The following is a 72089-nucleotide window of genomic DNA, read 5'->3' on the forward strand; positions in this document are numbered from 1 at the left end:
AAAATGTTATATAGCTTTTGCTTTAAGAATAAAAAGGCTTTAATGATCACGGCATTAGCGAGTTTCTTCTTATTAATTTGAAAAAAGATTAAAAAATAAGCATTTATAGTAATTTTGGGGTGATGGGGGGGGGGGATGGGCAGAAGATTTTTTTTTCTTCATAGTGCTTAAAAAATCATTTTACATCCGAAAAATTGGACTAAAGTTTAATTTTCTCATTTTCCTAAATAGCCTCTCCCCCCTACTATTAGTTTATCTGAGATATCTTTATTTACAAAATGAACGTTACATATATTAATTAATGATAAAAGATATTTGTTTATTTGGTCAATGTCATCCCCCCTCCCCCTTCAAGACACTACGATTCTAATTGAATCTGAGAGAGGGGATGTTGTAAATGTAAATATTATAATGTAATGCTTCGTTATTTTCAGACATAAATATTATTCATATGCTTTAGTCGTAAAGTTTAAATAAATTATTAACATTTGAGTAAATGGAGCAACAAATCTGAAATTTAGTTGTAGTTTTCATTTGCTTAGATCGATCTTCCTTTTATTGATTATGCAAATATTGCAAGTTTTTTTAAGAATTGACAAAAGAAGAGATCTAATATACTTTATTCCAAGGGATACTCAGTTTCTGATATATGTATAGGGATGATGATAGGATGAAAATTTGTCCCAAGAAGAGAACCAAAGAAAGCTAAGATTCATTCGAGAGTAAATTTGACTCCTTTTTTGGCTAGGAATATATATTTATAAATAATAATGATGAATAAATTCAAGGGTTGAAACTATGACGGGATTCATTCACTTTCAGATTCAGATATAAAGTTCTGGATTTAAAAATAAAATAAAAATATGTTAAGTACAATTAAGTACTACAATAATAGGAAGTTATTACCATAAAATTAAAATATATACAAAATAATGCATTTAAATAATTGAAGCATTCTAGCTTATTGCTGAAATCATTATTTATTCAATAAAACTTAACTAAGTTATTTTCTATGTTCTCTAACAGTTAGGTCTAAAGGAAGATAGAGGCAATCGAAGGAAGATAATTCTAACTTGAGCATCCATTTAAAGAGATGTTCGGATCCCCTATTCCGTGATGAAAATTCATCCGAGAAAACTACTAGGCTTCATCAGGGATTTGATTGGACTCCTTTCTTGGAACAGAGATTTAAGGATAGAAACAATGAAAAGATCAATTCACGATGCATAGGGAATTTTAATATTTCCAATATAATTAACAATTATTTCATTTGATTTGGTACTAAGCGTGGTGTTGTTATATTAATCATTAATATTTATTACGTAGTAGGATGTCATGAAATGGACTTTGAAACCTGACACGATATTTAGACAATGTTTTTTGTTTTTTTTGCTAGTATACCCTATAAAATATGAGATCCCTTAAAAAAATACAAAAGTCAACAAAAATCCTTGAAGATGTATATTTTTTAATAGATCCTTTATTTAATTAAACATTGAATATTTTTCTATAATATAGCTATGATATTTCTTATCACTATGTATTATGAATATGTTATAAAGGTTTCAAGTAATAATGGAAATATTTAGAGTTCAGAACAAGATATAAAATACATAAAAATACTTTTTAAACATAAAAAAACCTTTTACCTAAGTTTTGTTAATCTTCCTTTTAATTTGGTGATCGTTTAAGGGTAAAATGTTACTTTGAATGATAATGGTTCCAAAGTACTATAATCCCAGATATTTTAGAATCTAGACAACGGACAGAAAAACTGAGTCTTGGATTTGGATTATGCATTCAAAGATAAATTCGATTAATGGCTTCAATTCATTTGTATACAATTTATCGCCCCCCCCCCCTAATTGTTCTCTTGTTTATTGACCCTGAGAATTTTGCATTGCAATGGGACTGAAAGTAGAATAAATGTTCTGTATTAAAGTGAAATATTTTGTTAAGTTAATCAGAGAGCTTTATTAAAATTCAAAAATTGATAAACAGATGTAAAAAGTTGCAAAATTACTAATATACTGGTATTTTTATACAATTTTTGAATTAAAGTATAATGAAAAACATAATAGATTTGAAACTTATTTGTAAAGTTTTAAGTTATTTTTTGTCTTTACTTAATATTTCAATTATAAAATACTGATTTTTTTTCCAAAATATCCAGCTAGGATATGATAAAATACTGAAACCATGTGGTCAATATTTAATTATTTTAATGATATAAAATAACGATTTAATGTTTTAATAAACGTCTAAATAATATCAAAAACTAATATGTTGCTATATGTCATAAAATTAAGGAAATCATGACATTGGCTGTTATTTCATAGGGTCATTAGATTTACCATTACATTGGAATTCAAATAATAATTTGACGACAAAATGAGTTCATCAGTTCTATGTACATTGTACACAGCTACACCTAATACTACGAACATAATCTTGCTAGAAAAGAGTTCTTACAACAAAATTCACCCTATAAATTGACTGCCACTAGATCTGCAAGGATCAATATATTTACAATGTCACAAGAAGTTAAATGGTTCTTGATCAGTATCCTTCTCTATGATGGGACTTTTTGGAAGGACTAAATGAGGAAAACTTGTATAAATAACAACCTAAAATTACCTAATATTAATGGAGTACGTTTACAAAAATATTTGCATATAGAATTACAATATCTTAGTGTTTAGAGGGATAATATCGATATAGTATAACAGTATAAAGAAATAAGATCCTCAATGTGAAATGATCTTTGTTTCATTGTATTTACATAATAAAAATACCAAATAAAAAAAAGAAGATATAATATTTTCCTTTTAAGTTTATTTACCAGATTATCATAATTGCGACTTCAAATTCACGTATCATTGAGTTAAGAAAGTTAGAATATGAATATTATAATACCTACATATAAAATTCAAATTAAAAATATAGTCACTTGATGTAGTGAAGGAAACATGTTGTATTGGATGATAACATAAAAATCTATAATGCGTTTCTCATAAATATATATTCATATTTTATTTACGACTAGTAAGTGAGAAAAAAAGCCCATTATTGATAATGATTTAGTAGTAAAATGAATCTAGGGATACTAGCTATAATTAATAGATATTCCTGATTTATCAAAGCTAAATTCAAATGTACATATGTACAAACGTGTTTTGTATAGGAATATCGTAGCAGATGGCTTCTTTTCTTGACATTACTTATGTATAGCATGTGTCAAATAGTCGCTCAAATGATGAAATAGATAGGTATAAGCCCATAATATATGTATGTACAAATATGTATGTTAAGAAAATCCGTCATTTTCACCTTAACATCTGCAAATGTAAGCTGTACCAATGATAATGATATCAATTATAATTGGAGTGCAACCTGCTAGATTTATTAAAAGAGTTTTACCTTCCTACTTATGTATGTACATATTCCATTTGATCAAATATTATATAGATGTGGCTCATTATTTTATCTTTTTTTTCTCCCATAGCACACCTGACATGCCGCTACATTTCATCCAACAACATGTATTTGTAAAAATTTGCTTATAGGAAAAGTATTCCATTCTCTAGCAGTATAGCCAATTAAATAGTCATTTGTTAAAAAATGTTACCGAATTAAGGCATAACTTTGAAAAAAATTTATGTAACTAATATCATGTCACTCTTTCTTAATCAAAATATTAAGTTCAAAGACATCATTGTTATTAATTTTAAGAAAGATGGCTTTAAAAAAAATTGTTATACAATTGTTATAGTTTTGTAAATACCTCTATATTCTTAACTATTTATAAACAACTCAGTGTTACATGACTTACAAAAAAGTTTAAACTGTATTTAGTGGGCAGCAGAAGATTAGTATACTTCTTTTTCCCTGATCAATGTTTTGAAATACCACTTGTTTAGAACTAAATATTCCTACACTGTTATTGAAAAATAATTATTTATGTAGTTGGGAAGAATAAACTAATTGCCAACAGATTTTGGGACTTATTTCAAGTATATTTTTTTGTGGAAAGTTTGTGAAATACTTGGTGGTCATTGAAATCTGAACACTTACTAATTCAATAATTTATGTGCATAAGGGGTTGATATGTATTAATATTTCGATATATTAAAATATAAACAATTAACTACAAAACAAAACAAACGTGAGCTCTATAGCTTACTTACAAGTCGAGAAAATGAAACTTGAACGTGATCAATTTTTTTTTTATTTGTATACTCCAAGAATTTTTGCATCAACTTCACTGTCAGTCAGCATTGAGGCCCCATGATAGAAGACTAAATAGGCAGATGGTGACAGGCCTTCACTACCGGCTGGAAGCCATCAATTCCACTAAAGACGGCTACATTAATGACCAAGACAGCTCAGACACACATCTATTTATAGTATTAATTTTATTGAAATTCAATTATTAATTAATAAATTTCATCTTGTTGAAGTTTAAAATTCAAAGTGTTCAGATTATACTGCACCACTATGTTTAATAATTTGAAACCATTTGATAAACATAACTAAAATAATTTTTATGCCAACGTTATTTAGTTATTTACAATTAATGAAAAACATAGAAAAATAAGTTACTAATTTTTGTTATGAAAATAGTTTCTTAGCAGACAAAAAATGAAAGGTATGTTGTAAAAAGGCAATTTTTGCACTCTTTATTGAAGGCATTCCTTCATATATCTTTCTAGGTGCTATTAACAAAGAAAATAATTATTATACTATTGATATGAGTTCAAATTTTAATCTGCGTAACATTTTGTTACAATTTCATGCCAGATAATAATTAGTTTTGTACAAAGGAAATTATTTATTTTCTAAATAGCCTTATTTAAATTCTTAAAGCACATGAAACAAGTCTCCGAAAATTTTCATTCGAAAAAAATATACTCGTATCATCTAAAAACATAGAAAGAGTACAAACATACAATAATAATAAAATATATATATTTGATCATGCCTAATAGACTGGGTCGTACTTTTCAAACACTGGTAGTGTTATTTTACTGTGTTTTTTCACGTAGATTTCAAAAACGTAATTTAAAAAGGATAGGATCCCTCTAAGCTTGAAAATTTGAAAATTAGGGAAAATGGGATTTTTTTCGATATTGCCTTTCTCCATGTAATTTTAGAAATTCATATTAAGGGAATGTATATTTATTATTCATGATGTGAGGAGTTCATATATTAATAAATTTTATTAATAACTTAACATTAAGTTAAGTGATTTGATGATATTTGGTAAAGATATCAAAGTCATAATTGAGCCCAATGTTTATGTTAACTTTTGAATATTTTATAAATCTATAGCAAAAACCTATTTCAACATAATTTACATAGACTTTATATTGTTTAAGACATGTAATAATTGAGTCATGAATTAAATGAACAAAACGTTAATGTAAATCATTTACAAAATAAGATTAGAAGAGCGCAGGAGAAGTTGATGAAAGAGACGAGATTGTGAAGAGGTGTAGAGAAGATGGAAGAATCAATTTGACTAATATTGTGATGGAAGCAATGCGCTATGAACAGTCATTTATGGATAGGATCAAGCAAGAGCACTAAAGGGTTGTTAGTGAACCTGGGAGTAATTACTTGTTCTACTTTAAAACAGAGAAAGCAAACAAATACATCCAGCACAAATTGAAAAGTTTATACTTAAATGGTTAAAGAAAAGGAGTTTTGATAAAACAGTCATGGTCATTGGAGGGGACTCAACAAACTTGAACACTGGTGAGAATACTGGAGTTATGCAAAAACTTGAGATGCAGTTTGGGGAAAACTGTTCTGGTAAGTGTGTAGTCTGCATACTAATGAACCCTTATACAGTTTAATTCTTGAACTTGATGGCCCAACTCTCTCTGATAATAAATTATCTGAGCCAGCAAGAAAGCTGATCGACTTGGTTACTTGCTTGGATATCAATCCAAACTTTCCCAAAATCTCTATTTACTCACTATTACTTAAACTGTGACATGAGGTTATTCAAGATTTTTCTACAGATCCATTTGATAGTGTGTACTATCAAAGAAGGAGCATTTCCTAAAAGGATGGATTAATTGGCTATCGGATCTGTTTACCATAACTGGTGACAAACCATTGCTAACAAACTTTTAAGACTCTGAATTCCTAGCTGGGACTGTAAGGGAAAAATCTAAAAAATCTGAGACTTGTTGTTGAATTTATCATTAGTGCTTATTATCCATGTTGGTGCAATACCAAGGTGAACCCCTAATATCTAACTTACCTATTATATTTCTAAAAAAAAACAATACATAGAGTATAACTAATACCAAAGCAAATATATTATGAAGTGTGTCTAAACATTTAATTATATACTTAATATATGCATACATTCAGAGATTTTAATATGTTGAGGCTAAAAACTAATTAAAATAGAAGTTATTAGATTTTCTAAATGATTCTAAATTAATAAATATGAAAATAGATTTAATATTAATGTTACATAAAAAAATTTATATTCAAAAAATCCTGAATTTAACCTTTTAACCAAGTTAAATTATAATTATTTTACTCAAGTCTTTATATATACAATGTTGATATTTTAGATTTTTAGTGTTCCCATGTTTAAATAAATTAAAATTATTATAGAATGTTTTTGAAAGTGATTTAGATGCAAATTTAATGTTCCATAATGGTCTCTTTTCAGAATAACATTTTGAAATATTTTTTTCTGGTCTATTTACCATCTGTTATATTTTAATATATGATTAGGTTTGTCATTTCCAATCGATATAAATTCGTATTCTATAATTTATCACTATTTATATCAGTTAATCCGTTATTCTTGTTATAATTTATGATTAATCTATTTTGGGTAAAAATATATAGGTGTATTATTATTTTATGTAGTTCATTGCTCCATTTCGTGTTCAATAAAAAATTTAAAGTTAAATTTCTATTATTGTTTAATCTTAGTCATTATCATAAATCTAGCCTATTTGTTATTTTACTATGGGATTTAATTTAATACAAAATTTCATGGAACTTGTAAGAAAGTATTTGCAATTTTGCTAACATAAAACCCCAAATAAATACATGTAAGCGTAAACAAGAATTTCATTATTAAATTATTTGTAACTTGACTCTATTTAATTCAGTAGTGAGCATTTATAAATTTCTAGATAACTAAATAGTAATGTCTGTAAAATAGTAATAGACATATGTTTACAATGTACATAAGACTGTCCCGTTTTTAGGTTATTCTTTTTTTCTTCTACACAAACATATTTTCTTCTAGAAACAAATCGAAAATTGTATGAAGCAAAGAATTAGGTATCTCACTCCATTTTCAGCGTAGTACAAGCTATTTTAACTTAAATGATTACATAATTAATGCTCTATGATTTACGGTTTCCCTGTTTATCAAGCATAACAGTACAAAATTTTAAGACGTGTTGAGGAGATATTGGCTACAAAAATAGGGTTGTTATCTTTGATCAAACATGGACACTGCAAATAATTTAGTTCATTTTAGGCACCTTTAATGATTAAAAACAAGGTGTACAATATTTTTTCCTGATATTCTTGAAAAAATAAAAATAAACGTTTTTACTCACAACATCATATTTGAGGCATCACAAGGGCCCTAAAAATTGCCAATTTGGACTCCAGAAGTGTCATTTTTATAAATTTTATAAAATTTTACTATAGCAAAATAGCATGAAAAGCCTCAAATATTCCCAAAGTCAGTTTTTATTGGAAAAGATATTTGTGCAGGAGAAAAAATATGAACTCCAAAACATGACCGTCTAATGTACATACAACAACCTTTTTACTCCAAGACAGATGAAGAAAATCTAGAAATATATATCATCTTATATTTAGAGATTATTGTGTGGGCTGAGACAAAGTATTTGATCAATTTATTTATTGAGCATTCTTGTGATGTAATAAAGATTAATCTTACCACAGTATCAATTGATTTATGGAGATTCTGTAATTTGTGTTGCATATTAATTTGGTTTTGGTTTTATTTTTTTCGTGCTTTTCAAAAACCAGTCAAATTATTATCATCTTCTCCATAATGTAAGATATTTTAGTATTAGATAGTAAATAGGATCTTTTTATCAACAATAATATTTTAAACATTTTTATATACGAAAAAAAAAAATATTTTTTTTTCCAAAAAATTATTGTTATCTTGTGTATTGTCAAATATTAATTTTATTATTTTTACTCCCATAATTTAACATGTATAAACATATACTATGATAGGACTTGCATCAGTTGCAATAATTTTTTTTTGCACTTCTATTTACTTTATACACCAAAAATCTGCACAATGAATCATTTCCTCTCCTTTATATTTATTTGCATATCATATTGGGGAAAATGTTGAATGAATAATAATCTTATAAAATAGTACTTACCTATTGACTGAATATTTATTAATATTACTTTTGAATAATCCATTGATTAAAAAAAATCCTTTTGCCAAATGTTTATTATATACAGTGCTTTGCAAATAAATTAAATCAGTAATGTGCAATCTCAAAAAAGAAAAAAGAAAAATCTATATAATGATATTAAATTTAAAAAATATATTTGCATATATTTATATGAGATATATTGTAGGCCCAGAGTATAACATATTAAGTTTTGTGAAAAATGAGAATTTTAGCTTATACTTACTTCGTATTTAATTAGAGTTGAAAATTCTAAACACTTGTGGAATTTAAAAAAAAAAATTGAAAAATAGTTTGGTAACCCTGAGAATTTAAAAAATGTTACGAAAGACAGCAGCTTTACTATCACGACTTTTTATTAGATTAGCTACAAGCAACTATGAAAAGAAGGAAAAAAATACAAATCCCACTCCGTATCGAGCAAATACATAGACTGAAATTACACCTATATCTTCCTTAATTCTAACTTTAGTACAGTAAATGATTATATTTACAATTTCTTAACAAATTCTTAGTGTTAGCGTTAGAATTTGCAACTATATATAATATAACTACTAATTAGAGATGTGAAAAATCTTAGAATTCCGGCATGGACATAAAAAAAGTGTGCGTCTTAGCACTTTGCAAAATTTATGTACTCTCATAAATTATTTTTCCCTATTTTGACTATTCAAACGGGATAAGTAGAACAAGAATTACTAAAGTTATTTCCATCAAAAACATTTTAATGAAAATATTGAATTTGTGGCTTCTTAACTCATATTATAATTATTTTTATTAAAATTGGTCAAATACTTTATGGAAATATTTTTATTAAAATTTGCATTGCAAAAAGCAATAAATATGTTATTTTGATAATTTTAGCGTCAATATCTCAAAAAAATGATTAAAGAATCATGTTTTTTTTTTTCCACATTCAGTGTAAAAACTATCACTAAAATGATTTCATTGGATAATAATGTATCTCTGAGAATTATTTCAGCTGATATCCTATTGAGTTTTAACTAAATGAGAAATGAAGAAACCTTTATTCTTTAGCTTCTTTATCCCAAAGCAACCTAAAATGTGTCTTTTATGTAATTTTTTCACTGTATATAAACAGTATGATTTTTTTAACTTATTATCAATGTACTGTACTGTGGATTTTGGTAATAAAAGTAACTTTCTGACATGATTTGAATACAATTGGATATCGAGGCTAAATATTTATTACAAATTTAATTTATTGAGATAAATACTGTTCTGGCAATACAGTGTGGTACATGTAAGACTAATCTTTGTCTTTCCTAACAGGACAATACGAACTAATTTTTAAATATTAGTATCTTTGCAAATGTTACTCGGATGCAAAAGTATATTCCAATCACTCTAAAGCTCCCCTACTCCGAAAATTACTTATTTTTGTTAATGATCATTTGATCAAATTTTATCAATTTATCAAGTATTTATAGTGTCGAGGATACATTTTATATATTCCATTTATTATAAGTACTACAGGGTCCACGCTACTAGTAGGGTAATGATTACATGCTTCCACTTGTTTACAATTAATAATGTAATTAAAATCTTTGGGAAATAACTTATAGTAATACTTAAACTTCGGCTCAGTCATACTCTTAAAAAAAAAAAAATATAACATTCTTGACGGCTGCCACAAGTCAAAACTATGACATTACTTAACTGTTTAACTACTGTATCACTAATATTTTAGCCTTAATTTAAACTATAACTCATGGAATCAATTCACATGAATTGGAATATAAATTGGTGTGGGGGCTTACCGTTGGGCTATTAACTTTATCTTTATATGGTATCATTTCACTCAAAATTCTTGTTTGCATTATCATTTGAGGGAGTCGATTCTCTTTAAATTTATTCAGCAGTGTTATGCATTGTTTGACGTCTAATTAATGGAATATTTCCTAAGATTAGCAGCATTTACAAATATTTTATATAATCATTTAATAATTAAATTTATACATAATAGACTTATTTTTGGTTAATCGGTAAAGAGAAATAAAAAGGTTCAAAAACAAGTTTATCATGGTTTTTTTGCAAAATAGTTTGTAAAATTAATAAAAACTGGCCAAATTTCAGGTTGATCAAATTGCTGCATTACCAGTTTAGCTCAGAAAAATGAAATTGTGCTAGACATGATATATATTTTACTAATATAGTACCTACATATTATACATTTACATTTTCTCAATTTTAACCTCTAAATAGCAGAATATATATATAAATTACAAAATATATACATAGCCCAAAGGCTCGAATTGAATGCTACAATTTTCTAAAAAATACATGCATTCTTTCAACACTTTTGATTGCAAATTTATTTAAACATTATTGAAGAGTCTATTAGTGAATATAAAGAATATTAATTAAATTATCGCAATGGATAAATTTCTTAATAAATATACTATCAAATATAGAACAAACAATCATTATTAGTTTTTACCCTTCTGGTAAAATTAGAAGGAGAAAATTCCTTTATTTTTTTAGTAAGAAAATTGTATTATCCAAGACTTATTTTTACTTCTAAAGTTGCTACTGACTTCCAAAAAATCCATTATATTATATAATATAATAATCTAAGGGACTATTTGTATGTCAGAATCTCAAGTAATTTCCTCCATCTAAGTTGTAGCGATTTTTGTTAGACATGATTCAATAACTCTAAACCGAGATTAGTTAGCATGAAAACCTATTAAACAACCAATATTTTCTTTTTTTCTTCTTAGAATTTTAGTTTGTCATGCAAATATTATCTTTAGAGATGTGATGTGTGTCCTTCCGGTGATTTTCAATCACTCCCAAATTATGTTAGTTAGCAAGCTGAATTATATATGGGGTACATAACTCTTTAAAAGTGGCATAACAAATTAATCACAGATAATCATCTGTTCATTCACAAAAAGTACAATTTTTCTTAAATCCACCGTATATAGTAGAGATAAGGACTTGAACTCAATTCTAAATGCAGGATTTGCGCTTGAGTCTATATTTATAAATTTTAAGCTTGACTAGAATTCAAAATTAAAGATTCGATACTTTATTTGACTCTGCGACTTTACCTGGCATGAGACTATTCATTTCAATTAATAATTTTTCAATACTCTTCAGAGTACCTTCTTTATTGGAAAACCTCAATTAAAGTCAGAATAAGTTGCAAAACATTGATTATTAATAATATGCTACATAAAATTGAGGAATGTCGGTTGCCATTACTTTTGATTTATTATCACTAATTTACACACACTGAAGAAAAGTCTTGAGTTTCAAATGAATAATCCTAGACTTGAAATTTTCTCGAATGAGGCCCCCATAAAAATATTTTAAGACTTTTGAGCAATTATTTGAGACTGGATACAAAATATTTTGGACTCTAATTGAACTTACTATAGCTAGAAACTTTTCCGCAACTTTAATACATACATAGTTAGTTAATTTTAGATAGCAAACCAAAGGCTGTACTTTTTTGGGCTATTGCAGATTAAATATTCTTATTCCGTCGTTAGTATCTTGAAAAATGAAGGAAGAAAAATAAAGAAATTGGATCTATTTAGGAAATATAATTTTGTCAAAGGACCACACAGAGCGAAAGAGACTAAAGAAACGCTTAACTTCAATAACGATTCATACCTTGATGTGTGTGTTCTGCATACATACATAGGTATACAATATACTACATAAATGGGCATGTTAAATGAATTAGGCCTACTTGGTAAATGGATCTATATTACTGGTATTATTAAGCTAATTTTAGTATGAACTTAATTTATGGAGAGTAATATCTTTTGTTCCCTAGGAAACACATTTTAGAGTATTTACAATTATATAATATATAGTTTAATGCTTTTTATTTTATGGTTCTGTTGTTCTGACGTATCACTAGAAAAGTAAAAACAAGTCCCGTTTTTGAGAGTACAAAGATACAATCGAATAATGTATTTTTTCTAGCAAATTAGATCTTTTAAAGTCTAAAAATGTGAACATCTTACTTCTCTAATTATCATTAATATCACAATATTTTATTAAATGATTTTTTAAGGACAATATACTGTTCTACAGTCTATATGTTTATTTTGAATTATGTTAATTATAATCTACATGTTATCTGTAATATCTAGTCATTCACGAATTAAGTATTATTTTAGATATAATTATACTTTATTAGAATTTATACAAAAACTAATATATATTGAGTTAAGACCAACATCCCTATTAAAAAAAGGTCTCTAATATAAAAATGACAACTAACTACCTTATAATGTTAATGTTGAATACGATTTAATCGGAATAATTAATTATTATTATTATTTCCACCTGATCGGTGTACTATATATGTTTAGGCATAAAATTCATGTAATTCTTCTTGAGTTTATCTGTTCATAATTTATTTTTCAATCTTGTGTTGTTATCTGTACATATATTGAAACATAATAGCAAAGATTTACACGGCGTTGCCCGAGCCAACGAGAGAGGAGGAAACCACATTGACAATGGTCAATGCAGTTTTTTTAATGTTCAGACCCTTTCGGTTCAGGTGAACGTTAGGTTATTCTATAACACTAGGGAACACCAAATGTTCACCAATGCAATTAAGCCAAGAATATAATTTATCTTTGAATGCAAAATCCAAAAATTATCTCAGTGTTTCTTTGGGATGACTGGTTTCAAAAATATTTGAGATTATAGTTATTCAACACTATTATCGTTTCAAGACGTTTTTTATCACTAAGACAATCACCAAATTGAAGTACGATGAATAAAACTAATGTAAAAAGGTCTTTTACGATTATAAAATTGTTTATATTGATTATGTATCCTCTTTTGAACTCGACATATTTCCATTTTTAGTCTGAAAAATGATGAAAAACGACACTCACTTTGAGACCGTAATAACTCATTCATCATACATAGTGATAAGAAATATTATAGCTCATATTATAGAAAAAAAATTCCATCTCGGTTTTTTTTGGTGATCCATTTTTAAGGGGGTGAACTAGCAAATACTACTTTACATAAAATTGTTTACGATTTCAATGTCCTCATAATGACGTCATACCCTGTAATAATGAATATCATAATCATAAGATAACATCACACTTTGCACAAATTCAAATAAAATAAATATTAATTATATATATTTTAAATATTATAATTTTCTAATGAAGCAGTTCACTCTACACTTTTATGAAGCATGACAATTTTTTTTTGACGAATTTTCATTCGGTTGTCCCTCGTGGAATACGGAGTTCCGAAAAAGACTAAAATAATTTTTTGAAATGGATAATTAAGTTAAAAGTATTTTCCTTCGGTCCTAATTCTGAGAGAACATAAAAGTCAAACATTTTCAGGTCTTTGTGAATAAAGAATGATCTTAAGTTTTAGAAATATCAATGTAAATGTGCAATTGAATTTCAAATTGTTGTATATTTTAGTTTAATTATTATAACTTATCATTGTTGTAGTAACTAATTAACAAATTATCAGTATTATATTTAACAACTAGAGCATTTCATCTTAATGTGAATGTTGTTATATATGGATTGATTGATTTGAGCTAAAGGAAAGAGTTGACTCTACTCTCGTATGAAGCTTAGCTTTGTTCGGTTTTCTTTTTCGGGAAAATTTTCATCCTTTTATCCATCCCGTAGATATTGGCATTCGAGCATCTCTTGTTGGGATAAGGTATTTCACTTTTCTTCTTTTGAGTGTGATTCATTCTTTTCTGTCTTAGAACCAGTAAGAAATTGGCTTTATATATACAATACACTCGCTCAAAAATAATCTACTACAACAATAAGAAAGCTTTTTAAGACGTTGAGTTCTTTGGAACCGATCCAATTTACATAAGAGAATAAGTATTAAAGGTCCTAAAATTAAACTACTTTATACATATATATGTATGTATATTATATAATTGAGAGATTTCATTACAAATTTATATAGCCTTTCATATATTATTTGTAAAATGCATTTTTGACAACTTTTAACTAATTGATACCGTAAAAATATTCTTTTCAACTGTTGAAAAAAAATATATATGTAGATATTTAAGATCATCTCAACTTTTCTAAACCTTTTGTAAATGATGCAGAAGAAAACCTTGCCAAGAAATAATACTAATACTAATAAAAAGTAGTAACAGCACTTTGCCTTGCCAATATTTAATTAATATTAAAACAAAAAAAATATGAATGCATAACACTCGAAATACATTATTATTTCTTATAAATTACTAAGCTACTTTTTATTGAAGTGCATAGAGCAGAATTATTTTATAGGATTATGAAAAAATTTGGATAATCTAGTTTTAACTATGCATAAATTAGAGTTATTAAAATAAAATACATCCATTTGAATAAATTTGAGAAAGATTTTTACTTTAAAGAATCATTCCTTTTAGCCTAAGAATACACACAAAAATGAGTGTAAAATTTTATGAATACATATTCCATTCAAATGAAGAAAAAAAAATTAAAAAAAGAGATGCCTTCATCTGTTTAGGGCATGTCTTGTTTGTAAATAATTAATCCATGCACTGCAGACTATTATTTTCTCCCATTATTATTTTGAATTATGAATTCCCATATAAAAAATATAAAGGAAAAATTTATTCAATTATTTTTCTAGTATTGATACAATCATATTTAATAACAATTATGTATAAGTTATATCTTGATATAATATTCATTTTAATATTACAATGTTGACTAAACACCACAGAGAAGTACTCTCATTGGGATTTGGAGGAATTAACGAAGGGTTTAATTGTAAAGCGCTGATTTATAAGAGATCAGGATATTACATCATATGTATCATATTTGATAGATAAGTTTTGGAATAACCGATAAAAGCAGTTCGACAATTTTGTGGCTTAAACACTTAATGGATGTGTTATCAAATTAATAATCAATGGATTATGAAACAGAACAATCTTTCAGTATTAAAAAGATATTATTATAAAACCACTTCTTTTGAAATATTAAAAATCAAATTTAAAAGGTTGTTAGTGATAATTTTTTTTATAAATATCACCAAGAACAATCAGTCAGTTATTATGAATGAAAAAAAAATCAACAAATTTGTTTATGTCTAAATAAATAAGTACGACTTTATATTACAAAATCGTCATTATCAAAAGCCTGAAACCATTATTACTTTGCTTATTATAAATTCTAAAATAAATATAATTAAAAAAGAATACATAAATTAATTCTATTATAAAGACAATAATGTCAGCATTTCCAATTCAAATTTAAGGTTAATATTTGTGACAGACACCACGTTATTAATTTTTTAGAAAATAATTGACTTATGTTAGAAAAAATAAAATAAATTATGTAGCACGTTTTTTTAGGCAATTTCGGTCTACAATTTAAATTTCAGTTAATGATTTGAATTTCAGTCTGAACCGAAATATCTGTGAGGAAAAAATTAATTCAGACTGAAAAAAAAATCGATCTTGGAGACTACTAGACATATCCAAAATTAACAAAAAATAATACTTTCTTGATATATACAATATACAAGTATATATCTTGTATGAAAATTCAAAACTAAAAAATGAATTTGATATCAATGACGATAAGAAATTTAAATGAAAAAGCTCAAAGTATAAGTAATGTCTCCAAAACGATTAATTGTAAAAAATTTCAACTTTTCAGTGATACATTATTTATTGGAAATTGATAAAGAAGATTATTATTTTTCTTTCACTTCACAAAAAGGTTCTCTTCTAGAGCCTTAAAATAACAAACTTTGTCGTTGTCTGAAGTATCTCAGACTATTTTAAAATTATACAAGTCATTTAAGTTGAGTAAATAATTATATTTTTTGTTTTGAAATTGACCATTTCATTACTGTCTTAAATATATTTAAAAATTAAAATATATATATTTTTAGTACTTCCTTTATCTATTAGAAATAGTGTTTGTAATCCTTGAAAAAATCGAGTTATTAGGTGTTGTCGAACTAAGAAACTTTGCTTAAAATATATAGAAGCAATTTTAAGTGAAAATTGAAGTGATAGTTGTTAAACAAACAAAAGGAACATTATCTAGTGTTATGTTTGATAAAACAGGGGAATTGCAAATCACTGAGCCCAGAAATTGTACAAAATAAGGAAAATAATCTACTCAAGCTAACAGACTTGTGGCGCCACTTAGCTTATTGCATGCATAACTCAGTTTTGTACAGTGCCTGTCTCTTTCCTAGACCTTGGGGCGTACAAAATAGCAGTATAACTGCCTTAACTTTTCGACTGTCTCTCTTTCCATTAAAAAGGTTAAAATTTTATCACTCTGGAGCTTGCGCACAAAAGAGTCATATGAACCGAAAAACGTCATTATATAGGTATTATATTTAAAGCGGACATTCCAACAAGGAATTATTGGTAGTCTCCATTAAACAGCAAAATGGGAATTCTTCACGTTTTTCTTCATAAAATTTAATTCCAATTTCCAGCGTACCAGATAATTTACGATCAGTAAATCATTTTTCTTAAGACGTTAAAATTTTACTGCTAAAGGCTCCGATACCTTCGTGTGTGTTTCTTTTAATTTTTCTTTGTTTCAGATATTCAATAAAAAGGTTTGGTGTAGGGGGATTGAGCACATTTTCTCAACAATGATACTAAAATCGTAGCTAACTTTAATCTGTATGGTACAATTGGTCTTTGGACATCAATTTTCTTGTGAAATATAGAGAAACATTGTCGTAAAACTTTTTTCTTTTAAAGATGGGTATATAGTAGTGTCAGCAGCAATAAACATATCAAGGCTTGTAAAGGATATGAATATTCCTTTACCGGCATCTCCCATTCCAAAGATTGTTCATAACCCTCGATAATTTCTTTTGAGCCCTTTGCAGAATTCCTCTAGAGTTGAAGAGGAATTGGAGAGTGTCTTCAAAATTTTGAACACTCCATTCCAGGGAATATTTTCATAATTGTGGCCTTGTTTCATAACAAACTTCTTCGAATGAATGCTCCATAAATGAGCATTATTCCAAAGTTGACTGATCTAATAGTGATATCAGAAATTGCAAAAATTTCGTTAAAATATCATTATGAAAAAGAGTAACACGTAAAATATGAATAACTTTTGGTATAATAAAGGTATTCGATACTTTATCCCACACATTTAAAGTAAACAAATTTAAAAAAACTTTTCAGCATTTATCAGTTAAAAAATGATCTCATCCTGATTCATTTTAAAAAAAAATTCTCCTATCCATGACCCTAGCAATTTTATTTTTCCAGTGGTCTTACAAACGGGCCATTCTTTTTGAAAAAGTTCTTTGTATGGACTTAAAATTTCTGTCTTTTCTGGACTAATTTCAAGGCCAGAGCATGTTCCTTTAGACACGTAAACCCATATTTTACGCATTCGTCAGACCACTCTTTTTTTTTTTTGCTCGACATAGTTAGTAAGAAGGTATTGAAAGATTTAAAAAAAATATTAAATGACGTACAATCACTACAGCCACAAGTTGCCTAATGAGCTCATCAAGTTCCCTGCAGACATATATTAAACTGTAGCAATGTGGTTTTATCACCTGCAGCCTATTATTGATAGGCGGAGCCTACAAATGGGCTGTATTTATTTTTTGTAACACCTTTTTACTGAGCAACGAAATATTTTTAATCTAAAACGGAGAAGATGTTTTTTTTTAATCTCACGCAGTACACACCCGTTGTTTTTTCATGTTAGTATCCCTCCGCTCTGAGCAATGCAACACTGTTGCGGCAAACTTGCATTGAAAGTTGATTGCCCCGGTCGACAGTCGTGTCATTGAATTTAGAGGGCTTGCCGAACCCCTGTGGTTCGATCGAACCCAGATTAAGAACCACTGCTCTGGATTATGTTTTGTGAGATAGGGTATCAAATGCTATAACGAAATCAATTTCCATTAGCAATAAATTATTTTCTGATTCTAATAGGGTTTCTATAGTAAAAGGCACTTTGTCCCATTATTTTGTCTTTAACGAAACCATATTGGGCATTATGCAGTACTTATTTTAAAACTATACAAATCCTATTAGAATTAATATAGGAGAAGACTTTATATATTGCATTTTACATTGAAAAAGGATGCAGGTTATATAAATAACTAAGATCTTTCTTCGGGTTTGGAGTTAGAACAATATATCTGTCAGATGTAAAACTAGGAAAATATTCAGTTGACATAAACTTTTCATAAAAAGAAAGAAAAATTGGTGACAATTGTTTTAAATATTTTTTCAAAAGTAAATTTAGAGAGGCCAGGAGCTTTATTTAGCTTAGCGTTAATTTTAATTGCTGTTTTTATTTCTTCAACGCTTTATATAGGGTACAAATTTTGTTGAGATGAGGGAATAAACCAACCATTTATATATAGTTTCTCTGTTTCGTGATATAAAACTGATCTATATTTTTCCCCCTTAATTTCAACTCTATTTCAACATTTCTCGCTACTCATATTTGTAAGATGAGTAATATCTTGGCATTATAGAGAAATACATCATAAGATTCATTACAAGAACACAGTATTTCTTTAATCCAATCAGTTGACATAAATACATAAAATACTTGTACATGAAGAGAATGCTTAGAAATTAAAAATAAAGAAATTGAATTATACCAGGACACATGCATAAAATAATTAAACTTCAATTTATGGAAGAATGAATTATACTCCAATGAATTATGAATAAATGTCAATTGAAATAATTAGTAGAAAATAACAATTATATAAAAAGTCTTGGTAATTAATTAATATATATATTAGATTTAATATAATAAATTATGTATGTATGTACAGTGTACATTGAATCCCTAATTTTTAGTGACTATATCCATATTTTCTTCCTTAATATTTCTATACTTTTTTTTAATAGAAAAATTTAGCCTTCTACATAGTATAAAGCAACATTAAGTTGTTATGTTAGTAAAAAAGGATATGTATCTTTTAAAGCTTGACTAAACTATCAATTAAAAAAATAATAATCACGGTTAATGCTAAATATTAATCTTCCTATATTTTTTCATATGCGTACACCACGCATATGAAAAAATATAGAGATATATACATCTATAAGATGTCTTTTTTTTTAGTAAAAGACCCCTTAATTTATGTATATATATGTTTTTTCTCATTAATGAAGTTTATTCTTCTAAATATATTTGGTTTTATTTGTCACCCTAATTTAAGTAACGGCAATTTTTTATCAAATGCATATTGTATTTAGAGTATTTTGATTTTTCTGTTTTAAAAAAGATAATAATTAAGATTATGGGAGACCCTTTGAATAACAATATACAAAAAGTAAAACATATATATATATAAAGACAAGGCCCCACAGGGTAGCAAGCATATATTTTGTAAAAATTAAAAAAATAATAATATAACGCTTATATATAAAAATTTCATATAGTTGTTTTTGCCAATAAATTTTTTAGGCCCTCAGCTTTAAAATTATATATATATTAAGGTGCTTCTTTTAAAAACGATATTAAATTATTGTTTTATAATTATTTATTTTACTTTGTGTCATATATATTTTGTTAGTTTACAACTTCATTAACATAAGATATTTATATCATAAAAATAATAGTTTTTACATTTCATAGTTGCATATTACTATCCAACGTTTACTCTTTTCTGAGTAATATGTCTAATATATTAAGGTATCCTAGATACGGATTTTTTTTTTCTTCCTGAGTTGGGATAAATCTTTCTTTTTCTAGGAATCGGCCGGGCGCGAACACACATTGAATTCAAGAGAATAACTTCTCCCGAGTGCGTTCTTGATGAGCTACAGCGATTCCAAAGATAAAACTTTCAGTGCTCTTCAATAAGTTGTACAAGTTGCGATTCGTGCGATACTTTTATTCAAGAAGAATTGTGCTCCTCGTTCTGCTTCGTCATTGACAGCTTGAAGAGCATCAATTTTTTGAAGGGATTTCTTGTAACCATCTTTACTTGACCACAATTTTGGATCAACTTTTACTAACTCTTCTGGGAGGTTCAGTGTCTCAATAATTTTCTTTAGGGTCTCTTTTGTAACAAAGTCTTCTAAATTTATATGGATAATTTTTCGGTTGAATTTTAGTCTTGTTTTTCCATATTTTTCATTCAAAATAATATTTTTTTTTTCGTTGCCAAAATCATTTGACGATCATATAAAGCCGCCCAACGAGCTTTTCAGATAATTGTCATAAATGGTTTGAAAATTTTTGAGATGCCGTTTTTGAAATAATAATAGTGATTCTCGAATAATTAATGTGTGATGTCATCAAATTTAAATAATCAAATTCAGCATCTGAGGCTGTAGGAGCAGATATCCATGCTTTCAAATAAATTCGTACAATAAAGATACAAATATCCTGCAAAACTTGTTTCTCTTTAGAAGTTAAATTAAATTGTTACTTAAATAACTAATTATTTATGGACCGCGAGACATAAGTTTAATTCTATGTTTTGGAGTACCACCAAAAATATTATACCAGTTCCAAAATTTCTTTATAATCATCTTTTGGAAGACTAGAACCTCGGTAAAAATGTTATCTTCCATGCAAAAAACTAAAAAAATTAAAAACTGAGCCAATTATTTACTGTATAATGTGATGTCTACATGAAAATGGCCATAACTTTTTATCAAGTATTTTCTGTAATAAAACACAAGTTTAAACTCATGAATGTTTTTTCCCATAGTCATGACTGATTCTGTTAATAGACAAACATCTTTTCGATTAAACACTTTTGTGCGATCAAGAGATTATGTATGTTAAGTTTTTCTTCCTCTTTTAAAATTTGATTGAGTAAACCCTATTTCCATTCCTTTCTTAATATTTTCGTTGTAAAAATATATTACGAGTAGAGTTCCATGCCAAATGGATTTAAATTGTAAACCAAAGTACTCCAGATCTTTATATCAGAAATTATGCTTCTTGATGGGTGCTTTGATATTTAGGACACCTTTGTAGGACCCATCAATGCGACTAATTTAACATCCCAAATTAGAGAACAGTACAATTAAAACAAAAAATCATGTTTTGCAGGAGGATAATCTTAAAAATGATAAAAAATTGCACGTTACAATTTATATTTGTAATCTCTTCAACTATTTTGCATTATAATTCATTTTATGAACATTTTTCTCCGGAAATAACACTAATATATCTTAGATTAAATTACGTCATCTTTAAATAATTATAAGAAATAAAAAGCTGTGTTGAGAACTGTTTTCAGGATAATGGACGAAGAAGTAAATTTTTTGAAAAAATTGGCGATTTTCAAAACTTTGAGGCCGTTGACCTACCTCTAGATATTTTTCAATTTCACTTAAACTTTGCCAATTGTATTTTTTATCAATAGGAACGAACTTTGAACATCCAGACATTTCAAAAAAATGAAAAATAAGAAACTTTCTAATATGCATCTTCCGATTGAAGTACAAATTTCAACGAACACAAAAAAGAGAATTACTTTGATGGTAATGCAACGACTTAATAGTGTTAAACCTCTTTCCACCAGATAAAATAACCCCATAAACCATGTATTGGGCTAAATTGTCCGATACAGACAAACAACATCATCTGTGGATAATGACTGCGATATATTGTATACTTGATCAATATTTAAGGACATATTTTTGATCATATCTTTATAAAAAGTTAATGATTGACATACATTGTGTGGTCCAATTCTATACCTATAACAGTTTTCGTCAAGATTTTGAGCAAACGACCTTAAACCAAGCTCTTTAAGTCGTTGTACAATTTGTACCATGTTTCTTCCCATTTTTCTGATGAACATTATTGGATCTTTTTTTATGGACCCTTTACATCAGTATGTTGATTACAAGTCCCTCTCGAGAATATTGAATGCGTTTTTTGATCAGCTGGATGATCCACATATTTACTTTTACGATGGTGGCAATCTTCCAATTAAGATAAAATTACTATCCATTGTCTTAGATGTGATTGCATTGACATTTTTACTACAATTACAACATTTGAAAACTATTATCCCAAGAAATTCAGTGCTACAAAATATTTTTAGAAATTTCTAGAAAAGGATAAATTACAATTTTGGTTTATTTTTTATATAATGATAACCTATTCATATTAAATACATAATTGATTATATGTGGTACAACTTAAAATGGTCTTTGTCTTCCGGGACTGTTCACGCTCATATGTTAATGGAAATAGATCCCTTGTAATCAACATGAATCTGAGTAAAAATAGATAAATGTTTTATGCAAAAAAAACTGGATTGTAATTTCTGAGTAATTAAATCAAAAAAAATTCTACGCCCCGGAATCTGTAAGACTTTATAACTGTAGAATTTACGTTCTAATTAATATATTTATCCTTTTAGTCTGAATAATACTATTATAAACCCATAGACGGGGGAAAAATGATGTCATTCCTTGAAAATGTCAAAATCTGGTACATTAAAAATCAATTGATTATTCAATATCTTACTTAGAATAGTTGGGTAATCCTAGTCATTTCTCATTTTTGTAGTTACAGGAAAACAAAACTCAGGGTGTAAGTGCGATATTTTCATTTCCTTTCAAGTAGTTTTAATATTCCTATATATAATATACGGCGTTATACCGGCATTGAATGTTTATTGGTAGAATTAGAATTGACTATTGTTAATTTGGACATAACTATCTATCATTAAATGAAGAACAATTCCACATTTGAATATAATTTTCTGAAGTTACCAATTGATTATGTGCTTTTTTATCTTTTTGGAAAGTCAGGTTGTGAGATACAATCAGGTAAGGTCGTGACATTTAATACTTATAAGAATATTAAATACTTAAATCAAGCTGATTTAAAAATAATTGGAAATTATTTCCGTCCATGAAAAATACTTAAAGGTTTACAGAACGAATGCAATTAGTATAAAAAAGTACGTACTATAATAGTGAAAATTATTAAAAATAGTACCTTGTATTTAGAAAGCACTTTAGAACTTGGGACTTTTTACAACAATTTTAAGTCCCATATTAAAGACCAATACCCTTGTCAATTATACAAATGGACATATTGCTTCATTATAATATATGTATTATTAGTTGACTGTGATATATAATTATTACGTTACTTTAGATATTGGCTCAGCATGACGTTATATTTATTATATCTAACAAACTTTTCTTTAAAAAAAAAAAAAAAAAAAAAAACACCAACCAGTGGGTAGTTGGCCAAGTATTCCCAATTGCTCAACTATTTTCCCTTTTAAAATATAATTTTTTTAATAACTAAACATCAGCTAGTTCAAATTATACCAATTAGTTTTCACAGGGCTAATGAGGATGAAAGACAACTGATAAAAAAACACATGTTCATTTTTTCTACTAATGATATAATGCCAGGCTATGAATGAACTTATGAATCGAGAAATCCTTTCTGAAGGAGAAGAAAAATATAAAGAAAAAGAAATATTTGAGATTTACGCCTGTACAGTCAATCCCTTATTTAGTCGAACCGGAGTCAGGAGTCGAGTAATTTGTACCCACTTTTCCTCCGGCTACAAATATTATTATAATTTATATAAATAAAACTTATTTATAATCTGAGGGGGTATCATTGTCCGTAGAGTTTTTTTTTTTTTTTTTTTTTTTTTAGGATATAGAGTTTTAAGTCATATTGATTTATTAAAAAAGAAAATAAACTCCTTTATAAGTTTTCTTTACAAATTTCAAAACATGCACATACATCTCTAAACTCTAAGTTATTATGTTGGGTAGAGTATAGTCATTAGCCATATTAGTACATTACTTAGTCTTGTGAATAGTAAATGTCATCAGAGTAAAGAAGGTTTTTTGATCCATTTAATTTGTTGTTCATCTTGTTAAATATCTTATATTCCAAATATTTTCTTTATATCTGGCACAATTATTTATTACAAATAACGAATAACAACCTATAGACCTATAAATTAGGTCTATATTTATAGTCTCTAGACTCAAATGACTCAATAGTAATTATAATATAAAATATTTTTATTACATTTGTGTGGTGGAGTCGGAGTGGGTGACATTCAAAATATCAGAGTGGGGTCACCGCTGAATTAAAAATACTTGAGTCGGAGTCGGGCAAATAATGTACCGACACCGCAGCCAAGGATTTAACTGCATTTAGTACCTACTTGAAAATTAAAAAAATAATCTTCCGATTAACAACTGCCCATTAATTGGTAGTCGGTCAAATTGATTGTCGGTGCATCCATAACTTCATCCTTGTGTAAAAGTTGTCAACTACAAAAAAAAAAACTACTCCACTTTTTAGACTAAAATTGACGTCTCCCAAACTAATATTGGTTGATAAAATTTTTATATGGAATTACCCTGGCGATATTTCATATAAACTGAAGTACAATTTCCAATTTTGTCATTTAATTAGTCTGTTACCTGCACAACATCAGCGAGTATTTGCAAAAACGGTTTAATCAACGGGTAATAATGAAGAAGACAAAATATAATACTATAGGTATTTAACTTTTTCTATTATATTGTTGGATTGACATATTAAAAAATGTCTGATTAAAGTTTGGTCAGTTATTTTTATGTCCATAGTACACATAGTGGCAGATGGAAAGCATATTTTTTTTAAATTCACATTTCAAAATTGCAACTCCCAAACAATTACAAATTAATGGGGACAGCAAAAAATGAATGAATTAATCTACTAAAAACGAAACACGTTTTTATGACTTACTTAGTGCTTAGTGTATTTATTTCTTCATTTTTTTTAGCAAAAAACAAAACTAGGTTAAGTGCAATTTTACAACATAAATATAAATAGAGTTAGAACTATGTCTTGGTAACTTTCGTAGTAAGGAGTTTTTCTTTTCATTATAACATTTACTGGAAAAACACATAATTTACATAATAGAAGATAGGGTCTTACTTCTTCTATGTGCCTATTTGAATAAATGCAAATAAGGGAGAATAAAATATAATTAATAATAAAATTAACATCATTTTGGAAATTATAATAGTATTATAAAGAAAATTGCTTAGATTTTAAAGGAATCGTACGATAGGATAAACTGAAATTAGATTTTCAAAGAGTCATCAATTCGTAAGATTATTATTATTCAATTCTAAGTACAGCAGATTTTAAAGTACTAATAAATCAAAACTGACCTAATACGAGGTATAAATTATAAAGAAAACATATTTTCTCCTATATATTTTTTATTTTCCATAAGACTGGAGTTTACTCAAATCTATTTCGTATCATAAAACTCTTTGTTGCATTTTACATTCAACTAGAAACAAGAAATATATTTAATATTTGTACATTAATCGTGCTCTAAAGTTCAAAAAATGTTTATAAACAACTACAAATTTACCAGATTTAAATATGTACATAGAATAGACTACGGACATATTTAGTTAGATGTAAAATCTTAACAATATATTGACTAAGAAAATTATACAAACTTCGAGTTTCAAAGTTGCAAAAAGGGTCAATTAACTCGAGTAAATTAATTTTTTTAGTAATATATTTTCCTACCAAAGATGTCACTTATTATAGAATCACTGATGACTTCACATTATCATTTTCCGTTATTTTTTTAATGACGAATGCAACTTTAATTTTACTTCGTCAACCAATGAAGGATTCAAATATCACTGTTATTCTTTATGGTTCAGGTGTTCAGCTTTTATTTACACCCAATTTCATGAAGTTTTCTAACGTTATTTTAGATCATTATACCATTTTATTTTTAAAAATGACAACTTTCGTCTTTTCGTTGAAAAAAACATTCCATAAGACAAGTAAACAACATGTTTGACTTTAATAAGAAATGATATAACATATAGTATGGATTCTATTGATCATGTCGTGCCCCCAGATAAATTATAGGACGATTTATTTTGGTTCAAAAAGAGATTTCTTAACTCACGTTAATGTACTATAATAATTATCAATTTTAGACAAATATGCCTGGAAGGAAATATTTAATATCTTTTGTAAAATCTACTCTACAATACGAGTTACACTTTTGCTCTGCAGCCACGTTGTACTGATAATACCCAGAGTGCCTATATGTCATTAGTTCCGTAGTCTCAAATAGGGTTGTGTCAGTCCTTCTTTCGGCCCAGTCCTTAGGACCGGTTCTTAAGACCATAGGTCATTTGGACTGTCAGTGCTAAAACTGATGAAAAAAAGGAGGTATGGAGGTCTGAACTGGACAGGACTGCAGTTTTTAGTCTTAAATGAGGATAGACACAACACTTGTTTCAAATATCTAAAAAATCAGGTAAATGCTGCACATGAGAGGAAGATCATCAAAAATTTGTTTAAGTGGCGTGAAGTACTGTATTCAATTTTTATTATGGATAGTTTGATGTAAATATCTTACGAATACTGAGAACAAATGTCCATATCTTTATCTTTTTTTTTTTTCATTTTGATCTTTTATAATTCAAATATTTACAAGAATATTGTATATACCTGTCTTACATGTAATACTTTCGTTAGAAGAAAATATACAGCTCATATCTAAACTTTGATCTGTGAATGAAAAAAATATGATGTAATAGAATCTCTATTAATTTTTATTTTTTTTGCGTAAGATGTAAATATACATATTTGCTGCGAATAAACAATGAAAAACCCTTGGATAAACCTCATCATATCATTGAAACACAATGTCCAGAAATAGTTTCACATTAGGTTGTTTTGTGGGAGTGCTACATTTGTAATAATGTAACAATAACTTAAGTAATAAAAACTGTGTATTTTATTATGTTTTTATTTCAAATGGAGGTGTGAAATAATATGAGTAACCAAAGCTGAACATTTTTTCGTAAATCTACCTTATTTTTACAAATATTTTATTCTCAACATTAAACTTCAGAAACAACCAAATAATATTTTTTTTATTATTTATCATGTATTAATGAGCTTTTTTTTTGACAAATTTAAGAATGTTTTATTATTTATTATTAGTAACATAGTCATTAAATGAAAGACGAAATCGAATTAAAACAATCATTAGTGTTGTTCTCGTCCTTTGTTAAGTTCAGTCCAACATATCAATCCTAAAATCTTATAAATTTCGGTCCTTGATGGCGTCACTCAACTTTATTAAGGAAAAATCTGAAAGACCAATAACACCTGTCCATTACTAGTCTGTATAAATAAGGACCGACACAACATTAACAATCATATAATGAGTGTAATAACGCTATAACATGCACTAGGCTAATACTTATTAATAGTTGTCTCATTTTTTGAAATTTTAAGCCTTTTTCATTTCAAAGAACATAAATGATTTTTTAAGATCGATCAAAATCAAAGGTTTTTGAGATTTTGGTTAAAAATTGAGACAAAAAATAACTAAAAGTTACTGATTAACTGCTTTTATTGATGTTTATAAAGAATGGTTTTATTCATATACCAGCTTTAAAATTAGATTCTTTTTATTTTAAAAATAAGTTTTTCGATGAGGCAATAAGTTTATTACTGGAAGGTAATTAGTAAAATTAGCAAAAATGTTCAAACTGCTGAAATCGAGAATTTTTAAACTCATGTTTCAAATATAATACCTATGACGTATTCTTTTTGAACTTAGTTTCGGATTGGTTAGTAAATTTTTTACCTTTTTTTCCTTACTTAGTTATTCCAAATTACCATGATTAAACACACTCAAGTGGTATCTAGGCCTAGAGAGAGACAGTCTCAACTATAGAACGAAAATAAAAGTAAATAATCTTTAATTATATAATAATTTGTAAATAATCTCGTAAAAAAAATTTCATTTATTTTGAATATCGACATTTTTAAGCAGATATATCTTAGATATAACGTCATTTTTCAATATGGAATAACGGCAAGGTAACCCAACTGTAGTATGTTAACATGATCACGAAGCAGTCTATTTTCTTGGCTATTGTTATTGTTCTAACCATTAATATGTTGAACTTGAATTAGCTGTACTTCAAAAATGATAAAAAATAATTTTATATTTATCCTTTTATTGGAAAAACTGAGATATACAATTTTCATTGTTATGTGGGAAGGGGTAATGGACAAAAATGTAGAAATTACATTGGATCAACATAGCTTAATGTACAACACACTAGAGATCAATTTAAATTGTTCTCTTGAAGTCAATGTGGATAGGTCAGAATAAAAATCACATCTAGTGAATGATATATAAAAAATTCATATTGACTTCAAGGACAATTCCTAGGTCAAATATAAAAATTTTAATATATTACCACAATGTTTACTTATATTTGATCTGTGTAAATCCATCTGAAAAATCAAAGAAACATTACAAAAATGACGTTTATGTAGTCATCAGTGAATGCCAAAGAATAGTACTAGAAAATAGTTTTGTCACGATAACAATATTTTTTTCCCTGTTGCTGTACCAAAATTAGTATCATTATTTATTTACACATGACAAAAATATATTTAAGGTTAAGTTAAGTCACTTACAGTGGGGTCTGCAGTATGTTTGTTTGTTTGAGCACAGAAATTTGATGATGCTATAAAAATCATATTTATTCTTGCAATGTTATATAATGGAAATAATAGCTAAAAAATTTGGTTGATTAGGTCATTGGTGAGACAATTTTTGCATGATTTTCACTTTAGAACCTTAATACATGGATAAAGTGCTGTCCCATAGTTAAAAAAATTATATACAATAAATTATATCAGTGTCTTTATGCATACAAATAATATTTAGTTACTCGGGAGAAAAGCTTAATTATCATTGGTCGATATGAAACAGTGTGTTTCATTTATCTAACTTTTATCAATTTATTATTAAGTTATATTCTTTCATAAACACACTAAATTATTTAGTTATTTTGCATACATCAAACTTTTTACAAGTTATAACTAAATTTGTTTGTCATCAGTATCAGTACCTTATTATTTTTTTTACTTGAATTAATTTTCTTATTCCTTAAATATTTATTTCAAATAATTTAATTCTAAATTATCTTTACTGATGTATTCTTCACAAATCTTCTACAATTTTGATAGTATCCTCCACTGAGAAATCTACTTTATTTTTTGTTCCTGTATCAGCAATTTGTAATCCATTAGAAACTTTCGACATTTTATTATGACTTAAATCTACAAAGGTATCAATTAGATCACCATCAACAAATCCCTTAATGAGCTCTGATTTTCTTTCATTTGCGAAACTACACTATTATTTATACTCAACATTCCCAATTGTCTTTATAACTTTAGTTACTCTGATTTGTAAGTATGATTTGTTATCTTACATTGATTAATTATATCAATTAACATTTAATAGACCTGAAAAACCTTTTATATCAATAATTCTTACATAAATAAATTAAATATTGATATCAACTTTTTTCAGGCTCATCAAATATTCAATTTTTCAATATTTGATCCAGAAAATAAAACAAATAGTATTGTAAATTCAACAGTACTTTTGCAAGGTATTTATTATTTATAATCTTGTCAGGCTTAGCAATATTAATTTATCAGTTAGTTTTTTGATACTAAGAACGTTGATTAAAATAGCCATCGAATGATCGTTAATTAATTTGTAGGTTTTGACATAGGAACATTATTTAACAAAGATGTTTTTTATTAATCTTAGGCATGACAAATGAACAAATTATCATCATGAAATATATAACTAACATGATTTGGAGGGAATGTAATTCTAACCCTTTCCTGATGTAAATTTTAGTAGGTTGTTCGAAGGGCTTAGACGTTTATTTTTTACTACTCTTTATTTATTACAGCCATACTCTTATACCATTAAGTAATGAAAATTAATTATTGCTATAAATAGGAGAATCTTCTACACTTAAAATAACATTAGTTGAGGGAAAATATTATAATTATATTTAAAGTCATATATATTGATATAATTATGCATTTTACAAAAAAAAAAATTACATCAAAGATAGGTGAGAATGCTTACACAAAAGGAAGAAATTAACACCACAACGACCTTATAAATAATGTACAAAAAATAAAAGGAGCACACGCAACAACCGTTTCGATTTTTATGTTTGAGGGACAGAACAAGAACGATATCACCCCCAAGGTTTTGTTCACTTCGAACAAAGTGACAACTTTTTTTTAATAAAAAAGTAAAAAATACTCCAATTATCGTTGAAAATATATATTAAATGTAGGCAAAAAGCTCTTCTTTACAATGAAAAGAGATATATATTTAATTTGGTCCATATATTAATGTTTCAAATATTACAAAAAATTGAAAATATCGAATTCAAGAGGCTATCCCGTGCAAATAACTATTGTTATTTCTGTATCATGGTTTAGCAATGAACTTTTAAACTAAAAGTAATTTGTATAATTTTCACGATTTCTATGTTATATGTACTGAGGGATGTAAAATGGAATTGCTCATTTTAAAACTCTATTTTTGATAATGCATTACTTCATCCTTAAAAATGTATTATGAAGAAATATGCATATATTAGTTTATTTAAAAAGTTGGTTGATTGGTCCTTTGAGATTAAATAATTTTACATGTTTTTAAAAAAAAATGAAAATGAGTTTTAATTAAGAAATTGTATTCTTTACCTATTTTCTAATAATCTACATACATACCTTTATTTGATGGTTAAAAAGAACTATATATAATAAAGTAAGTTTATCATTAAGGGAATGTTTTCTAATAAATTAGAGAATGCTTTTGACAGTTCTCATCAAAAACCATTTATTTATTTTTCTTTTTTTAAAATGTCAACAATAAGTTCATAATAGTATTAAAGGCCCGAATTTTAAGGGACTAAATTGATAAAGTATTTGGATTGCTAAAGAGGGATCAATAATTTTCAAATTACCTGCAGCTCATCCAAGTGTGGGTTTAGCCTTTGTATTCCAAAATAGAGGTGAGAAATAGGTAGGTATGTAAATTAGTGGTAAGTTGAAAACGAAAGTTCTAAACAAATATATGATTGACATAGGTATACAACATTGCTGTGAATTTTAAAATATGTATCTTTTTTTTTTTTTGAAGGGATGTAAGCCAAACGGGAAAATCTTCTATTTGAAATAAAATAAGTTAATACAACTCATCCTCACTTACTTCCCTTCCAATTCGAAGGAGATTTTTTTTTTCTTTTAATTAGTCTAAATATTTTTTAAATTATAATTTAGAATTTATATACTTTCATCAAAGTAATAGATACCAGTGTACTATAACTATTAGTAAACAAATGGATCAATATTTAACTAATTCATCATAAATATATTAATCCATATCCAAATATAGTAGTTCAAGAACATACTGTTAAATTTTTAGGCTGTAGAGGACAGATTATTTCTAATTTAATAAATTATTAACAAACGAAATATATTTTTTTACAGCTTGTCCTAGCAAATCATAAATGAAACTTTGTAAAGGTTTTATTCACTTATAAAATAAATTCTCCATTTTTGCCGTAATATCCACTGGTAAAGCAAAAAAAACAAACAATTCTTCTAAAACAAATAAGCTCATCAGGCCATGGACAACTGAGATGGAGACCAAAATAAATCGTATATCAGTTCATATTGACGCAGGAACGAGTTATGTTGATATCTCAAGCATTGTCTTCTGCTCGAAGAGTCTCATTGTCAATATTAAAAAGTTGAAGGACGAGAAAAAATCTCTGCCCCAGCCATAAATCCAAAAAGACTCAAAAGTGATTTGAAAAAAACATTACGAATTTCTGCCACTGGTCAATGTGGCCCCGTCTAAAGAAGACTGCAACCCATTGACGGTGGGATGGGGGTGTCATTGAGAGAAATACTTGTGCCACCTCCCATGTAAATGTGGCTCCCCTAAAGGCTGCTTTCAAGAAGGAGTGGTCTATGTAAATATCAAATGAATGGTTCTAGAAAAACTGCAATTGGGAAAATTGGTAATTTTACAATGGTTCCACAACTAAGATTTGTCATGTTATTGGAGACAAGATAGCATGTTGATTGATGAGGGTTGGTTTTAGAATTTTCTTTCAGATCCCTTTGAAATTCCATAGTCTTCAATTTATCATTTGTCCCCTCATGACAGTGTTCATTGATAAATTCATGAATTGTGACATTTTCTAAGTCTGAATTAGTGTGAAATCTTGCCTTCCAGTGCTTCAAAATTCTTCGAGAGCATTCCCAAAAAAAATTTCCATTCGAATTGTTTCCATACTTGTGATAAATGTACTGAAATTCATTCACAAGCAACAAACTGTTTCTTTCACTTTTGATTAACCTTGCCATTTTGAAGAAATAAGTAACATGAAACCAAAATAAAACTGAATATTAATTGGCATGATGCGCCCCAGATATAAAGAAAGTTAATTACAGAGTACCCAATAAATTAATGCATCACACGTAAAACAAAGAAAAAATGCAGTGTCCAAATTGCACTCAAAAGTATTTCAATGTATATACTTTGATAGTACAGGGATCAATGGGCAGATCGCAAAACAAAGAAAAAATCCATTGCACAGATGGCTCATAAAAAGCACACTTAAGATATTCTTTATTAATATGTTTATGTTACAAATATTCCGTTCCTAAATTTATTAACACATACTACACAAAAGTTATCGGATTTTTGTGGGGATACCATGAGAGTCACGAAGGTTGTAAAAGGACAGGTACTGAAGTAATGCCGAAGCTATCTTATGGATTATACAAAAACGAAAGCACTTAACGCTTTTTATATTTAAAAAATTGCATAATGATTATATTACATATGCCATGAAATAAGGTTGAAAAAAGGTCAACAATATATGCGTGCTAAAGTAATATCACAGAAGTATAAATTGAACTGGCATAGCCTATAAGATTTTTTTTTAAATTAGCAAATGTGAGACATGTACCTTGTTCACTCGGTCCTTGGACTTGGGGTTTGACACTAACATGACTTCTACAGCCAACCCAACGGTATTAAATTATTTTTTGGTATTAGAGGGATTCCTTGGATGTATGTGATTTTATGGCGGTGGTTTTTAAAGATCCAAGAGTACCCTCAAGTACCTCAGGTAACCTGAGGCCTGTGAATTATTTCTTGATATTAGAAGGGTTCCTTGGTTGTATCTAATACTTTAGGGGTGATTTTTAGCTGTTCCACACTATCCCTGGGACCCAGGCTAACTGGAAGAATTTGAACTAATTTGTGGTGTTATAGGGGTTCCTTGGATGCATTGGCCGAGGTTTTTAAAAATCTCACACTACCCCTGAAACACTTTCTAATCCGAGGGATAAGTGTATTCAAACATATTTTAAGGGGCCCTAAACTATTTATCCCCCCCCCCCCTCTCCTCCTATATTGCAGTAATATTATTCATACTTGAAGGTATATCCTTGGGGGATAGAACAAACAAATATGTTATGATATTTGTCATAAATATAAGAAATACGGGCAATTTTCTCCCGGTAAATTTTCCTCCATGGCAATTTCTCCATGCCAATCTTCCACGGGCAATTTTCTCCAGAAGAGTTTTCAGCGCACGCAGATGAATACGTGAGGAAGACATGTAAGGCCTGGGATGTAGGCTATGGTGGAAGCAAAGAGTGTCCACTTTGTGATTTAATTGTGTATATAAAGAAATATATATACATAAAGTCTCATTGCCTTATTTTTTAGACTTTTTCAGACTCTTGATGAAGTTGAGGTTGGGAAAATTTGTTCATGATTTGCAAGGACACACTGTAAGTCTTCACCCTTTTTCATACTAATCGATGGAGTAGATAAATACCACAGGGAAGTAACCGAGGTTCATTGTCACCGACCAATATTTGGTCGAAATTCATTTCGACAAAACATCCTTAATAAATTTAATTATGAATCATGGAACATGCATTGATTTTGAAAAGAAAAAGAAGCAAAGAATTGCTTTGTTATTTGCCACGAATTGAAATTATTGGGTGATTATTGTTGATTTGTTTCAAAAAAGATGGAGTTACTTCGACCTTTATAATTATATCCTTTTATTATAATAATTCCTTTTTTCTTTTTTCATTTTAAAAATGTTGATCATTTGAATTTTATAATAGTACTATTGAATAATAAAACCAACGTTTTAATACATATTATTTTGATGTAATGTCTTTGTAGCAAATTGTAAATTTGAAGAATTGAATTTTGTCCAATTGTCATTCAGTGAAATGGTTTTCGGCAAATTTTCAACATAATTATATGTCTAATTCTAAGAAAAATATGAACACAAACTGAAAGTCCAGGTAAAGTCAGTTCCTCAAAGAAGAAGAGTTAATTCAGTTTCCAGTCAGATATTAACTCAATGTATTTGCTTAAATTAAAATTATTGTGACAAGTTTTTGTCACTGAATGAAGCAGTTCGCCAAAATATTAAATGAATTATAATTGCCCGTCTTCATTACCATGTAAAAATCTGCTAGTCTATATCATAGGCTACAAATAATCCAGAAGATGACATGTGCAGTCGGACATTAAAATACCAATACACTTTAGACCGTGCAGATAAACTTAGACAAGGGTCATCATTAAATATCCAACAGTAAATATCATGGCGTCTAATTCCAATTATATTGATTAAAATAACTTCTTAAATATGTTATCGATATAAAAATGCACCAAACTTAATCAATTTCTACTTAAGAGATGAAATAAGAGAAAGTCATTGAGAACAAATCCTTGAAAATTGATGTCACACTTACCCAGTATGTTTTTTTTTATTTTCTAAATAAATATAAATTAAGTAATTGAAAACAACATAACCTTTTTCGAAAACACTAAACAAATCTTATTGTTTTCTTCAAATAAATTAATGTAATAGAATTAAGTTTTAAGTTTAAATAAAAAGTATTTAGGAAGATAATTTGGGAATTTAAACAAGCACTTGATTTAAAATATAAATAGGTGTACAATGTACCTAGAGAAGGAAATGAATAGAAGAAAAAGACAAATAAGAACTAAAATAATATGAAGTTTTAATCTTAAGTATGTTTTTAAGAAAATATTTTGTGTAATTAATATTAGGTAAATTTAAACAATTCTTGAAGAATATTGTACTATATATGTATGTACAAAACATACGAGGTGTGGCTATTAAATAAGGAGATTATTCCTGTAAAATAGTATAAATAACATTATGAAATATTATATTCTTTACTCCTCCGCCTTTATTTCTACAACAGTAAAAAAAAATTACTTGCTAGAAAATTAATTTTATTATTCCCCGCTAAACAACAGATAGTTCATATTTAACCAATCAAGGCTAAAAATACTTATTAGGTGCCAATGAAGTAAAAAAATCGACGGCTAAGAAAGAAATTCACAATAGTTATCCATCCTAATCTAAATTTAAGATTTGTTAACATCAAGAACGTTTCTTGCCTTTATCATATCGGGGAAGATTGGGGGAAACTAAGCCCAAAAATTATAAATACCGTTTTATAATTACTTATATAAATAGTTATATCTTACATGTAAAAATAGTACGAAGAGTGTCCGCGTTGCAGAGCTAAATTGAGGGGAATAGTGAAAAAAATGAAGGTAAAAGAAAAACGATGTATCTTTTCGGTGTAAAATGACCTTGGAGGCCCAAAAAATATCATAGGAACATGCTTTGTTATTTTAAACGTCTACTTGCTAAATTCCAGACTGACCTGTTCGACCATTTTGGATTCCACATGTACTCATATAGTATATAATAAAAATTTAAGAAAGAGGTGTGTTTTAGAGACTTTTAAGGAGATCAAGCCCCTGCCCCCCTCCTACAAGAAAAAAGGCTAGCAACGCCACTGGTCAGCATATATAAATCTTATAGTGCAGAGTCAGGAAAGTATGATGAATGGTTTATTACTAATATGTTGTATTTGGCCAGAAAAGTGTAGCCAGACAACACAGAATGAGTAAACAAATTATTTTCATCTGGAGTTTAAGACTAATCTTATTCCTGCCTTTTCAGCAATCCCACGTAGAGTGAGTTAACGCTCAAATACAATCCGATGATCAGTTTTTCAATATTTTTTATTATTTTGTGATTTAAAAGAGTGACTTAGTCGTAAATCATCTTCAACATCTTCTCAGCCATCATCAAACACTTTAATCCCTCAAAATAATAATAATAATAAGCATTTGTTAATATTCATTGTTATATCCTTTGCTAACAAAAAATAAGCTTATACAAGGGTTTTTTTCATGTTTAATGTAAAGTTTTACGATGATTCATGGCTCTAACTTTATGTGTATCAGTTTCCAGTAAAACACAACTGCATACTCATAATTAAATAATCCTACTAAATTAACTTGTTTATATCCCCATGGGTTAACCCAATGAGTAGATATAATACAATGTGATCTAAATATATAGATATAAATCTTATTTCGCAACCATTCTTTCAAAAATATTAAGCAAAATAAGCCCAGTTGGACAATTCATTAATAATATTTGGGAATTGCTCACAGATAAAGAGAAAAAATAGAATTTAACCAATCTACTTTCAGAATACTTATAGTAAATAATCAAATGATGACAAAAAAATAGAATTTCAATATTTATGTTAGTGGTATAACGCTGTGAAAAATGCAGCTTATTTTATTTTTAGAGACTTTAGCACTTTAAATTTCATTTACATTTAATTTTGTATAAAAATTTATTAGATTATTACTTATTAATTAAAATATAAAGAACTAAAAACCAGTAGCTCTCCTAACAAAAAAATGATTTATAACGAACGACATTTTTGACTTCCTTTTTGAAATTTGAATTAAAAAGTAATGATACAATTAGGAACCCTACATTTAGTATTAATAAATCTTGTATAATTGCCCTCCCATTTTAGGAAAGCAAACAATATTCCGACAATTTGTTTTAATATTTTATAAATCAAGAAATTAAGTAACTGACAAAAAAATGTTTTCATAAAAAAAAGTCAACAAAACAAAAAGTTTTCAAATTAGAAATAAATCCTTTATATTAATTAATATTTAATTAGAAAGTTTTCCTGCATAAGTTATTGTCATCTCCTACGCCTATGGTCACACTTCGTATATATGTAGATTTTTTATCAGAGCTTTGATATGAAAGTTAACGTTAATTCGTGAATCCCTATAGAGGTTGTTTGATCCGAAAAATAAACTACCAGATCCTTATCAACCCTTAAAATGTTTTTGTTTTTTGATAATGGAAAATATTGAAACTTGATGAGAAAGATGGATGAAGATAAAATGTAACCCAATTTTTGTGTCATACTTTATGATAAAAATACTGATTAAGGTTAATAATGAATGAGAAAAGGAAAATGGAAACTCTCTAATAGTTTCTATGAATGGATTACATTCACAAATACTTATATATACAAAAAATACAAACTTATGTACTTCTTGTCAGATTTCCACTCAAAATAGAACAAAAGCAAAAGATATATAATTATTTATCTTACCTACATTACTCCTTTATAAACTCCATCAATAAATGTAAATTTTTTATTACTATTTACTATTTAAATAGTTGTGTTTTGAACCCCCAAAAGAAAAAAATGGATTTTATTCGTTTTTTTACACAGGAAAATTTTAATCTAGTTGTTTTGGTCTTGATCATGACAGGAACACCTATCAATTTTTCGTTTTGTTCACAAGGCTGATTAAAATTATCAAAAATTAGTGGTTAGACCAACAACTATCTCAAAACCACAATATTATTTTTGTTCTTTAGACTTTTGGGTCAACCTAATAACTTTAGAGGGTCATTTATGTGAAAGATTTGATTTTTGGTTAAGTTTCAAAAACTTATTTATCATGTTTCTTTTTTCTCAGATGGAAACTTTGTAAACTTCTAACAATAGTGCCAGAGACATGAGAACTAACTAATACTCCTTTAATCATTATATGAAGAGATCATGATTTCTTTTCCATTCCACTATATAATATTTTTTTCTGGTTACAATATTTTTATACATTAAACCAATATAAATATTAAATAAAGTAAAAAAATATGTAAACAATCAAAATACTAACAAAGAAAAAAATATATTAAAATTAAAAATAGGTCACTGTTGTAATGAATATACTTCGAGTATATCCGTATGAAGTAAATATGCATTGTACCTGTTAATGTGATAAAACACATTAATTTACAAAAAAAAGCTACAAACGTTCGTTAAGTGAGGTTATATTATATGTGTTTTTTAAAGATAACAAAGGACCTGTAATTAAAAGAAAAATAATTAACATATCATGCAAAAAATTTAAACCTTGTTTAATATTATCTAAAACGACTGATAAGAAATAAAAACTATAGTGTAAGTTATTATTATTATTTTTATAAAAAAGAGCCATTTCAATGGTTATCTGATCATAAATATGTATACTTGGTTGGTTATAATTTAAGACACAATATATATATATATATATATATTTAAAAGAGTAGTAGGATAATTGACGAATTTATAAGTAGAAGATTCAATTTAACACTTCACAACACACTTTATCTTAAAGGCAACAAAAAATTAGAAATTTAATCACAAAAAATAATAATATAGTTATTATTTACTTATATATTTCATTCACAAATTTAGTCAATCAACTGTTGAATTATTAGAACGATAACAATGATGAATACTCAATTTTCAAAAAATAAATAGAAATGATTCAAAAAGAAAAATGGACGATGATAAATGTTATAATGATTAAAAAGTAGATAAAAACCAAATATTTTTATATTTTGGGACATTTTTATAATTTCAAATAAGCAGTCATATTATAATACGACTGACTTTTTGATCACCTTTTTGTGTAGTGAAAGGTTAAGTAGTTTTATTTATATATTTTGTATTTAAATGGGTTTATTTATATATAATTGGAAGGTGCATTTTTTAATGATTTTAGAAGTTTGATTACAGTTTGAGAAGGAAAGTTGTGATATAGTAAGAAAATAACTGTTACAAAATTTCATTCGAATTCGATGTCATCTTTAGGTCGCACATCTTGATCAATATTTGAAAGAAGGCAAAAATATATTATTCTTTCAAAAACTTGTGTACAAAATTTCCTTAATAATTATCTCTTTTTGCTCAGTCTTATAACTTTAAGTCACCAAGACTTTAGGCGTTTCTTATCAAATGACAACTTTTCTAACAAAGTTTTCCTTAAATCTTTTGGTAGAATTAAAATTTATTGTTTCAGAGAATGTCAGAATTAGTAAAGAGAATTACATAAGTATCTCTTACTTCTGTCAACAAATTTAGTAGCTATCACCAGAGGTAGGGACTCATGACATGCGATGCGACTTGGATTTGAGTTCATATTTTGAATACTTGCAACTCGGCTTGATCTCACAATCAAAGACTCACGACTTGACTTGGACTTAATAGCTAAAGACTCACAACTTGACTTTATCTCGAAAACTAGTTTTGACTTAACTCAAGAAATTCCTGCACACTATATTATTATTTTGGTATTGAAATGAAATCATAACAAATCCTTGGACTTGATAGTAATATTTAAATCTTGCATTTAAAATTTTTGAAACTTTACTCCACCTTTGTTTATCACTAAGAATAGTATTTGAAAAGAGACAAGATCCCTACAGCCTCATCGAAATCAATTGATTATAAATAAAGTGATGAATCAAAATCAATGTAGAAAAAAAGGAAGGAAATTGCATCGTTAAATAAAGTTTAAAGAGTTGCTTATTCAAGTGCACAAAATAGGTAGGGGGAAAACTATTTGATAAATGATGAAAACATTAAGGATAAAAAAAATAGGTGTTTTTAAAAAACTATGTTTTCCATATTCTCTTTCTTTCACAGCATGACGTCATAAAATCCTAATAAAAATATTTTATAAATATGTATAAGGATATTTGCACTTCAATGCTTCCGTTGTATTGTTTCTGCAAAGTTATTATTACTCCTTATATACATAACTAAATTTTAGAAAGAAAAAACTCTAGAGTTCATCGAACTTTTTTTTCTTCTACTTCTTCAATTGTCAAATCAATTATAAGGAATAATTTTATTTGCTTTTCTCTTGACCTCCTTAAAGGATATTTATCTACTCCTATATATACATAAATATGTAGAGAGAAAAGGCTCAATGGAACATGAGTAAATTGACTCCCTTCTCCTCCGTACAAGTAAAATGTTTGTACTACATAACAATATTATGTCTTATTAAATATTTCAATATTTTTTCGCAAAGGGAAATAGGAATGAAGATAACCATTCCTTTTAGACATATGAAGTATAATAAAAGTGAGTTGAGACTGAACTTTCTTTTTCGTTGGGGTTTTTCCCTCCAGATTTTTTCATTTTTTATGTGTGTAATACCCCAATTTCTCCCTTTTTTTACGTTACCGCACTCCTTTTTCTATCCTTTCCTTTCCTTTTTTAAATAGAGCTCCTGCTTTTTTTTTTCCTTTTGTAAGGGAACGATCCTCGCCGATGACTTTCGTATTTTACATACATTTTGTTATGGTGGTTATATATTTTGCGATTCTTTTTTGGTGTGGTCTTGCTTATTGTTAGAGTATGTATGTATGTATATACGTCCTCGATGAGAAGGGGAGCTAACACAATATATAAACTACATATACTCTACTTATTATATATAGAAAACATGCAAGCTGAAGAGGCCTCAAATATAAATATATATAAATAGAAATAGAAATTTAATACGACAACACAAAATATACTTCACTAATGTGGTATATACAATGGGTGTGGCTTTATTACGATGAACTTACCTTCAAGGAGGTAACGAAAGAGGAAGAAAGGAAGTAAGTCCCTTTGTTCTGCCTTTCCAGTTTCGTACATACTATGTCTACTTACAAATATGAGCCAATTAAAACCCAAATCCTCTAGTTTCTAAATATTTATGTGCATACATTATATATACATGAGCATATTGGTAAAAGCTGAGACATTAATAGAATGATATACTATACAATAATATATTTTTGGTATGTTGGGAACAAGTAAAGTGAGTAAAAGAGGAGGTAAATCAATGTTATGTTAAGAGAAAGTGCATTCAAAAGTAATGCATGACTGGCTTGAAAAGACGTACTTGCATGCTTACGTCAAAAAGTAGGTTACAAAGTCCATTATGAGAAAGGTAAAGAAGGCCTCAAGGGAGTTTTTACATTATAGATAACATATTACAAGGAAATATAAGTCGCTCATGGAAAGACTTTTTCAATTAACATATTTGAACATGTAATGATATAAATCCTGTTATATAATTAAGTATAAAATTGGCCTCCAAGGCTAAGGTCATCTCATGTTGTTGAGAAATAATCTTTTAAAGAATGAACATTATCTGAGGTTATGTCATACTTGAAGCGGAATAGGAGTAACACTATATTTATTTGTTCCTTTTTGAGCAAATCACTGAAAAAAATTCTTCTTTTTTTTTTTGATTTAGTTTCAACATGTTCTTCAAATAAGGTAATAATCTTCATCGACAAACTATGTCCAAAACAGGCAGCAATTTTGACAAAAATATTTCATGGAAAAGCTATACTGAATGACAATGGTTGGTTATAAGCTATATTACTAATAGTTGTAAATTTACTGACTATTCAATTTCTAACATGGTTTTCTTTTCATTTACTTATTGATAACACTAACGTAAATATCAATTTGCATGAATGGATTTTATCAGCTCAAGAATGAACAATTGAATAAAAATGATTATTGTTTAAATACAAACTACTCTAAAATGAACCAAAATTTTTTGAACAGGTTCAAGTCTTGCTATGTTCAATTGTATTCAAAAAGTACTTACTTTCGCCAATATTCTACATGATTAAGAAAAAATTGTCTAATTTTTTGATAAACTGTTTATAATCAAATGGATTTTTTATTGGGAAGATCATTGTTTTAATAAGTTGTCAACTTCCATATTATAGCCTAAATATTTTGAAATTGGAACATTTAAAAATCTTATTTTAGTATCTAACTAATCGTTTGAAAAAGCAGTATTGGAAGGACGTGTTGGGAGCTGAGTGAGTACGAGACAGCTCCTACTGTCAAATGAAAATATAAATAAAGGGTCTTTATTATGATAAAAATTAATATCATTTTTGGAACAAAATATTTTAAATATTGACTAATATACGTGGTAGTCAGGCAAAAAATACAAATATTTTCAATATTGTGGATATAAAGAAATTTTGATATAATATAATAAAAAATTATTTATTATAAATTATTATAATTAAATTATTTGAATTCGAAATATCAACATATCTAAACATTTGTGATATTAAACAAATAGCTGTGATGTATTTCTATCTTATACATTAAAAAAATTGTAAAAACTCTTTTTAATTTCATAATTCACCCTTGATCTTTTCAACAAAGGTATCAAAACATTAGTTCAAATCAATATTAAGCTATGATTTTTGGAAAACTTTTTATTTAAAAAAATTACCAATAGAGGAACTTTAAATATACATCAATAGTTCTCAAACTTTTTAAATTGCATATTTATTTAATCTGGTTTACATAAAAAAATTAAGCACATTTTTTAAATGATCTTCTTTTATAATTTTATTTAAAAAATGCCATATTTTTTCGATGATATTTTAAGCTTCTACTAAAGGAGAGTTTATGTGACAAAGTTTGAGAACCACCTATCCAGAACCTGAGTAGTGTGAAATTAATTTTACAAAAGTTTTGGGAACACAAATAAATCTTAAGCATTTACTTACCTATAGCATTTTTAGTAATTGCATATATTATCAGTATTTTCTCATTTTTGAAGAAATAATATACAATTAATATTGAAAATTGGGTGTTTTTTTTAAGCTCAATCGTTTTTTTTTTTTTTTTTTTTTTTGTTTGTTGGCAAACTGAAAATTAAATTTACTTATCCTGAGCTCTTGTCATTATTGTTTAATTCTTTAGGAGTGTACTTCCTTTTCTACTACGTTCAAAATCTGATTGAAGCTTGTGTGTACTCATAAAAAATGGAGAGTAACCATGAAGATTTGATGTGGAGTTTTGATTAAAAGTCCGTTTTGACCATCCTTTATAAAAGACATTGGGTAACAATTAAGAAATTAAATGTATTCTTATTGAACTTAGTGCAGAATTGATGGTTGACATCGTAGTAACTTCTACATATGTTCTTGCTAGATACAAACTGGGATTTGTGTTTATTTCCTTCATATTATAGCTGCAAATAAAATGTTATGACAGATAAGCAGCTCTCTTCTGGAAAAATATTCTAATAGTCAAGGTTACCATATCTATTTTCCGTTTCTTTTTTGTACATACAAACAAAGCATATATTTAACATCTCTAAATCATAAATATATATCATATGTATTTGTGTACATAATAAGATAAGGTAAGGTACCTTTTTCAAGGTAAATGATATGTATGAGGACAAAAAAGTTGTGGAATTCAAAAATAATAATAATATATAAACTGATGGCAAAGGTGTCTTAATCCAACGTGATAATAAGGTATAATTATCAGCATTATATCTACATAAGTATGTACACACTTATAAAGATACGGGTTGTCACTCAAATATCATTTAGGATCGGTCTTTTCTTATAGACTGTAAATTGATATTTGTGTTTTTTTTCATTCAGAAACTTTTATGTATAACTGAGTAAGTAACTCTCAATCATTAAACATTTAAACGAGAAAAATGAGTTATAATGTATAGAGGAGTATACCCATATACTACGCTTATACTTATTCAAAGTATAAAAATATATGTATGTACACTATATACTTAAAAGTTTTAATATTTGATAGCCCATTAGATTATTTTTTCTCTCTTTTTGAATGAAGTGCAAATCATTCATCATTATCATGAGAAATATAGAAAATATATATTAAACAAATACATATTTTCACAACCAGTGAAATTTATTCATTTAAAAATAAATAATAATTATTCTGATTTGTTATTTGATTTCATAATTAAAGGTAACTGAATCTAATGTTAGATGTATAATATTAATTCGCCTTTTCTTTAAAAAAATTATATCAATTGCGCCAATACCCATGGCATCTTTCGATTGTCTATGAATTCAGTTTTGTTCAATAAAAATATCTTGTATAAAAATATTGGCCATATAAAGACTTCTACATACACTTCATAAGTTCATTTTATGATGAAACCTACATTTTGCACTGCTTTTGCACAATTTTTTTACCTATTTTATAGCATCAGTTACTTTCTTATTCCTCAAGCCCTAAAAATACAGTTCAGTGCTAGAAAAAACATATGGCGCTTTTAATGCCCTTTAACCCAAAATTCATTACCACATTTATCACGAATTCTGTGCTGATTATGCCCGTAGAGAAATGTAAGGAGTTTTAGTGGGATCCCTGTTTAGATTAACCATAGGCACCATAAAGCTTAGGAAAGTTAAATAGTAAATATATTTATTTTTGAGTGTAGTGTATGAAGTGGTCACATGCAAAAAATAACATCATTATGATGTTAAAGAATTTAAAGATGACCTAGTATAAAATGTGTGTTTTAAGTCTAAAAATATATAAGAACTTCGGTTTTTTCGAATCTTTTGTACTCTTATGCATACGAGCAATGTAATTCCGTACAAAAAGATCAATAACCTCTTTTTTTTTTTAAATATGAAATACATTTAGATCAAAAATCATACCTTAATATTTTTGTTAAGGAAAAAATCAATAGGTTGTGAAAGTGTATCTAGGAAATTACAGAACAAATTGCCATAAAATAACAAATATTTGAAGAAAAAATAGAAATTTTGTCTTAAATTAATCATATGGATTGATTAAGATCGATTTTTATCAATTCTATGTATTAATTATTATACAAAATGTTTAAATGTTATTTAATATATAGGGGAGACCGGGGACACTTTTTGTTGTTAACTAAATTACCTGCAATGGATTTGAACTAAGGGTCACCAAAAGTATACACAACATACGAACATATACCTTCTATTATTTAAATCTATTGTTAGATTATACCAGTTAGTAAATTTTTCACTTATTGCCTTTGAATACGGGTTAAATGTTGCAACAGATCCCACTGGGGTAACAGTTTGAGTTAGAAATTAAGAAAATTAGAGAAGATATCTATTTTTTCAATAATAGATATCTGACCCATTTAAAGTATTGAATTATTAACTATCAATGTATTAAAAAATAGATTAAGGTGTATTAAGATATATATTTTGTATCACTGATCAGTATTATAGATTAGAAAAATTTACTCTCACAAACCTATTGTCTTACTGTAAAGCGTAAATATATTAAATAATATACAATACGAAGAAAATTGCATCACTTGTAGTAACTGACGTCTTCGTACTAAGCGTAACAATATCTCAAATTTATCTTTGATGAATTACTTTTGAATTTTTTACAAAATTATATCAAATTATTCAAAAAAATCAATAAGTATAAGAAATTTAATTTACAACAAAAACAATGAAAATCCGGCAACATTATTAGGAAATTTTATTCCCCTCAAAGAAAAGGTAACAAATTTTCTGATTAATTAGATGTGTGAATAGTCTAAATTAAATTATAAAATTGTGATGTACATTTTGTGACTTGGAGTTTTTATTTTAAATAAACAAAAATATTCGAACTGTCTTGACATCCCTTATAATTAATTGTAATTTATCATCGTTACTTTGCAATATCGGTAGGAAAAAATGTCTAATAAATTTTCGAGGAATGTACAGGCTACATCTAAAAAAATATCCCTGTATTTTTTGCATTTATAATCAATTTTGCAAAAATATTTGGAGTTCTTTGTTCTTTGAGAAAAGTAAAAAATGATGCCTCTTTTAATGTTTATTAATTTTATTGGGCTCTTGGTTGCTCTGGTTTAGACATGGGATATTTGTAAGAGAGTAAGAATAAGAAGGAGTATGACGTATAGTAATACTAAATTAAGACCTTTGTTAATATTATCCGCTCCATATTGTATGATTTTGAGGGGAAAAAAATAAATTACTCCTATCAAGATAGTAACCTTCTACATTTAAAATAAAAATAGTGCAGGGGTAAAATATAATATATTTTTTTTAGCTATATGGCGTAACTTTATTCAGAACCAAATATAAACTTTTCAACAAAACTAAAAGCTTAGCATATTTTATATCACATAAAATTTTAATCTTAAAAAACAAACAACGGTAACTATAAGAAAATTATCAAACTAAAACTAAAACTAAACAGAAGAATAATAAAAAAAAAATAACGTTTGTGTCATAGTCTTCAGTTAACTGAAGAATTAGTCATATCTTGAATTAATTTGATAGGTAAATTAATCATGGGGATGAGATATGTAAGGTCTAAGTCCTTCCTAGTCCTTTTTACTTTCCAAATAGCTCAGGGGTTGCCCATTAGAAAGACTTGTCTCTCTTTCAGTAAGTCAATGAGAATAAAACACCAACGTTACTCGTTATTCTACACTTTTTTAACCCAATAAAAGTTCAGAACCTTACATATTTCTGAGACGTTCATCACCGACAGTCCTCCACAATTCAGTGGACTGTCAAGCCTATCATAGGAAATGTTATTTCTCATTTTTGCTTGGAGGAATGAGCTCTCTATAAGTATTCTCATTGTATGGCGTTACTCTTAGAAGATGAACCGCATTTGGACAACTTTAAAGTTCCATGCAGATATTTTGTCCTACATATTCAAGTTGAAATTCCTGAAGAAAGATATCCTGGCGATTACCTCATTATTCTTTTGACAGCCCTCATTCCCCACCCAGACTCCATGGAGTTTGATGTTTATTGTGTTACGGAAACTTGGCCATCCTTTTTTATCAGTCCTCCATAAGCGCACAATATATCTATCTTCCCTGGATTAATATTTAATCTGGAATTAAAGATAACTTTCTAAGTAAGGTCATAATTCTTCTGATTGAATTCATTTTTTAGAAAGGGATCCCACCCCAGATCACAGTTAAGCCGTCAGCATAGTAGAGGTATTTTGGATGTGCTGATATCGCCTAAAAACCAACAATTTGTTCATCTTGTTCAATATTTTGAATAAATCTGGCAATCCCTACGTTGAACAGTACTGTCTCCCTTCCTTACTTCTCTTCTTTTCTCAAAAATGACTCTTGATTCCTATACTTCACAATGGTATATAACCTACTCAGATTACTCCGACCACTCTAATTAAATGTTCACCGAATCCTTGCTTATATAGTGTACAAATGATGAACTCATGCGTGTAAAATACTTTGGCAAAATCTAGAGCGATCACAGAAGGGTTACTTGATAATGCAATGAAGGTATGTAAAGTAAAGGGAATGATGTTCATAAGTGTACCTTTCATAAATCCTTATTGGGAAGGGGTCATATATGTGTCCGTTTAACTACTTAGTCTGTTTTTTTAAAACATAGTTCAGAAAATGTTGTATATAGGATTCTGCATTATTAATGATCGGTACGTCTTCAGGTATCCAGGATCCTTGTTAGCTTTTGGTATCAAGATGATTTGTCCTTCCGATGTAAATTCAGACATAAACCTAAGGGACAATACTCTTTCGTAAAAAGAGAGTAGAACAGGAATCAAGAGGTTAACGTATTTTTTTGTAAAATTCGAACGTAAAACCAGCTTACCCAGGGGATTTATTAAGCTTAGAATTTTTGATAATGGTATTTTGAATCTCAAAGTGCGTCAAGGGTTTTTTTGTTAGATGAAAATAATATCCCTTTGATTCTCATTTGAAAAAGGATTGTTGTTTAACATTTTTGTCAGTTAATGAAGATTTAAGTGTTCAGTTTGAAGATAATGGACCTGAAAAAAAACCAATATAAAAAGTTTTTTAACAGCATCAATAGAGGTAAATTTTGTACCTATTATGTATTCATATATATGTTTTATTGAAATATGTCTAAAAAATTGAAGAAACACTCAATTCTTTACTACCATTACCGGAACCAAAATCTATGTTTTTACAGGTTGATAAATAATATTTTTTTTTTCCTCAGATATGGCTAGGCTAAGTAAAGTATGTTATTCTCATGACCATGATATGGGAACTTTTTTTATTTGAACATGTTCCATTCTTTACAATCTTTTTGGTAAGAACTTTTTTACTGAGTAAAATTAAAAAAATCTACAAAACAGAAAAAGGAAATCTCAATCCGTATCATCTTCAAAAAAAACTAAAAAAGCTTATATCTCAGTCTTGATATTTTCATTTTTTTTCTCAATATAATAGTTTTTTTATATGTATTTATGCAATTGTATCAAAGTCTATTTGAATTATTAATAGTTCTTATATTTACTTTGTGTATTGATTAGTATGAGTCAAGTAAGACCGATAATGACCGACCCAACACTGGATGTAGATAATCTTGTTTAAGAGTATTAAATGTATATTTTACTGTACCAGGCAGGAATAAACTGTAGTATATGGATTGTGTTGATTTTATAGTGCACTTGCATTTACTCCATAAATAAGGCTATGTATTTAATTATATCACTGAAAGTTTAGGCTTTTCCCTTTATGAAATGAAATAAATAATTCTTTTGAATATTTCAATAAATATATTTATCATTAGTTAGTTAACTATAATCAACTGGGTCGCTCCAAAAAAATCACCGATAATATGTGACTAGGTTTTTCCTGCATCAGTCTGCGGATTGAAGACGTAGATCATGTTTTACGTTTTAAAATTATACAACCGGCCTTCAGAGACATAGGAATACCCTAATAGAAAATAGAAACGAAATGAATTATAAGAGGAGTTTATTCTACACCCAAAACAATAAAGTTTTTTTTTATATATATCAACAAGACAAGATAGGGTGTTGAATTTTAAATCAAAAAGTTACTGGCTTTTCAAAAAACAACTATATGAATAATAAGGTTTTCTAAACTAATTCAAAACCAAAAAAGTTATGGGTAAAATAAGAAATTTGTGAAAATTGCACTTCTGTTTTTTGTTTGTTTTTTTGATAGATTTTGAATGAAATATTGACAATAATGTTTGAATAAATTTCTCTGGAGATTAGTTTGTAAATATATTTATGTTTAATTGCAATATCTGTCATTTTTGGAATAATTTTTCGATTTTTTTTCACTCTTTCTTTCATCAAAATTCAATTTTCATTTATGAAATGCCACAAGATGCATTTTGGACATAAAATTTTAAATGTTGAATATATACTATATATTAATTAAGTATTTTTAATTTGCAGACCATTTCATTAAATAACTTCTACAATAATTGCAAAACTGAAACTGTTATGCATATAAATTTTTTGACAACATTATTCTCCATAACAGCTGACGTCTTCTCGATTCGATAATTACTTCTTAAATAAAAAATTTGCATCTTTATATATTTTTGATAGGCTCATTGCTCACATTGAAAAGAGGAAGAATTCAAGAATTCAAACGGAAAACCAAAGGAACGGCTTCAAACGAAACAATGAATTAATATTCACTAAGCCTCGAACAATACGAATAGATCGTAATGAAGGCATTGTCAAGATAAATAAAAATTCTGCATAATTGGATTTAATATTTCAGGAACATAATGAAAACATAGTCTATAACATTTAGATTCATAGGTATAATAAGCATTTTCATAAATATTGGGTTGTATAATATCTTAGTTTTCTATCAGAGGGGTATTTTAACTCTTATCTTTAGTATAATCATAATAAAAAATGACAGGGTACATCAAATAACTCCCCTTATTTATTTGGATTGATCTTATTAATAATTCTAAGATATGCGTAATTTTGTCTGATTTGTGTAAGTAACTATGTTTTTTCAACAAATTTAAAATTATTTTTAAATTATGAATTACGGAACAGCCCTATATGATGGAATTTGAGATACAAGTTCTATTAGTGTAAATGAACAATTTTTCTAATATTATATACCTATATAATTGATATAATATAATATCATGTCAATGATGTATTGTTGAAGAATTTGGTGCTCCCTAATGATCATTCCTAAAATAAACCATACAATTATAATACTTAGATGTTTCAAATGGTTGAAATGCAATACAGTTTTAGAAATCATTTTCACACCTCTCCCCTTCTGCTAAAAAAAAAAAGTCAAAAAATCCCAGTTTTATGAAATAACTATTTCATATATTTAAATACATGGATATTAATACCATGTACTTGAATAAACTTGTTTGCAATTTAAAAAATATATCCTTTGATGGTTTCTTTATCTAGAAACTCCTTTAAAAAAAACCATTTTCATGAAAAAATAATAATAATAAAAGAACTATTTCATTTGTTTTTTCTATTAAATGCATTTCAATGGCCTCTTCAACTCCTATTTAAATCATTAGAATCTCTTTTTTTAACAACCAAATATAAAAAAAGATATAATTTAATAGATTATGTGACTCTATTTGATTCAAACGTGACAGAGAACTCATCAATAATGAAAGATAATGTTTTAATGAGCATTGCTCAAATTGTTAAAGATTTACATACCTAAATTCCTTATGTAAAGAAAATATATTTTGATTTTTTTAAATAAATAGAGCTGTTTTGGTGCATAGATAGGTACATGGTTATGTATGTTTGTAACCTTGATTAATAAGTTTACTGTATATATAAAGTTGTAAATTTTAAGTGTGTAAAAGAAAACTAAAACTTAATTGACAATATTTTTAAGGAGAGAAGGTATGTTGCTCTAACTATTTATTAGATTTACTGTAAGAAAAGGAAGGAAATAAACACAAATCCTACTTTGTATAACTATATCAAGGACATAATCCGTTTTGGATAATTAATTCTGCTCTTAATCTAAGAGGGACAAATATTTATTTTATTTAACTCTCCAACAAATCACCTGCGTTACTCTCCATCATAAGCACACGAACATTATACTAATATTTTAACCTCAAAAAGAAAAAATAATAATGGAAATTTTGGAAAATAAAAAACAACGCTTAGTCTTTCAGCTACAAAAAAACAAAAAAAACTCGCCGACTAGAAAATCCATTGAATTTACAGCTCAACTTTAAAGATCCTACTTCATTTAATAACAAATGTGTTTATTTAGGAGGGAAAGTGTATACTTTGGACAATGTTTTATCCAAGATACTTAGAGACAAACCATCATTAGAGATTAGTCATCATTTTTTTCTACTACACCAGGTAAACTTGATGTAAACGAAGATAAATAACTTTATTCAGCGTCCATAATATTAGTTCTTTTCTTATAATTGTTGGATTGATAATGAATACGTCATAAAATTGGGCTTACTTTTCATTCATTTTTTTACGAAAGCAGTGTATTTCTCTGATATACACTTTCTATAGGTTTGTGGTCATATGTACGTTTTCTAACCCTATAAAGCCATAAGTATCACATTTGATTATCGATTTGAGTAGTTTGACAAAAAAAAAAGCCTCTGGGGCTTACGAAATATTACAAATCTAACTTTAGAGATACTATATAGACAACACCGTTATATTTTCTATAAATAAAAATCAGCAAATGTAGTTTGTCAATTACTTATCTTTTTTTTTTAATCTCATTTTCTACCCGAAAAATAAAAAAACTCAATTTAAAAACTCCGAAAATACTTGATTTTTACATATGAAACAGAAGGCATTTGTATATTTCCAAATGGACAATTTTAAAAATTAGAAAATTCTGACCAAGCATTCACTTTCTTTACGATATAGCCACGGATAAGAAAAAGAAGAGAAAAATAATAGTTTCAAAATTACTAAAAGAAAAAGGGTTGGATGTTTTGTACTTTTTTGAAATTATATTTATTCGTTGATAGATCTTTGTGGTGATAGCGTATCTCTTTGAAAGAAATATTCTTGCTTACTTTTAGTGCTACTAAAAAATGCATTATAAAATAATAATATAATTTTATCTGCTCTAATGCTAATTTTATGTGTAAGATTCTCCTCTATATGGCACATTAACTCTCCAAATCATATAATAGGCAGCCGATGTTAAAAAGTTGTAAAAAAATATCACCTGGCGGTAAATACAAAAAAACTCTACAAAATTAACGTCGTAACCCTGACATTTCAAATAATATTTGGGAGAATACCAGCTAGATGAGATTAAGATTCATTAATTAACCACAAGCAGCTGTGATATGGAGAGATTACACACAAATCCCAGTTCATATCTGTGATTAATATAAACAGGGAATTACTTTGATGTCACTTCTCAAATATTCTCTGAGTCCAACAAAGATTTACAATTATCCCGGTAGTACTTCGCTAGAACAGAAATAACCTATGTATTTTTGTAAGCAGTTAATTCTCTCTTCTCACGAGATACATTTTGACTATTTTTTAATGTTATTTTTGATAAATAAAAGACGTAATAAGTTAAACTATATATACGCTCTGTTTCGAAAAGGATAAGAATAAAATTTATTGTTGATCCCTCGTCGTAAATATTTATATTTTTTTCAAAACACGCCAAAAGGGTAAGTCAACAAGATAGCTCCTCACCTAGAACCAAAGAAACTACAATTATGTGTAACATATACCCTAAGACTGGGATATATTTTTATCTAATAAAATCTCAATTGTTACAAAAATAATTTAGAAATCCAAAGCAAAAATCAGTCTATAAAAATAGCAGCACCAATTTAAAAATATTATTAAAATAGCCAGTTTTCTTAAATAAAGGATAAGATTTATTTTTTATTTAGCCGAATTTTCCATAGTGTCATACTAATACTATACAGGACATCACACTCTGACCAAAAATTAATTGGAGTCTCTGTTGTATCTCCACACAGTCTGTATGGTACATCTTCCATCATTATTATGTTCGTTTGATTCGTCTTTAAGGGAATGGCCCCTGTAATGAAGGCAATTATAATTCTTGTAGATGCTATCCAAAAAGAATTTTGGTTGTCGACACGTTGTATCTCCCTTTCGTCTTCCTTATGTACATATTCATCTCGAATAAGACTTCACTTCTGGGAACTTCCACTTCTGATTTGTTAAGCATTCTTGGCATGTGCATTAGTATATTCATTTCTTTTATAATCACAATTACCCTTTATCCAAGTTATTTGCTCGTTTTCCTTTCAAACTCTTTATTTCTTCATCAGCGTAACTTCTTGACCCATAAAGAAACCTTCAGTTTTGGCTATATAATTTAATAGCAGCTGCATTGTTCAGGAACATTTTGATAGGCATTTAACAAATTTTTTTCATATCATGGAGATAATATTATGCCTTTAAAGTACTCTCCAGTTTTTTTTTTTTTTTTTAAACCACCCATATACAACTTCGTCATCGATTTTTGAACTATCTATTTACACGTTGAGAAATTTTGACCTTATCGTTCCTCTATGTCAATGAAATATTATCCTAATCTTTTTCTCAGTAATCTCTATTGGTGTTTCAAAGATATTTAAAATTGATTTCAACTGTACTTCAGCAATGCCCCTCTTATGTATTTATTTGTTGAGATCCAGGTTATGCTAACATCTACTTCTATTCTCATACGGATTGCTATTGTTAGTCATTATGCTTATATATATAGGTATATAGGTGAATATGATTTTGATAGCTCTTCTTGGTGTAGATTTGATCACACTACAAAAAAGTAAACTGACCTGTTTATTCGTCTCAAACTTAAATGTGAATCTCCTTTTATACGCAGTACCCATATCCCTGCTCTGTAAGTCAAAATCGATTCGACATTGGCCTTACGTATCCATTAAGCATATAGTGGTCTTAAACAACACTGAGACTCAATAATTTTACGGGCAAACTTTAGCACTTTTAGCCTTTTTGATTGATAATGCAATCCAAATACACTTTTCAATTCAGTCTTCTGTCACTGATAAGCCAAGATACTTGTATTGGCTTACCCACTCTATAATTGTTTGTAGATATGTATATATATGATATATTGACTTTGTGTGACCAAGTACATAACATTGAACTTGTTTTATTTTCACTCAGCTTAAGACCAATATTATTCACAGACATTTTCATTTCATAAACCAGTTTTTGCATGATAGAAACCATTATTAACATATCTATTCCAGCTATTATCATGGCTATATCATCTGCAAGTCCAACTGCCAATATTAGTTCAGGCTCCTGTAAAAATTATATGCTGAATAAAACAGTTCCATTAAGATGGGGATAAAAATCCATCTTGCAAACATCCTTTTGTTGGAGTAAATGTGACTTTACATTGTTGATCAGAACATTCAACCCTTCTTTTTTGGAAAAAAGTACTTTTACTATTTCTGTATACAATTATCAATGCTAAACTTAACAATAGCTTTAAATGGAAGATTATTTGAAGATCCTTGTATGTCGAAAAATACTATTACGGTATGATTTTACGGAGTACTGCCCTTTCAGCCTTATCTACCACTTTTCCCATCGCCGAATTGGTGGACTTTCCGTTTCTAAATCCGAATTGTTGTACTAATTCCTTTTAATATGATATTAGATCGTGTGATTGGTATATAGGCTTTTGGAACACTGTAGTCAATGTTATGAGGCTTTGATAGAAAAATTACTTGATCATTACTTCATATTTATGGTACACAAAAGAATTAATTGAAAATTTGTACAATAAAACAATTTTTCCATAATTTAGATATATATTGGCCATTTTCTTATTTCTATGAATAAATTATGTTTATCATATACAAATATAAAGCTACGCCTTTGATAAAATTTTAGCAACCAATATTATAACAACATCAAACAAAATACTACTAATTATTTTCATATTATGAAATAACATAGATATATATAAATACGAGTACCTATATAATTCATAATTCAATAATATGACAATGATAGTCTGGGATTACATAAAATATAAATAGTAGTTTGTATAATTAACTGATTTGGCTAACTACCTACTGATTTCGACCCTTTTGTCTTGTCTATGTTGGAAGAAAATTTTTGTGATACAATGAAGGTAACGTCGTGTTATAACTTCAGAACAATTTATTCGTGCTACTCTTCGTCGTGTATGAGTAGATGCACTTTATACATAGAGATTTCTTCATTGAGAATGGAATAAAAAATATATTACTGTTCAGGTTGCAATAACAAAAAATTTGCTCTAGCTTTCTCCTCACACTCTGCGAAATATACATACCTAGTGAAGAAGGTAATACATATTTCAAAAGTAAAATATAGGACAAAATAGGAAATTAAAGTCTGATCGTACACGTACATAAGTTTGTACAAATTTGATAAAGTCTACATATATTGTGAAAATCTAAAAAAAAAAATTTATATACAATCAATGACCACTTTACATATGTAGATATTTAAGAATACCTACCAGCATATCAAGGTATATACGTAAATTACATATATATGTTTGAAATTATGTGTGTATATTAAAAATGTGTGAAAAATGTAATAATTTATAGACCTTAAATGTATAATAACTTTATATATGTATATATGCATGTATGGAGAGATAAGGAACCTTTAATTTTGGAGCCATACACTGTTAAACATATATGTACAAATAATATGTACTCTTATTTTTCTCCCCTTCAACAAGCCTTGCTTTCTTGCATTTGCCACATGGTACGCTCATAATTTATAAAATATGTAAATATTTATTCATACACATATGAATAAAAACATACAAATTCTCATCCTTAAGCATTCATTAAAAGAACCTGCATGGAATAAAAAAATAAAAATAAATAAAGTAACTTTTTGCTAGTTTTACCAATTTACTTAAAAAGAAAATGGCTGTCATAAACTTAACATATCTAAAAGTATACAGTTATAGGGAATAACATAAGTTTTCAGTTCAATCAAAATCATAAGTCTGACACTTATTTTGCTTATTTTTGTTACATGTACATAAATTCAAAATACAAGAATTACACATATGTTGATGATCCATGTTACTCTGAGTTCAACAAGGAGTTACATTTATAACTCTTCAACAAATCCTTCAGTATACCTTCCGTCTTTTATGAACACACACGTACGTTCAATTAGGTTTTGAATATAATTGAATCTAGCAGGAAAATAAGTTCAATACTCAGGAATTAAATAAGGAAAAGAAAATTCATTCTTTAGATTACCAATTCCAAAAAAATGGGCCAGCTAAAAAAGACACATAATTTAAATAATGATTATAATAAAGGGCTTATCTTGTTAAAACTTCTCTTCGTTTAGTTTAAGCTAGATTTTGAGTCAAAATCCAGTCTCGAGTTTGTCATTTTGTCAAGATTATGAAATCGAGTTGAGTCGCAAGTCTCGAGTATAAGTTTCCAACTCTTTAAAAGAATATCAAATTAACAAGAACATTAATGAAAGAAACATACAGCTTATATTATGTAGGAGCATTGAAACCCCAACTTTTCGTTCTTATTGTTTTTGATAATGTTATGAATTAATTATCTATTAATTTTATTAAATTGCTTGCTTTTTACAAATAAACGTGCAATTCGTATGAATTTTACAGACAACCGTTATCATATTCTCAAGATGTTGTTCTAAGGGTGTAATATAAATTTATATATGTATAATAAAAACAAGTTGATTTTAAGCGCATTTAAAGTATAGATTCGATGTTTTTTTCATTTAAATAGAAAAAAAAGAGTTAATTTTTTTTTTTTTTGCAAGAGGCTGATAAAAAGATATTATTACAAATCTCTCTATTTTTTATTTTTTTTGTTGCACAAAAATGAGAAATTGGGTGATAAGATTATCTTATAGATATGTATTTTCAACCCATTGAAGAGTGTGTTTTTTTTATTTTTTACAATATTAATACCTTTTTATGTATTGTACATCCAAGAAGAAGAAAAAAAAAATTTATAAAAAGATGATACTCCGCCATGTGAAATAAGTGAGAAACGATAACTTCTCCGTTATTATGACAAGTGATAAGAAATATGAATCAAAATTATGATATTTAGTAAAAATTTTAATGAAAAAGGTCAATATATAAAACTCTGACGTTAACTACTCAATTTTAAGAACCTTTTATCACGTTTTCTCTCCATGCACAAAGCAATAATTTTACTAATCCAAAACAAAACAAAAGTTATTTCACCAAGTTATTTAAGTAAAACATTTTACAATTCTTTTTATTTAAATATATTGGCTGTATCTTCAAAGATAACAAAATGGAAGCCAAAATAATTCTTGTGCTAGGAACGTTTATACACAAGTAGCCCCCACCACCAAGATTGGCAATGATCTCCATATTAGCCGGATGGCTGTGAATAATATTAAAAAGCGATTTGAAACGCAAGGAAAAGTCGCCATGTAATATGTATTAGATCGAAAAGGAACATTAGCAACGAAGATCATTATTATGTGCCTAAATCGCCTTGCTAGAAATCTAGTGATGACTATTCGCAGTATGGCTAAGAAGATGAATGTGAACGAAGTTACGTTCTGAAGGATAATTAAAGATGACTTTGGAGCAAGTCGCATAGTGAAAAGCAAAGATTTCATTACGATGCCCAAAAAGGAGATGGGGTTTTCTAGAGACAAGACTATTTTGAATGCGTCCAAGAGTATGTGTCCAAGAGTATGTGTCCTCCTAGCTCATGTGACCTATATCTTTTATTATTCTATTGATGCGAAGGTCGAGGGAGCTACCTACGAAAAGCCTCACGGGTCTGTGAGATCTTTGGAATATGTAATTAAGGCCGTATGGACTGACTTGTTAGAAGATTACATCTGTAACGTCTGTGCAGCTTTCAGGAAGATGATGGAGTCTGTCATTGAGCCTAAGGAAGACCATATTGAATAAAGAATGTCAATTTCAGGTATAATTTCCTGAGAACAATCTTAATTATGTTCTCACTGTTTTCACGAACAACACAGTTTTTTTAATAAAGTTTGAAAAACAATATTTATTTATTATTATCATCCTTTCACATATACAAAATTATTACTAAAGATCAATAATTTAAAATTCAGATTATATAAACAAAGCAATAAAAAACAGAGTTTTCTCAATTAATTTGAAAAAGCATTAAAGATTCCAAAGTTATTAAAAAAATGGGGTAACAGTCCCTTTTATAAACTAAAATGTGTACGGTTTAGAAGTCCATTGTTCCAATATATTTTGCGATCGTTTTGTTTATCTGCAGGAAGAGGAGTTGTTCTTTTTGTTCTACAAGGGTAAATAATCGTGCAATTACAACTATTGCTTATTATTCTCTCCTCTCATTGTAAGAGCAATGAGCCAGTCTGACACCTACAGAGTTATGTTAAATCTATCGGTAATTATACTATACACCATCGACAATAGAGTTCTCACTCCGATCACAGAAATAAATAGGTGAAACTAAGATTCTACTGCTTCTTTATAGAAAAATGTACAGAAACCAATTTTGTCACCATGATTTAAAGGGGATTGAGTGTATTATTCTAGGATTGATTGCTTCTTCTTCCATATTAAGTTTCGTCCAGTGTTTTTCCACCAACAAGCTTAGTTGTTACTTTATTTTTATTTCGGCCATAATTTTTTGTTTGTATTTTCCTATGAAGAAACGTCATACCAAAAAAAATTTATTTACAAGATTTATATATCACTTTATGATCCTGTTGTAAAAACTGTGAGATCATATGCATATAAATGTTTTATCATTTATTTTTAGACCTTTCACGAGATCGTTTGAGTAAATTCTCAAGTAAAGATCGTTAATGTCAATCAGGAACAACGAAGAAGTAAGAGGAACACTGAAAAAACACTCTTCATTTTAAACTTAAATATGACGCATGGGTATATATATTATTACAAATATATGATAGAAATTTGAGAGCAGAGGTGATTGAGACGCACAAAAGGGGGATTGCAAGGCCACTGATTACATTATGTATGCATAGACTCAGGATGACTAAGATAAAGTCCGAACATTAAAAAAAGGCTTGCTAATTTTAGGCAAGTAGTATTATATTTATATTTGGAAGCCTTTCTCAGTTAAATTTTCAAAATATTTGTGATTATTATATTTTAAACACCATAACATATTATACTATTTTACAATCTTCCTAAACATGTTTAGACAATTTGTGTAATATAACTCTCTTTTTTTTTGGGATTTCATGAACTGTAATCACAGTTTTACTGTAATATATAATATATACAATAATAATACTTTGGTTCCAATAAAAGATATGGACTAATGCTAGAAAAGGAAAAAGTATCCTTGTTTAATTTTTCATACAATTGAAGGACAGAACATAATCTTTCGTTTTATGATAATGTACTTTTTGATAAAGTCTGTGCGGCACTGTATAGAAGAGTAACATAAAGAATGTACATATAAACATTGTACATATTTTTAAATTTTGATACATTATTGGATGGCACAAAGGTTCGATTTAAGTGCATACATTTATAAAAAAAAAAACTATCATAACTTTAGTATACTGTAGATAATTCAATGTAATTATTGACTTCCAATTTTAATATAAACTAAACAAAATTTACAATTTTAACTAAGATAAATAATGTTTTTGAGTTCCAAAAATAATATAACTAGGCTTTTGATGATTACTTAATTAACTATTCATACATATTTAAAGTCCTTAATAGCTTTTCTTTATACAAAAGTTTCATCATATGGAGAAAAATATAAGCAATTAATTAAATAAATTGAAAGAAAGTTAAAATTACACAGCACATTTGTAAGACATACTACGTTTGATTTGATCAATGCCAATATTTTTTTTAAATCTTGGGTATATTAAAGATATAAATAATAAAGAGCTTCATATTTTTACAGAAAATACCTTTCCTGACCGCAAGAAATCACCAATAAGTGTTCCGTATGTATTCAATAAGTAAATATTGATTTAATCGGCTACTCTTCTATTGCATACCATCCCTGTATGAAATCATTATCTTAAAGATCTCTGGTTCTCTGGACAAAGCAAGTATAGAGAGGGTATTGATTTATAAAAATAGGTCCCTGGCCCTGACTTTAAAATGCATTTTTTTTTAAAGTCATAAAATATGTTTCCTTAGAAAACAATATTCAACATTCAGTTTAAAATATTCATCGAAAACAAAAATAAAGAGCCTCCTTCACATTTCCTTGACCCAGCGGGAAAACATACTAACTTAGTATAAAAAATAAAAATGGATGTTTGATAACTTTTAAGGCCAACCATAGATGAAGATTTTGATTGCGCAAAAAAAAAAATCTTAGATATAAATATTTTCCCATATTTCAGAAGCTACAATATGCTATGAATCTAGAATCCTATCTGCAGTGCAATGTTGCATTCCTTTAAAGAAATTTTGACTATTTTACACTGACTACAAGCTAAAGTGGTCTGCATTAAGTATTATCAGTTTTAAGATATATAATTATAACAAGGTTTTACTTAAACATCTACGTTTACTATTATATAACAACATTTTTAGTTAACTGTATCATATCTTAGTTGAATAAATTATTTAAATATAATTATTTTTCTTATAGTTATATATACTTGAAATGTAAACTTTATTATATAACCCCAACCAGATAGTATAGTTTAGCTCTGAATTTAAGATATTTCACCTTGTTGTAACCTAAAATAAGGCTTTGTTTGACTACAAGTTAAATCCAACTGTCTCCCATGTCTGTTTAAAACAGTCAAGTCAGTTATCAACAAGATAACATAAGTTATTTAACAGCCATAAATAATTAAATGACTTACAATTTAGCAACTTTATTATGTTAAAGATGATAGCAAAATTTGAATCTTCTAGCTTCAATATTGGATAAGATATATACACCCAAACACTGAAAGTTATATATCTCAGTTCAAGTTTGTGTACAGATACTTTAGCACTGGTTCAACCATTTGTCTGTTTTCTAGGCCTCGCTCATGGTAAAACCACCACTTTGTCCGCCACTTTTTCACTCCATCCTACACTTTATGAATTGACAAATTTCGTTTTAAATCCATTTGATTGTGCCATTCTGAATTTCTGATCATAGTAAAAAAGTGAGACATACTTGAAGAAAATACTTTAGTTTATTAAGACATCTACATTCTACAAATTTAAGATCCACTGTCTTAGACAAATTTTACAGCTTATTTTGAGAAAGTTTGTCCGACTTGAAGAATCCTCCTGTCATTGTCACCATATGTGTTTATAATGAAGGATTATGCACTCAGGTCCTTATATTTTTACCTAATAAATTTTCATTCTGTCGTTCATGATTATAAGTATATAAGATGCCCATTAACTGCTATTTAATAGGTACTCATAAAAATAAACAATATTAATAATATATATTACGATTATTTATTCACTTTACTTATTGAAGGGGGTTATATATATAAGAGGACTCAAAGATAAAAAAACATGCAATTCACAATAAAAGGAAAAATATGAATATCGAACCACATGTTAGAATCATTCTAATTATAGTATTATTTTTCTTTTTGCTTATTCACAATTTTTATTGTGTTGCTAGAAGGCAACATCTTACATATATCCTTAAGACTTTTCCACAAAATACATTATGATAATAAAATCATGAAAATAAACTATTAGCTTTTTTTTATTCTAAAAATAGAAGCTTTTACTTTTATAACATTTCATGTGGGTGTATTTTTAAAGAACTACACACTAGAATAGTACAAGAACGTAAATTCCAAAAAAAAATAATCGTAATTCATAAAAAAAATTAATTAGGCAGACTTCTATTTTAATCATAATTAATCAGAAAATGGCATTACCTTATGATTTTAATACAATAATCTATTATAGAAACTATGATGTATATTTATTTAATCTCATTTCAAGATTCAAAGAGTATAGAGTCTGATTGATAAGTGTTTTTAGGTCAATGCCAATTATTTAAGGACCTATTACTGATTAATCGGCAATTAAATTTAACTGTAACCATAGTTAAACAAAAGCCTTAGAATTAGTATTTGGACCACTTAATTATTTATGAACGTACTAGAAAAGTAACGAAGATCTTAAGACATCTATGAATTTCTCCGCTATTTTTGTTACTATGTTTATTCATATAGTACTAATATATCTCAGCTTGTCTCGCACTGAGTACTTACCCCATAATCATTTGCTATGAGCCAATTTTATTATCTTTTCAGGGAAATTTTGATTTTAAATCTTTTTTTAAACTTAAATTACAACATAATTTCAAAAATAACTATCCTCAAAACCAATATCTCAAAGAAAAATTGACCTTTTTTTTCAAAATAATCTCATTTATATTATACAGATTGAATGTAAATTTTATTACTTTTTCTTTCTGATGTTTGAGAAAAAGAGACTTTTGTAACCGTCCTGTATTGCAACTATCCTTGGTCCCTTGTTTTATTGAGAGATTGACCTACAATATCTCGGACCTAACATCTGACGTTTCTACGTCTATTGTTCTTATCCAATAACAAAAGTTATTAAAATTTATTTTATATAATGAATGTGATTACAAAAAAAATAAAAATTATCAAGGTTGATTTTATTCTTAATTTTTAAAACAGAGATGCAAATTAAAGATTATTTACAGCTTCGTTCAATTATCTTTGATCCACAAATGAGAAACACTAGTATATAACACAAAAGGGTTATATTTTATCGATGGTCGGTATGTAAACACGTGGGACTCAACCTAATTATTAAATTTTTCCACAAGTATTTGAAAGAATCGTGAAAAGTGATGTCAATTTTGTGTAGTAATTCACATTTATTAGCAGAGTCAATAAATAAAGGTATAGTAAGGGAAATATTTTTTTTAAATAGCCGCTCTGTTTCGGTTTGGGTTTGTAAAAATTAAGTAACTCTTGGTTTTTTTGATTGAACGTTTAAAAAATATGTTGATCATTTTTAGGTGGAAAATATGGATGAAGAATGGCAAATATTGGTTTATCAAATATTACTCTCAAACTACTTATAATCGCAAATTTAATTTGCTTGTCAATATACAAATCGAGTTCTAAAATGTGCACGGTTCTAAAAAAACACGATTTCAAAAAGATTTGATCATCATTTTAACTTCTACACACTAGTGTACAGTTTTTATACTAATTTTGTACACTTACCACACATGGACTAGATTTGGCGTTCCGTATTAAACAATTATTATTAATACATGTACAGTTTTTGAAAAAATTAAGGGTTCATACTTGATACATTATTACCTTTTGTAAATGCCAAAGAAAAGTTCAAGGTTGAATTAAAGTATCAAAAAGTGACTTAATTTTTTTTCTTTCAAATCATCATGGATAAAGCTAACAGTTACAGAATTTAAATTTTGTTACAAAATATTACAAATTTTTAAGTCGACAGAAAACCAAAATAATATTTTTGTAATAAGTATGTCTTTTACTTAATAAAAGTCAAAGACCAAACAAATTTTTATATGTTTATTAATTTGAATTATAAAATACCCACTAAAGCTATTTCCATCCATTACATAATAGTATTGTAGTTCTCAAGATTGATCTTTGTGCCAAGCTAGGTGATATCCAAACAGCGTTGGAGTGATTACAGTACAGAGTTTACCAGTTCCGTTCTAAATGTCGTCCACATAACCCATTTAGCACTCTGCTGGGAAAAAAAAACAGTTGAATTTAGTATCAAAATAATCTTACACGGAGTTGATCTGTGAATAAGAGATGATGACGATCACTTCTCATTGACTAAAACTTCTTATTTTATTATTTATTACATCAAGTTTAAATTTTCTATATCGATAATAAACTTCTCAGAGCAATCTCTTATTAAACAAAACTATTTTCTTCTTTAAAAAGAGTATGGTTTAAAAAAAAAATAAGAATTCATTTATTTTATTCATTTTTCTATTAATGTATTATAAGATATAAGTAGATACATAGTACATAGGGTATATACCAAACTATGCAATTACCTGAATTATGGTTTTAATTTAATGCATGAGTTAATGCTAATTTTTTCAATGTAAATCATCTTTATATCATATTCATACCTACTTCTTATAGAAATAAATATGTGCAAGGGGAAATGAAATACGTTTATAATCAAGTACCTTAATAAATAGTAAAATTTGACCATCAGTTAGTGGTTTTTCATCAAGGTTCATTATAAAAAATGCTTACTAGGAATGTGTTGTGTTTACAAAATAGGACGGTAACTAGACGTTAGAGATATTCAATATACCGATATATTGTATGAACGTTATTGGCTTAATGGTCTTTTAAATATTTGTTGATGTCATCGGAGAGGGATCATGAGGATCCCCATGTAAACCAAAAACGCTTCACCAGAATTACTTAAGTGCCCACTACATTGGTAGTTTTTTTTACAAGTACTTACTAGTTCCTTCAAAATAGTTTGAAATTTAGTGTTATTCGAAGTTGAAAAAACTCGACTTTACAAATCTAGTAAATTTCTAAAAATTAATTTGAACTCTTACAAAATCTTTTTAATAAACTTTCACTTTAATCGAACTTGAAAAATCAAAATTTGGAATATTTGAATTTCAAATTTCTAAAATCACTCAAAAATTGCTGTAAAAATTAGTTTTGTATCGATCCTTATTTAGGACTGAAGTTTAGTCTCTGTCTGGTTCAGTTCAGTCTTGCATATCAGTCCTAAAACATATTAATTTCGTTCCTTCATGGTGTCGCTCTACCTTATTTCTTCTTTTTTAATCAGTTTTGCAGTCTTCTCAGTACTAGTATCAGCGCTGAGGAGATTACACACCTAAAACCATTGATTCAACATTTTTACACATAGAGACATGGGATAAAAACAAAATTTATTAAGCTTGTTTCGGCTGTCATTTTTTTTTTTTTTTTTTTTTAAACATCATAGTTGAAAATAACGAGGATAAAATTGCAATTAAATACTACATTAAGTTTTGGGTCTCCACTCTGTATAAGTATATTATAAAAGGGTTATCGGCAAATGTCGGTTCTGCGAAATATCTGGGATTTCCAGACCAAACCCTAACCCTTAAAAAAACTTTTGAGTATTTTTATTTTTCTACTTTGTATGTACTATTAGAAGGACTTTGTATACATATACCTCAATCCTTTTAATTAATATTGTGGGTTTGTTTTATTATGTAATAATATGTATAATATTGTATCCTTATTTAGGAACGAACTAATTATATGAAATGTATGATAATAATTTAAATAAACGAAATAGCAAATTTCATATATTTTGTGGAAATATGTATGTAATATGTTACATTTCTCGGGAGGAAAAAAAAATGTAGAGAAACTGATAGTTTTTTTTCTTCATTTTTTCATCTTTTTTTAAACTCTTATCTATATACATATTATTATTATTTTAAGTGTGTATTAAGAAAAGAATTTTATATGTATGTTGTATAGATGGATACAAATATATTAAACATTTTCTACCCTACTTCTCTCTGTCTTCAAGAGTACTTACATACATATACATATATACTTTATACATATATATCCTATATAAGAGTATATATGTATACAGTATCAACATTTGGTTGGATATCGCCTATGAAAAAAATGTTGAAAATGAATAAATATATTTATGTATTATAAAGATATATGGTTTGTTCCACAAGAAATTTTCACGGATTTGACTCAAATTTGTTCAGCGGTATCATTGATAGTCTTCCGCAGAAATAAAATACTGGATTCGTAGCTCAATCCAACTCTGAGATTTGGGTTCTAAAATTTGAAGAAATTTTGCATAAGGGATGCATCGTAACACAAAACAATGATAAACAAAAAAGAACGTCATTGAAAAAAATATCAAATAGAGATTTTTTAAATTCTTAATATACAAAAAAATGTTTAGTATTTGACCTTAAATATTTCTAAGTTGGTATTCTCAGACTTTTTGAGAATTTTAACTATATACATAGGGTGCGCAAGCTATCTATCCCTCCACTTTGTTGCACTCTCATGGGCATACGCAGGTACTTTGGTAGTTTTTTTGTCCCGCATATTTGGAAAACGCACGGAGTTCTCCTTGGAATCCCCCTGGGATTCATCATAACAACGGTTAGAACTCTGAGACTCAATGAAACGCTTGGTGGATAAGGTTAGGAGGAAATTTGAGGCCTCTATGTAATTTTGAGCGTCAAATGGCTCCTAGACCATTTTAACGACTACATCTTAGCGTACTTTTGGCTCTTTAACTCGCCAGATCTGAATCTGTTGATTTTTTTTTTTTTTTTTTTTGTGGGCCTAGATTAAATGACAAATCAACCCAACCCCTGGCAAACCAAATACAAACTTATCAGCCCAATCAAGAACGAACTGCAGAATTTACCAAGGGACGCAGTGGTGAAAGCCTATTGGTATTTTTGGCCTTGTATAGAGACTTTAATTGAGGCTGGAGGTGATTTTATTGAATAAAACAGTTCAGGATTGACCAAGTTTTCAGTTTCTAGATTTATCATTTTAATTTGACGACTGTTGGAGAGAAAATTGTATTTGGGAGAAAATCATTTTCGCGGCACAGATAACTTGAGCACCCAGTATATGTGGGATATAGTGCCTGATTTATCAAAATTTGGTAGTACATACCTAGAATTGGCCTTTATTTGCCTCTCAAGTTCGAGGAAGGAAGATTCAGAAAGTGGTTCTCCAGAAGAAAGTTTATTTTTAACTTCGTAGTCTCGTCCAATTCTAACTAACTGAACGTCATAGTAGTTACAAGAATTGCCAGAATTTTCTGAGATTTAATGGACTCTCAAAATAGTGATTCTTAGGTTAAGCCTTTTTGAGTGAAGTTTCTTCATATATGGATATACTTCTTATGAAGTATAGTTTGATCGTCCTTGTTCTTATAATTTGGATTACTATGTACAAGTTTGTATAGGAATGCAAATTGTAAGCATTTCCGGTTTGTAAAAAAAAAGTGAAAAATAACCTGGTTACCATTTGAAGAATGTTTTGGAGGAGAGCAGCTAAACTGACATGACGTTGCATTGGATTAGCTGCAAGCAGTTATTAGATGAAGAAAATAAACAATAGTCACACTTTGTTTCTAGAAAGGACAAAGACAGGAATTACTGCAATGACAATTCTCATTTTTACCCCGAGTCCAACAAAGACTTACAATTATAACTCTAGAATAAATTATTGGTGTTATTATTCGTGTTTCATGAGCTCACACACTAATTATTACTTTATACTCTTTAAGAATGATAAACGCTTTAGAACATGTAAAAACTCTGTTTAAGTTGGAAAAAAGAACATAACTCCCATGCTAAAGGATACTTAGGATTATGCCACTACGTTACAAAAATACCCTGTGTATTTTGTTATCAGCTATCGGTTCCCTCCACTTGCTTGATACGTCATGACTATTTCATAATGTATTCTTTTTGATAAATAAACAAGGTAATAAGTTATTCTACACTTATGCTCAGTTTCCAAAAGAAAAGGAATAACAATTTTTGTTGATCCTTCGTCGTTTATAATATATATATTGGCCATTTTATTATATAGATAAAGCCATTTTGGCTATCATATAGAAATAAAAATGTATAGCTACACTTTTAATAGAATATTACAAACAATATTATAGTACAGTATACAGTATGTAGATTTTAATCTTAACAAATATATATATAATTCATTTTAGAAATGTTAAAAAAGTAATATGATGGTGATAGTCATAGAGTACACAAGCGATATGTAGCAATGGGTGTGATTGACTTATTTGATTAACTACCATATGATTTTGGCCTTTTTTCTGTTTATTTTCGGAGGAAAGATTGTATGATACAATAAAGGTAACGATGTGTAGCCGAATCTTCTTACCTCATGTATATAAACCTGCATAAGATGATGGGTATTTTGCTGATATCATCGCCATTAATTCCTAATAGATATAATAGTTATTTAGTCGAAGCTGCATAATACTATAGATAAAGCATTTAAACTACATATTCAAGCTGAATGGTTGAAAAATAAAAATGGGTAAAAAAAATTTCTCTATTCTTAATTGATATAAATATTTAGTTATCCAACTATAATCTTTCTTCTAAAAACAACTTCAAATGTATCACAATCAAATCATATCGTCGTGCCGTGTTACATAGTATTCAAAACATCTCTACCAACTTTTATAAGAATAGAAAATACTTTAATTATGGCTAAAATAATGATAGTGTACAATTGTTCTTGTAAATGAAAGGTACTATTGCAATAACACAACTAAATTTTAAGTTTGAAACTTAAAACGTTACTACATATAAGTTATCTTAAATTTAAGTTCGGCCAACTATAAATCAAGTTGGTGCAACCAGGCCTTCAACTTTTACTGAATAACTCAATTTGTACAATGAGGTACTTTACTATAATATTACAGAAGCTGATTTTTTCTTCAGGAAGCAATATATTCTTGTATGTTTTTCAAAAACATTAATAAATACAGTATGGTAACGGTGTTAAGTCCTACATTAAGGACCGAAATAATATTAATGTCAATGGTAATTATATGGATCTGAAATGTTGTATTAATTTATAATAAATTTAGATAAATATGTTGGTAATATTTGTTCTGAAAATAGATTTCCAGCTATGTTCTGAAAATATATTTTTTAGACATTGTATAACACGCCTTGCTCTTTTTCTTCTTCATATTGTTTTCTAAGTTATATTTTTACTGAATAAAATTATAATAAAATATTATTATTTTGCTATTTTAACTTCATATTAGGTTTTAAAATCTTATTCACTTTTTTTACCATTTATTTATCATAGTGCAATGTACAGAATAAATCTGTATTTTATTTTAAATAATATTATATTTAGTGTGTTATGTATACTAACAATTATTGTTACAAAAAAAACTATAAAATTACTTTCATAAAGTAGGCATTTTTCAAATCTATAAAACCTATCAAAACAATGTTTTCATACAAATTTAAGTAATTTTTTTCATGCCAACTTCCTCACAACTTGGCTGCAAAAAAGGTTTCGATATAGACTTGTAACCTTCTCAGGACACACAAACAAATCTATATAATAAAAAAAACATTTTCTGCGTCTTTTGAAAGACCTTAGAAGACCTTTCATCTTCATTAATACTGTCAAAAAGTGAATCTGATTATATAAATTGTTGGTAACCTCGTCTCAAAAAAGTATGGAAAGAAACTCTCTCCAGTTTCAAGAGCTTTATAGACTATTTAATCATATTTTTATACAATTTAACTTTTGTCTTTTAACAAGATAGGAAAATAAAATAAAAATCTGGTTGGAAAAGGTGTAATGTATTTGAATATTTTATTGTGGTTGAAGAGGGAAATTTGAAGTGTTAAAAAAATAAATAATTCAAGTTAAACAAACAAAAATTGGAATTTTTAAGGGGGATTGATACATAAAGCTGCTTAAAGTAGCAATTTACAAATTTATTCCTCATATTCCTTCCTAAGCTAAACTAAACTAAGATGTATAAAAATCCAAAAAACTTACTCAGTAAAATTGTATTTATATACGTTTTAAAGGGTACTCCCTAGCCCGCACAATACTTTTTTAAGTCTATTGGCACAACATTTTTTTAGATTAATTGGTACAACACTTTTTTAAATCCATTGGTACAATTAATTCAACAAAAATTGACCTATTTTTATTACATTACATGAAGACAAACAAGTATTTTTTATATTTGAAAATAGATAATTTTACAAAAGAAAAGAACAATTGTGAGCTGTTGGAAAGAAAATCTTAAAATGAAACCCCAAAAATTTAATTTTGAAATACAACATCTTTTAACATTGGTTGAATTAATGGTACTGTAAACTGTTACACATCTTTGTAAACATTATGACAACAAGAAAATATTTCTAACTTAAATTTTTACAAAGCTGTTTAAGCGTTGCATTAATGCAATTAATATTAAAAGTTACAGTACTTGTAAATTAATTTGAAGCTCTCATTCTCAAATTGTCATTCAAACTGCACATGGCTGTTCTTTTCCTGTGGATTTATCCAAACTCGAAATAGAAATAAATTGTTGCTTGTCTTCCTGTAATTACATTATATAAATCTTAAAATAAAAAGATCACTTGGAACAATCAATTAAACAAAGTGTTTTTGAAGTTAAAATCAAACAATTAGTGATATGTTTCAATATGGATATCTTTTAATTATTATTAGTTATAATACAACTTAATAAAGAAACATTATTAAAAAAATGTACAGTATTGAAATACCATCACAATGAATAATAATAGTATATTATAATTCTAAAATTGGGAAAAATTGGCTAATTGCCAACTGATTTTGAGCCTTTTTTCCTCCTGTTTCTTTTTAGAGGAAGCGTTGCATGATTCAATAAAGGTAACGATCTGCTAAATAAAAGAACGTGAAACCAAAACAAAACATATGAGACATTATTTAATCCCTGATTAAAACAAAATAGATAGCAGTAAGGTATTAATCGCCGCTGTAACATTAAAATGCATTATATATTTTTTTGTCACCTGCCGAATTTCTACTTCTTTTATCAATTTTTTTATGCATTTTTTTTGTGACACAAATAGCAGTGATCTTATATTTCACCATGAATAGAACAAATATGTTTTATAAGTTACGAAAATGTACATAAAATAAATTGAATTTTTGATTATTAGATTAATCTGATTGATATCATTTATTCATAATGACGGCAATCTATCTAAATAATTTGTATCGCTAAATCATTGTTCAATTTTACTTTTGTAGTAGCTTATTCCCTTATAAAGAAACTGGTTCTACACTTCAAATGAAATTGTGACTCATACTACATAGACATTTATAGGAAATATTTCAGAACGCAAATTAACTGTGTGTCAACTCGTTACAACGGTTCCTTTACGTCAAAAAAATAGCAGCATATAGATCCTATGGTTTTTTTAATATTTTAAAAATAGATAATGTGTTATCACACATCTATTTTTAGATATGTTAATACATTTGAATCATCCCCTGTAGAATACTTTTTTTTTTTGCAAAACAAACACGCATTCCAAATAATATTTTCACATAAATTTGTACTTATTACATTATAACACAAATTCCTTTCCATTCTCAGAACTTTATATGTACATATAGATTATACATCGAGAACATCTTACGGATCCTATAATAAAATATAGTAAAACTTGAACTCCCACCATAGTTAAATCATTTGTAACGTTATATCCTGTCAATTGAATTAATATTCACAAATATTGAGTTGTTTTTTTCTTGCTACTTAAAGACTAGTTTATTTAAAAACTGTCAGAATATTATTAAAAAAATTAGAACATTCACATTTAAAGTTATTCAAAGTTACAATAAAAGCTTTATAATAGAATAATAAAAAAACTTCTGTAGAACAAAATTTAATGGGTAAATTCACTAAAATTTAGTTTTAAAACACTTGGCTTTTAATCCAGTGATAGAGTTTTTACTCTTTCGCTTTAAATATTTTAGGACTAGAGAATTTTGTCCTTGAATTTGTAATCCAGGTGTTTTAAAGACTCCGTCTATTCTCTATTTATTTTTTTGAGTAGCTTCAACTCTGAAAAAAATAAGCAGTCTTTTTTATCATCCTTACACAGTCGGCAGCGATCCATTTCATTTCATTTAATTCAACTGATTATTGGTAAATATACAAAGATGGGCAGCAAAACATGGACTTTTAAGTAATGCTAATTTTATCATTAAAATAGGAAGGTTTAGTTATTATTTTTAGACATTGTAGTTCAACCATCTTCTATACATAAACAAACTCAAACAA

Source organism: Lepeophtheirus salmonis, chromosome 4 (genome assembly GCF_016086655.4).
Source record: "Lepeophtheirus salmonis chromosome 4, UVic_Lsal_1.4, whole genome shotgun sequence".
Classification (NCBI taxonomy): domain Eukaryota; kingdom Metazoa; phylum Arthropoda; class Copepoda; order Siphonostomatoida; family Caligidae; genus Lepeophtheirus; species Lepeophtheirus salmonis.